Source organism: Pholis gunnellus, assembly GCF_910591455.1.
Source record: "Pholis gunnellus genome assembly, chromosome: 21".
Lineage (NCBI taxonomy): Eukaryota > Metazoa > Chordata > Actinopteri > Perciformes > Pholidae > Pholis > Pholis gunnellus.
In genome coordinates, this window is record NC_136548.1 from 7867094 (window position 1) to 7936489 (window position 69396).

Sequence of the window (69396 nt, forward strand, 5' to 3'; positions counted from 1 at the left end):
GAACAAAAGCGGATATGAAATTTATTTTGCACGACTTCACCAGGACACATTTGTCAGCATCACTGTAGATGTGCCAGTATTTAGCTTGTGTTCCCAGGATGATAGGAAGCTGAGATGTAATCATTTCCAAAATGCTAAAAAAATATATACAAAAGGCACAATTTTCACGAGTTTCTAAATGTATTATACAGTAGAAATCAGGAACACCGATGATTTAAAGTAGTGCACAGACAGAAACAAATAATGCAAATGAATATAAGGTCATATTTCAGGACCTAGCGCATTATATACTGTGGGTAGGACTATTTTTGCTTTTGGTTGAAATGTCTCCCTGTGTGTGTGTGTGTGTGTGTGTGTGTGTGTGTGTGTGTGTGTGTGTGTGTGTGTGTGTGTGTGTGTGTGTGTGTGTGTGTGTGTGTATTTATTTTGATTTTTTACAAAGAGCCTTGCAAAGTTAGGCTGGGATGGCCCCTTGACTGGCCTCAGTCAAATATATGCGGTTACCTGACGCAGCCACTAGATGGAGCCACAGCCAGATATTTAATCAGGGCTCAAACATGCAGAAGTTTGCAGAGTGAAACCCGAAGAGTGGCGACGTCTGACGACGTTAAACCCTCTGAACAAAATAATCGTTTGGGCTACTGCAATATATTCTCACCCTGGATTTAACGAAGGAATACGGAGCTCTTCTCTATCTCCTGTCAGTGATGTAGTTTGGGTAGTTTGTGTTTAGCTCAGCTGGTCTCATACGGTGGCAGCAGAAGATCACTGACTTCCACTCAGAATAATTACACCCCCGTGATCCGCCCATATTTCCCCTCGCTCTCACCAACGGGACCGGGAAATATACTTCCTCAGCCCTGCCCTGTCTGCCTCAGTGATGATGGGGCAGTGAGGATGCCTAAGCCACGACAATCCTGTGAAGATTTTTTGTTTTCGTTTCATTCCAAAACTTCACTAATTTAGTCTCTTTTTTTTTTACCTGGTTGTTGCCATGTTGCGGGTTGTAGTAGAGGCGGCTAGAGGGCTGCCGAAAAGGAGAGTTGGAACCCCTGATCCAATTACCTCTGTCATTTTTAAAGGTGAGTCTCAAAAGTCTTAAAGTTAAAGAAAATAAATCACTTGTAACCTAACATTTGTTCTTAAATACGCGTGTAAAGTGTGCCTTTGGGACTGAATGGGAAGTTTATGGTCGATTAATTGATGTATCTATTAGGACGTCACTATATGAACTTCATAGTTTTGCTGTGTTTTTATGTATGTTTACATTCTTAATCAGGATAGGTTGTTTTGCATCACTTTTTCCTAACATGTCACTGCATTTGTAGATGCAAACAGAGCTGGGAAGGGACGATGTTTGGGAGTAGTATTCAGTTCAGACAGAACAAAGAAGGCTATAGAGAAACAAGTCGGAAAGTGTAGGGAAATTAGCCTCCAGCTACTAGATCAAAATGGTATCAGGTACTGCCTCCCCTATGAGGAAATAATCCTGGCAATCAGCCCTAGTTGCTCTCAGCTGTTGTTTTTTTGTAACCAAATTGTAATCATCACTTGCAGGTGTGGCAGCCTCTGTTTTTCTCCTTTCCTCCCCGTAAAGACACAGACTGAAGCCCACTGACACCAACTCTTGCCACAAAGCATGCACAACTGCTAGATTAGACACAGCAATAACTTAACATTGGCAGCTAAACGAGTGGGTAAAATGATTTTATCTTGGGTTGGTCTATTTGTGTCCTAATCTTGAGAAGTCCTGTAGCCTACCACAGCATGCTCTTTAAGGATAAGCTGATGTTTTTTAATGAAATGATTTGACTTTCAGATGAGAAGAAGAAAACAAAAACGATTGACAGTGAGCTGGATCCTGTGTGGAATGAGGTACATCTACACACACACACACACACCACACAACACACACACACACACACACACACACACACGTTCGAACATGCAGATAACTCTGCGTTCCTCTTTTACTTTGATTTACAATCGGTTAGTTTTGATCAGCTGCTAAGGAAAGCAGGAATAATTGATATATAACAAGATAGCCCCCTCTTTAGATGCAGCAGTACACATCACATGGTAAACATATGCTGTGACAATCATCTTATGTATGTTTTGACCACGTAAACAGATCATGGGACTGGTGTAGATCAGTCTCGGAGTTCGATGTGATTGTTTTGGTGTTTTGTGTCGTACTGGCTGAGTTGCAAAATCAACTCTATCAATTAGAGGTCCTGCTCTTGGATACAATGTGGCTGCTTCAGGACACACCAGCAGTTGGAGTACCATATTAATGGGCTGTGTATCCCTCATCTTGTCTTGCAGGTGCTTGAGTTTGATCTGAAGGGCACGGGGCTGGACTCTACCTCCTACATAGACGTGATTGTGAAAGACTATGAAACCATTGGGAAAAATAAGTAAGTGCAACACAAACCCCTGAGACTGATCTTCTTGTTAGCTTTGGCTTTCGTGCAACACATGGATCACAGTGACGAAAGAGAAGATGTGTGCCTCGCCTTATTGAATCACTGCGCCAACTTCTTTTGGTCTGAACGAAGCCTTTCTAGGAAATGCGTCTGTAGAGTCCGACTGCAGCTTAGCCAACGGTCGGTCTTTACTGTTTTATGGATGTCGGTTTTTATTCTAATTGCAGTTTTTTTCAGATACAACACAGGCAGTCCAACACAAGCCGTCATTTAGGCATCAGTCTGCACCTTGGCTACAAAATAAGTGTCTGAACATGCCAAAGTTTCATCACCCACTGGTTAAAGGATTATTATCAAGGAAGTTAGATATTTTCACAGTAACCTTGTGTTTGAGTTATGAGCTGGCTGCCTCTTCCCACTCACACCCTTGCCATGTTGAGACTTGCTGGGCTGTGTGGGATAACTGATCCTGATTGGGCAACATTGGATGGATGAATTGCTTTTGTCCCCCCTCGCTCTCTCTCTCTCTCTCTCTCTATCGTAGGAAAACAAAGCTCTCTGTCTCTCCCTCTCTCTTTTGCTTCCTCCACTCTCAGCTTTGTGTCACCGAGGACAGGGAAAATGTTTAAGGAATTACATTTATGTGGCATTTACTTGCCAAATGATATAGTAGTCATGTAATTGCTGTAAATACAGCACATGTGAACTTCTCCAATACTGTGTGAGGAGAGTTGCTTTCATGCAAAATGCTTCTACATTTTTTTTTTTTCAAACAAGTTCCGTGTTTCCATATAAAGCCAGAGTCACATCTGGGACCAATATAGACCAGCCACAAAGAGTGTTTCTTTGACATCACTAATTACTGCGATCAAAGTATTATCTACCAGAGGAAAACAAATTACATTAAAGTGTATCTGTCTTTATAATTTATGTCTGACAGACCATGGTATGTATATTCTTTATCTAGTGAATGTTCCCCCAGTCAGTGCATGGGACACAGCAGAGGGGTGGAGCTTTGCAAATGTGCCTCTCCAGCACACGAGCCCGTGTTAAATTGAGTAAAGTTTTCCACTGGGCTGGCCCGTCTGACACACTCCCTGAAGACCTACACTGTGGGAGCAGAAATGGACTTCTCTCTCTCTCTCTCTCTCTCTTTCTCTGTCAAATAGTTTTCCAGCTGTTGTTATGGGTAATCCTTGTTGTCATGGCAACAAAAGGGGGAAGCAAGCATGTTTCCTTAACTAATTAGATTTAAGGAAAGGAATAAGAAGTGTGTGTGTGTGTGTGTGTGTGTGTGTGTGTGTGTGTGTGTACAGTCTGACTATAAGATTTGAGAATCAAATTCTGCCTACAGTGAGTTTCCTAAAAATTAATGACGCATGTTTGAGCTTTAATTTAAATCTACTAGTTAAGTAAATCCATTTTCCAGTCAGTTCATGTTCTGCTAAAATTATTTTAGACGGGTCAAAACAAGAGAACAAATACAAGTCTGCAGCCCGTTAATGCTAACGTCTGCATATTACTGTAGTAACAATGCTAACGTTTAGCAGGTAATGTAGGTGTATTAGCATGCTAACGTTTGTTAATTAGCACTGAACACCAAGTGCAGTTGAAGATCATGTTATTAATTTGACAGGAATTTGGTCAAACTTAAATATTGGACAATTGAAATTCTAACATGATAAATGCACTAGATTCAAAGTCAGGGAACAACCACAATAACAATTCGTCCTCTGGGGACCATGAATATCTGTTCTAATCTTAACAGTAATCCTTCCAATACTTGAGATATTTCAAATGCATTAGTAGATGCTGAGATAAGTGTAAACGTATTCAGATGTAAATGTGTTCAGGGGTGGGGCACAGAATAAGTCGGAGCATCGCTCTCGTCATTAGAATGTATCCTCTCTGGACCATTCGTACCTTTCAGCCCATCCAACAGCAGTCCAACCAATAGTTGTTGAGATTTTTTAAGCTTAACCACAAATGTAAACCTCATGGTTGCGCTAAATGAAAGGTTGGGGGATCACCAAAGTCATCAGGATTCATTATCTGGGGACCATGAATTACAAGATTTCATGACAATCCATCCCATAGTTGTTGAGATATTTCAGTTTGGACTCAAGTGGTGGACTAATTGACAGACCAACGTTGCTATCCCTAAAGCCACGCTGCTAACATGGCTAAAAATAATACAGCCAAAAGTCTCTAGACAGTTAATTTTTAACCATGAACGAGTTTCACTTAACTTTAATCTCCTGCTTTGCACCTCTTTTGCATGCTTTTTTAAAAATACTTTCCTTTTATCCTACTCGTTTTCCCATTAAAATCAAGATTGGAAATGGACACTTTCAATATTATCATTACCATTTAAATATTAACCTGTTCTGCACAAATACACTTGGAAAGGTAGAATGTGAGGATGGTAAAAACCAGGATATGGCTGGAAGAATGTTTTCACATCAGAACCTCAGAGTATTGTTTCATTTCCCGTCTTCATAAAACCTTGGGTCAGACAAATGGCTCTGTCCAAATATTTGACTTACCCGGTTTATGAAAAACATTTCAGGATTTGCAGTGCTTGATAAATATGATTCAACAGTAATAATCAGGGATATAAGAGTCACTCTTATCACAGATCCGAGATGAGCTGAGTCAGCACACTCAGCCGTCATAGCAGATCTGCGAGTTATGACCGGGGGAGGGTGTTAACGTCTTGAACTGAAACCCAGCCAAGGACACTCTAGTGGAGCTGCCTCGTGTTAAAAGTCACGCTTTCCCTTCACGGATAAGTGATCATAGTTAACTGGTTTGAATAAGTGGAAACGTGATCATACTAAGAAAAGTGGAAAGGCCAAAAGTTTAAACTTGTTTGTTGTCTAAACGTCTGGTGACAAGAAGCGCTGCTGTCTGTTTTTCCACTGGTTATAGAAGGCTGACAAAGGGAAGAACTGTACCTACATCCAATAATAACTCCACACACACATCATTTCTGTCTGTGGGTGACTTGTGAATGGGAACTGTATCAGCTGTGGGGGGGTGTTTCCCTGTGTCTCACCAGGGCTTGGTATTAGTCACGAAGTCTGTTTTGGTCCACGGTGTGTTTGCAGGGAAAACAATGAGGGAAATGTCATATGACCTCCATATTCTGTTCACAATAAATACAGTTCTGGGCGTTAATAATTGTCCCGTAACTTTTAGAAGATGTCAAGAAGTGTGTGTGTGTGTGTGTGTGTGTGTGTGTGGTGTTTGATACCGTACAATCACACAGTATCATTCTTCATATTGGAATGCTCTTATCAGAACGCGGTCGAGCTCAAAACGGATAAGTTGCAAAATGAAAAATATCTGCGAAGGGACAGCCCTGCGTCTGAATTGGGTCACCTAAGCTTTTCGAATGTGGAGCCAGAAGCAGCTGGCAGAAGTGTCCAAGGAGAAACTTGTAGCAGAGTGGATGAGAGTTACATCATAACTGAATTCCAAATTATTAGTTGAACATTATTGCTGAAAAAACATTGGAAAACTGAGATCCAAGGCTACATACCAGGTTTATAGAGTCACTGACTCCACGGAGAATCCCTGTCATTCTCCTTCCTGGAAAAACAATAACTCTCCACCCTCTCTCCTCCCAAACCAAACTCTGTCCAGCTGTGACCGGCAGTGCTGGTAACCTGATAGAAGTAACTGTATATAGTTAATATCTTAGTGCAACTGCTAATGCTTGGATGTCTGCTTCTAGTATTTGCTTTGCCCTTGAAGTGTTTGATCTGTTGTGTTTAAAGAAATGCTTTCCTGATAGAAAGTCAAGGTTGTTACTTACTGTGAATTCTGTTGGCTTCTCTCAGCATGGTGGAGGTCTTTTACAGCATTTTTGTCCCATGACATTTTCTATCCAGGCCAAGTAAAAGTTGTTGGCAACGGGGGGGAAACACCCTTTGAATTTAAGGTTTAATTGAAAGCTTTGAGTTCTGATCAGATCATCTGATTGTGAGCATACAGTGGTGTCATTGGATCCAGCGTTAGGAAACTGAGTTTCTGTATTGGGTCAACAGAAATGCTGCCAAAGTAATGTTACTTAGTCCACCCAAAGAACAACAGTTTACGTGATGTATTGCTTGCCATTAGCTACATTATTGGATTGTTTTAATCAGCGAAACGTACAGAGTTGCCACTTTATTAACTAAAACTAATGCAGTCTACACAAGTCATGCAATAATAACTCCTACCTTCATAAAGGTCATTATGTTCACAGGTGTTGACTCTGCTGTGTGGTAATGTAGAAGGAGATTCGGTTGGTAGAGCTGTTATTGTGTTAAACAAAGAGGTGTTTTTGTTATTTAGTCTACCGTCACTGATATAAATTTCATGGACAAAATAATAGAAACATCTGTGAAAAAAAGAAATTGGAATATTTATAAAAGAGCTAATGGTATGTTGCTAGTGGTATTTACTCATAATTGTCTAAACATAAACAAGCAGCGCATTAAGATGTGTAGTTTTTGGCTGCACACCAAGACACACAATAACAAACTGCTTCTAAGCAATTTTTCAACTGACACGACATGGAACGGTTACTGTACCTGTTTAACAAGAGTCTAGCATTATTATTAGAAGGGGTGTCACGATATAGCGATATTGTCAATAGTGATATTTAAGAAATGAAATATTGACATTGTGTTAATTATACACATTTGATAATGTTGTGCACATAATCCAGCGCCTCTCAAATCACTCTCTTCACCTTCCTACACTTGAATTTAGAATTTTGAGTACAATCTATCTGCCAATAAAAAAAGACAAAACGCATGCTAAACAGTTAAAGATGAATTTGACTGATTAAATGAACATTTTTTTATTTTCTATCATGTTATCATGAATTCTTTTGGCCACGATAACTGTGTAGTCCAAATCTGATATTGTGACGGCCCTAATTGTTCTAAGATCTAACACCGACAGACACTTTTGCCCATTTAGTTTCATTTAATTACGTCTTTGACTTATAAGCTTAAAGCCACACAGCTGTCAAAGCAATTCTAATTCAACTTTAATCTGTATCCTTTATCTCGATGCCTTAGAAACCAATAGGAATTGCTAAACAAAGAATGTTTTCATGGAGAAAATGTTGTAATTAACAATTCATAAGGAACCAGTTTGACTCGGAGCCAAATGACTTGGAATGAAATGGGTTTATTTATTTATTTTTACCATATTGTCAAATGAAAAACAATGCGTGGGCTGGTTTGAACGTCTCCAGAATTGTGGTTCTGTTGTTTCTCGCTGGTGCTTAAATGACCTTCAAATGGAATCGTTGGTTAATTTGAGTTCTCTAGTCACGGATGATCTAAACACACTGTGAATCACTGAGCGGTAGCGTCGTTGCGGTGTTGACTGTGCGCTGGCTCATCGGGTGCGTTTGTTTGTCTCAGCAGGCAGGGCTTGTTAGCTCTGGGCGGTGACCTGCTGTATGCCTCTTTTGTGACTGTGACATCATGGAGCGCACATACATTTCTGTGTCGTCTGCATCTTCATTACTGATATGTTGGCTGACTAGAATGGCAGCCTGTGTTTTTCCCTAATAAAACAGGAAATCAGTGCAGAATCGTCCCAAGTTACCCACAGTATCGACGGTGAATTCAAATCTATTTGTGTATTTAATGTTTCCCCTGCTTTGTTTTCTCCGAACAGATTCCTAGGGTCAGCCAAAATCTCTCTGAGAGACCTTGCCTCAGGTCAAATGAGATCACTGCCATCCAAAAATGTTCCTTTGGTCAATGAAAGTGGACAGAATATTGGAGTAAGATTCTTTCTGCATGAAATAAGAAATACAAGCAACAGGAAGGCGACCTTCCTTATTAAAGTAATAATGAAATAATAGACCGGCCAATCATTTCATTCCAGGCTACAATCGACCTGGTGATTGGCTACGATCCTCCAGCCAATGCGGGACCAAACCTCAATGACCCTCAGGCGGGAGATACCACAGTGGATGCTGGTATGTTTGTGTAATCCTTAGTGATGCAGAGCAATGCAGTAAAGATTGGTAGCATGTAATGCATGCCAGGTATTTGATCATCTTGTTTTTCTGCTCATTAGGAGGTGGTGGTGGTGGTGGTGACGGGGGGGATGAGACTTTCCCAGATGGGGGCCGAAGTGGCTCAGCAGGGGTCCCCTCGTCCCCTGGTCAGTCCGTTAACCTTCGCCAGCAGCTGGCCCGGGCACAGAGTCGCCACCGACTAGTCAATAAACCTCAGGACTTCCAGGTCGGTTTGTGTTTTTAGAGCGATCATCAACAAAGGACCATTGGCTAGATTCTTAATACGCAGATCAAGAACTGAATGGTGTGGATCTTTGAAAAGCCAGCGATAAGAAGACAATCATATTGCTTTTTATATTTAGATTCTAAGTCCCTTTCAGGTGGGCACAACAGTAATTTCCTTGCTACATTAGGTGTACTCGGGTTATGTATATCTATGTCTACGGTGTATTTAGATACACTGAGGTGCATTAGGACAGAATCGGCTGCTTTCATGCTGTCACAAGCTAAATGAATTCATCCACACTGATACTGTGATGCTACGCGTCCTGCAGATTCGTGTCCGAGTCATCGAGGCCCGTCAGTTGTCTGGCAACAACGTCAAACCAGTGGTGAAGGTCAATGTGTGTGGAGACACTCACAGGACGAGGATCAAGAGGGGAAACAACCCCTTCTTTGATGAGGTACTCTCACTTCACTCTTACACAGAGAGAGACAATAGAAGTTTCACACTTTAAATATGTTAGCATGGGTTAAATTGTGCTGGGTGGTGGTAAATGGTAAATGTTCATTGAAATTTCTTTTTGTAGATATTCTTCTACAACGTCCACATGCTCCCATCGGATCTCTTTGATAAGCACATCAGCTTCCGGGTCAGTACACACGGATGTGGATTATGAGATCCAATGCTCTGTCAATATGTACAAATGCATATAAACTGTGAATGCTCTCCTCTGCAGGTATACAATTCCTATTCACTGAGGGCTGACAGTCTCATGGGAGAATTCAAGGTACCTGGTCTCATTTTGTCTTCACATATTTGTTAAAAGCATGTGGTTAATGCCTTTTTAATGAGTCTGGCTGATCTTGTTTTGTTCTCTCACACAGCTGGATGTTGGTTATATTTATGATGAACCAGGTGAGCTCGGCACAAACCACAGATTTGTGTGTCATTTACATTTGCTCTGAGGATCCGGTTTATCTTGCGGAGCTCCGGATGTTCCTTTTAGTTAGTTTGTATAATGTTGAGGATGTTCAGAATGGGTGTTTCCGTAATCTGATCGAGTAACAATGGGTCACATGAGTACTCGTATATGAATGGTGTTGCTCATAGTGATGAACCCTCAGAGAATTGGATCATAATGAACCGACTCTGCTGTTCCCCTCAACCCTACGGAGCGTTTTAGTTTCTTTTAGCTATTTCTTGGTTTTTATCCATTTTCTTAGTTTCATACACTGATTTTTAAAACTGGGTTTTAATCTTTAATATGTAATTAGAATGTATAACTTGAAGGTTATTGTAATTTACCCATTCTACCCGATGGTGCAGACTGTATGAATGTGTCCTTTTATGTGTGTGTCCTGATGCAGCCCACTGTGTCATGAGGAAGTGGCTCCTGCTGAATGATCCAGACGACTCCAGCTCCGGGGCTAAAGGCTACCTCAAAGTCACCCTCTTCGTCGTGGGGGCCGGAGACGAGCCTCCGGTACGACTCGCAGTCTGCGGCGCTCAGATGACTTTCACTAGCGCTGGTCGCTTCCTCTTTCCACATGTAAATGTGGTGGTTATGCCTGTCGCGCGCTCTCATCAGCTCCTTTCTGCTCTTTCTGCCTCACACCGTGCAGGTGGAGAAGAGGGACTCGTGTGACGACCAGGATGACATAGAGAGTAATCTGCTTCTGCCAGCTGGTGTGACTCTGCGATGGGCCACCCTGTCACTGAAGGTGTTCAGGGCTGAAGACGTTCCCCAGAGTAAGACAACCTGTCGTAATTATTTTATAATTAAATGGTCGTTTAATCCACACAGCACATATAAAATACAGATTCACAAGTTGAGCTTGCTAAAAACTGAATTATTTCCATTTTCTGGCTGCCAAAAACTTGATTGATTTAATTAATTATTCTAATGTTTTTGCATTACAGTGGATGACGCATTCATCCAGACCATGAAAGAAATTTTTGGGGGGGATGAAAACAAGAAGAACCTGGTGGATCCCTTCTTAGAGGCTCGCTTCGCTGGCAAAAAGGTTTCTGATCGTTTTGTCTCTTTCTTTTTTTTTAGCTGCAGCGTTGAATGTAAGCATGCTGGATATAACGTTGTTGTGTAACAGAAGAAAAGCTGATTGATTGTGTTTCCCTCCAGCTGTGCACTCGGGTCATTGAGAAGAATGCAAACCCAGAGTGGAACCAAATGCTGAACCTCCAAGTAAAGGTGAGAGGACGAAAAGTGTTGTTCTGACCCAGCACCACAAAAGACAGAAAGTAATGAAGACTATGAATGAATTTTGTTTTTCTGATTTCTGTAGTTCCCCTCCATGTGTGAGCGTGTCAAGCTGACAATCTTTGATTGGTAAGTCAAACAAGATTAGAATTTGTATTTAAGAGGTTGACCGTCGTTTTGTGTTCAAGAAGAGGCAGCGGTCTTTTGTTATTTGGAGTTGAGAAAGTGTGTGTGTGTGTGTGTGTGTCCGTGTGTGTGTGTCCGTGTCCGGCCGTCCATGCCCCATCACCAACCACATGAGACTAATGTAGCAGCCTATGACTCAGGCTGTGCAGGCCCCTCCCTTCCCCTCCGTAACATGCTCTGGGATCCTGTTGGCACCGTCTCTCAGCTAAATTCATTATTGTGCGTTTCTGAGCCAACAAACTGTCCGATAAGTCGGGTCCAGGAAGGCTGAAGGGAAGAGGAAAGATTAGAACAAACGAGTAGGCCTCCGGACATGTCGAAAACAAGCTCCGATCTGTGACCCAATAAATACATTGTTGGAAACATGTAGACATGAACGGCAAGAAAGAGACTTTTGTTTTGCTATTCCATGTACTTAAAGGTAGTGAAAAAGCAGAGCATAACAATGCCCCTACATTGTTAAATGTGCATGTTATTTAACAGTTAATTATGAGTAAAGTGCTGTGCGTGTGTGTGTGTGTGTGCTGCGTGACTCTAAAGGTATCGTGTGTGTGTGTGTATGCAGCGTGACTCTAAAGGTGTCATGTGTGATTGCAGGGATCGTTTGACAGGAAATGATGCTATTGGCACGACATACCTGAACCTGGCCAAGATAGCCTCCTCTGGTGGCGAGATAGAAGGTAGGACTTTCTTTTGAATAAAACATTATTTAAAAAAAAAAAAAGTTTTTGCTGGAAATAAAGTGCCCAATAGGTCTGGATCATTTGTGAAAACCCCTCTGTGAAAAATAATGTTTTACATTTAAAAACCACTGTTATACATGCCTGTTTGTGACAACTTCTAAATGGTATTTGAAATGTCCTTTTTCTCCTGGAATAGAGGAACATGCGAGCAATGGGGAAATGCCGTCGTATGAAGGTTCAATTGTGCTCTTCTTTTGCTCTGTGTTGCATGAGTTGTAACGCGTCAAGCATGTTGAACACGCTAAGTTGCTGACTAAGTCTGTTCGTGCACATTGCTGATGAAGCTGTGCTGGGCTCTGTTTTGAGATCAGTATTTAAGCGTTTAACCGTTTTGTTGTTGTAGTGCCTGCCACTTGCTTACCCAGCATTCACTGTTTCCACCCCAACCTGTCCATCACTCCCGCTTCAAATACCACCACACTGGCATACTAACATTAAAGCTTTGCTTAGCTTAGCTTGAATCTAATCCTAAAAAGATGAAGTCCATCTCCATCTCTCCACAGCTAACACGGGGCAGTCTGAAGTGGGTTTCCTGCCCGTCTTTGGGCCCTGCTATGTCAACCTGTATGGCAGCCCCAGAGAGTTCACCGGCCTGCCAGACCCCTATGCGGATCTCAACTACGGCAAAGTAATGAAGAATTGATTTTTCCAGAATCTTATCCACATTTTTTATGTTTCTTCTCCCTTTTTATCCCTGTCCTACATCCCCTTCATTGGTTTTTCAACACTTCGTATCGATGTCTTTGCAGGGAGAAGGCGTGGCATACAGGGGCAGGGTCCTGGTCGAGCTGTCCACCAAGCTGGAGGGAAAAGCAGACAAAACAGTAGACAGTATCCACAGTGACGACATCCTGGTGGCGCAGGTATTGTGCCTATTCGTCCGCCGAGTGATACCTGACGAGTGTGGTTTCACCTGTCCTTCTCTGATGGCAAATTGTAATTGGTTAAAATATGTTCTACTTCCCTATTTCTGTTTTCTTTCCTACATTAGAAGTACCAGAGGAGGAGGAAGTACAGCCTGTGTGCAGTCTTCCACAGCGCCTCCATGTTACAGGAACCAGGAGAGCCAATCCAGTTTGAGGTCAGCATCGGTAACTACGGCAACACATTGGACACCACCTGCAAACCGCTGTCCTCCACCACGCAGTATAGCTGTGCTGTATTTGACGGTGAGTGAGGAAGCTGCTATGTGATGTTGTACTTAATCTGTTCACGCAGTAAAGGGGGCATTAAAACCTGCTTTCTTGTCAAGAGGATTTTAAATTGGTGTGTCATGTTTCCCAGGTAACCACTACTATTACCTGCCCTGGGTGAACACTAAGCCAGTGGTTGTGGTTCTCTCATGCTGGGAGGACATCGGCCACCGCCTGGACTCCGTCAACATCATCCTCTACATTAGTCACCGCCTGGTAATCCTGCGTTATCCTCCGTAATCCACTTTGAGTTTGATTTATTGATAGGTTTGCAGCCATTAAAGCATACTGTACTGATGTTTGGTACGTGTGTGTACCTGTATAGACGTAGAGGTTTTAAGATGGTGCGCGTAATCCTCACCCCTATTTTGTGTTTGTTGCAGCAATCCAACCTGGAGTCATTTAAAACCTCCATCTTGGCTAAAGTCTCTGACAACGAACTTGTAGATGTGTGGCTGAAGTTGCTCACTCAGCTGGTTGAAGACATAGAAAGGTAAATGGAGGATGTGGATGTTCATTTCTGATGTTGTCTGCGCACCTTTTCAATGTAATACAAAAAAGTCAGATGAGCCCAAGAGAGTCGGACAAAACGGAAGGAAAGTGTGTTCAGTTTCACCAAAAAACTAATCGTAGAAAAAGAGTGCGTTTGTTAATTATTCGGTTTAAATTGAAATGAATTATGTCCCATTTTTGTCTCTGCTCTCCTCCAGTTTCCCAACACCGGAGCTGGAGGGCCGCTCCAACCTGACATCTCTGGACATTCAAATCAAGAAGCTGCGAGACAGCGCTTTGGCCGACATCAAGGACCGAGCCGGACGCATGAGAGAGGAGGCCAGGGAGATCCGTGACACTCTGTCTGACTTGGAGTCCTGGGCGGCCAAACTTAAACTGCTGGCCGAGGAGGTATGTACCACAGCGAGCCTGGACAAAGGAGCACCTAAAATAATGTTTCCAAGCGGTATGATGTTTTGCCCATCCATAATTCTGCATTTGTTCTCCACGTTTTTTGTCCAGCCCCAGAACAGCATGCCTGACGTGATCATCTGGATGTTGCGGGGTGAGAAGAGGGTGGCCTACAGTCGCATTCCCGCTCACCAAGTCCTCCACTCCACATACAGCGAGCAGGCCTGTGGTCAGGACTGTGGCAAGACACAGACTGTCTTTTTACAGGTACACACATAAAGTCAAAAAACATTTATGAAGTAATCGGTTCTATTAGATGTAGTCTGAACAGCTTTTAGTGTCAGCAGTTTGGTGCTGTTAGACTAAAAGGTACTACACTAGAATTAATTCCTCTGAAATCACAATGCTCATGTCATTTTTTTTGTTTTGTTCCCCTCAGTACCCCATGGACAAGAACAAGGGCCTGAAGGTGCCCGTTCAGATTAGAGTCAACATGTGGCTGGGTCTGTCTGTACATGAGAAGAAGTTCAACTCCTACTCTGAGGGAACCTTCAGCGTGTTTGCTGAGCTGGTACATTGCTCCAAAATATTTTCATAGCGTCTCTCTCACAATAGAAAAATTGTGTAATTTTCTGTATTTGCAAAGCCAGAAAATAAATTTGTAATACCAGAGAGAGAACCAGCAGTCACGTCGGCTTCTAAAACCAAACATGTCCTTTTGTATTTCAGTACGAGAACCAGGCCCAGGTGTTTGGGAACTGGGGGACCACAGGACTAGTGGGGCGCTACAAGTTCTCAGATGTAACGGGCAAACTGAAGCTGAAACGAGAGTACTTTATGCCTCCAAGAGGATGGGAATGGGAAGCTGAGTGGTTCATTGACCCAGAGAGAGCGTGAGTATAATTGTAGATGACAATACGACATCTTTCCTCCTCTAGTATTCAAAACATTCGACCAAGACAAAGCACACATTCAACCTCCATTACATTAAGAGACACGTCTTAATGTAATGGAGGATGAATGTGCATTCTTTCCAGTGAACACACATTCTGTGGACTTGAAAGAGGAAGTGGGTGATGTCTGCTCTCTACTGTTTACATTCCTCTCATGCTTTACACCATGATTTAATGACAGAGTACCAGACTGTGCCAGTGAGCTGGAAGTTATTTACAGTTGCTTTCTTAAATCTATCTCCAAACACTCCGCACTTGAACCGTGACTCAAATGTACGTGTGTAATTGTTTGTTTTTTACATGCCAACGTCATCGGTACATTTCTGTGAGAAGCTTTCAAGCACTCGCTGCTGTATTTCTGCCATTAGTTTTAATGTTTCTCACACACAGGTGGTGTACATATGTTTGTCTGTGTGTTTCAGTCTCTTAACAGAGGCAGATGCAGGACACACTGAATTCACCGACGAGTTGTATGAAAATGAGGCCCGCTACCCTGGTGGATCGTGGAAGGCCGCCTCTGAGCTATTCACTGATGTGGTGAGAACTGCACGCTGACATGCAAACGAAATGTGCAGGGTGGCTTTAAATATCATACAAGCACAGTTAATTTTTGTCCTGATCTCTGTGACGCACAACACAAAAAACATGCATGACTACTAACCAGACCGACTCTCTGTCTCTTAGTTACTCATCGACTTTGGTGGCTGTTCCATTATTATTTACACTCGGGTTTCCCTCCAGATGCCTATGATGATGTGAGAGTAATCATGTTGACCTAAATGACAAAAATGAAAACTGAGGTTTTGTGTTGCACAGAATGGAGAGAAGAGCCGCAACCCTTCAGAGTTTGAGTGTCCTCCAGGTTGGATGTGGGAGGACGAGTGGACAGTGGATGACAACAGAGCTGTGGATGATCAAGGTGCAGGCATTTACATCACCAGCTAAAATCTAGAGAGTAGTCTTCTTCACGCTTGTTTGTAGGCATACGTAGTTATTCAGAAAGGCAGCAAATGGCTAAATTGTGTTCTTGTTTACAGTTCTTTGTTTTCTCTCCTGGTCTCCCAGGTCTCTGACTCACTCTTGCCTCCTTGCTTGGTCATAATAATAGTCACATGGTGAAAACCATATGCTCTTGTGTCCAAACAGTAATGGAAAACAATGTTGTCTGTGTCCGCACCTCACAGGTTGGGAGTATGGAGTCACTATTCCCCCAGAGAACAAGCCGCGGTCCTGGGTCCCTGCGGAGAAGGTGTACCACGTCCACCGCAGGAGACGGCTTGTTCGACCTCGCAGGAGAGATGCACTCCCTGCAGGAGCCGCTGTGGAGGTCAGAATAGGGTCATGGAGCATCGCTGTGGCATAACTTGCATTTTATGTCAATACTTTTGTTTTTTAGTATAGGAAGCTCATTTTACAAACTGTGATTATGTGCTAAAGATTATCTAGATTATTATTTCGCAGTATACAGGACTGTCTCAGAAAATTAGAATATTTTGATAAAGTTCTTTATTTTGTGTAATGCAATTTAAAAAAACAAAAATGTCATGCATTCTGGATTCATTACAAATCAACTGAAATATTGCAAGCCTTTTATTCTTTTAATATTGCTGATTATGGCTTACAGCTTAAGAAAACTCAAATATCCTATCTCTAAATATTAGAATATCATGAAAAAGTATACTAGTAGGGTATTCAACTAATCACTTGAATCGTCTAATTAACTCGAAACACCTGCAAGGGTTTCCTGAGCCTTGAAAAACACTCAGCTTGGTTCAGTAAACTAAATCACACGTATGGGGATTATCACAATATTCTAATTTTCTGAGACAGTCCTGTATAATCTCGCATTACTGCTGTTTGCATCAACCAGATTTTTAAAACAAATGTTTTAGCCACTTGTTTATCTTTGGTCACAGAGGCGGGACCAAGGGGACCCTGAAGGCTGGGAATTCTCGTCTCTGATTGGCTGGAAGTTCCACAGGAAAGAGCGTTCATCAGATACTTTCCGTCGCCGGCGCTATAGGCGAAAGATGGCACCAGAGGACCGGCTCGGAGCAGCCGCCATCTTCCAACTGGAGGGGGCACTGGTGAGTAAAGAAGAGAAAATGTTCCGTTTTTAGCTTGCTTGTTTGGGTCAGGATCTGGTTTCATAAAGGTAGTTTGAGTGTGGCTCAAATAGTTACAAAAGAACACAGAACTATCTGTCCACATATGAGTTGGTATTAAAGCATGAACCGGATCTGTGCTCGTTGAGTCACCTAATATTTCCAAATATTTACTCATGTATTAAACACAGCCATGGTGGCGCTTTCTATTTGGCAGTGTGTGTGACGCATAAGCGGGTGCTGTGACGTCCACTTTGGTTTAATCTGCAGGGTACCGATACTGACGAGAACGAGACCGGATCAAAGACCGATGCCGCCAAGCTGTTTGGTGCCAACACGCCCACTGTGTCCTGCTCCTTTGACAGTGAGTGATGCATATTGTGACACTTCTGAATGCTCATTCACGTACAAATAAATATACATAAATAAATCATTGTTTTGTCTCCATAGGGTCACATATGTACCATCTGCGTGTCTACGTCTATCAGGCACAGAACTTGGCATCTATGGACAAAGATAGTTTTTCTGGTAAGATTCTACTCGACGGTCAATAATATGATTTAAATGATCGGTTTCTAATATCAGTATTAAGACTCCTGATAGATTTTAGATTTAAAATGAGATGAGTCTCGTTGCAGAAATGTCTGTTAATGGTGGATGTGAAAAGATGACCATTAAACCATGTATTATTTTTACCTTTGCAGATCCGTATGCACACGTCTCCTTCCTGCATGTTAGTAAGACGACAGAGAAGCTGCGGTCAACACTGAACCCAACCTGGGACCAAACTCTGATCTTTAATGATGTGGAGATTTTTGGAGACCCCCAGAGCGTTGCTCAGCGACCCCCTGACGTTGTTCTGGAGTTCTACGACAATGACCAAGTGGTACATAGAGAAGCATTTGTACAACTAAATATGCGGGGTGTCTTAATGTACTTAATGATGTGATCTATAATACATTTAACTGTGTATTATTGCAGATAATTGCTATCGGGGGGGGGGGGGAAACTTTGGGAACCATGAATGAAATTATTTGAGCTAAAATATCTCAAGCAGAAAATGTCTATTGGACCGCTACTGGTCTTGATATTCAAGTTGGACTTTTATGGTGTGAACTGCCTTCAAAAATCCCTGGCTGTCTTTCTTCTGTTGATTTTCGTCTTTCTTATAGTCATGTCCATCTTTCCTCTACGCACAAACTGTAATGTTTTTTTTGTAAAAGTCTCCCAGCTTAAGGCATGATGTTATCTTCTGCACAGGGGAAGGATGAGCTGCTGGGCCGCAGTGTTTGCCCACCACTGGTGAAGTTGGATCCAGGCATGGATCAGACACCCAAACTGCTGTGGTACCCCATCATCCACAAAGGTCAAACGTCGGGGGAGTCACTGCTGGCGGCAGAACTCATCCTAAAAGACAAGGTTTGACCTGAATGTAAAGGCGAAATGGCTACTTTACGGTATTTAAAACACAGCCAGGTTCTTGAGGCTTGTAGTTTTATATTTTAAAGTGCGAATTAATGAAAAGGTACTGGTAAAAATAATCAACATTCTCTCCTGTCTCTGTCTTTGTAGTCGGGCGAGTCAGATCTTCCCCTGTTTCCCCCAAAGAGATCAGAAAACCTCTACATGGTTCCTCAGGGCATCCGGCCTGTGGTGCAGCTCACTGCTGTGGAGGTAACGCACACATTTTAGACACCGTCCCTCTGAGCTGATACACATAATGTCTGTAGCATCACCTCTCTCTCTCTGTGTGTGTTCAGATTCTTGCATGGGGCCTGAGGAACATGAAGCCGTACCAGCTGGCCTCGGTGTCTTCACCCAGCCTGGTGGTGGAGTGTGGGGGGCAGAGGGTGGAGTCGGCTGTCATCAAGAACATGAAGAAGAGCCCCAACTTCCCCAGCTCTGTCCTCTTCATCAAAGTGGTAATAGCAGGGTAACACAAGCAGGGGTGTGTGGAACTAAAGCAAACACTTGTCTGGGAGTTTAAAGCTATTGTAGAGGAGACATAATGTCTACCAAAATGAATAGAAACATTATGATTAACTATGTTTATGTCTTCTGCACTAGAATCTGGGGGGAAAAAAACAACCTCAAAGGAGTATTGGAGCTTTTAAACAATACTGTAAATTCACATTTTTTTTCCTTCACACCTTCTCTACACCATCCATGCAGTACCTTCCAAAGGAGGAGATGTACACGCCTCCCATTGTTCTGAAGGTGATTGACCACCGTCCATTTGGCAGGAAGCCTGTGGTGGGTCAATGCACCATCACCACTCTGGAGCAGTTCAAATGTGACCCATATATCATCACTGCAGAGGGCGCCATGTCTTCCAAAAGTAAGGAGTCATACAAAGTAATACAAATGAGTCTTATTCAGTTGAGACCGAAAGCCTTGTTCTGATGTTGTCCTCCCACTTTTTACAGTGGCTATGATGATGGCTTCTCCTTCCAAACATCTCTCCATCAACATGGAGGAGACGATACCACTAGAAGTTCAGGTAAACTCCATCGAACACATAATGATACAATAGTTTCCTCATGTTGTCCGGCACTAGTTACCAATAATTATTTTTCGCGTCACTAAAAAGTGCACAATTTGGCACTCTAGTCAAATTTGACAAGCTTGATTACTCTGGCTTACAGTTCATGTACAGCATGTCAGCTGCTCTCAACAAAATGGCCTCCCCTACCGCCCACTCTGTATGTATGGTTACTTATTATAGCTTTCTAATTCACACGGCTGGGCACCAATGACACCGGAAGGCTGAGATCACTTAATCCACAGCGCTACGGCAGGCTTGACGAAGGCCGCAGAGTAACGTCACAATAACCACGATTGGACTTAATTTGCCACTATTTTAATGAGCACATTTAATCTTTTTTTTTTTTCCACAGCAAGGGTGCAACATGTAAATGGGCCCTGAAGCAGATTAGCTTCAGGCATCTATTTTGCATGGAAGGAGATTTTTCTAGAAGTACAGTTTCCAATATTTTACTTAAAGCAAGAGTTAGACATGTTGAGAAATGTGCTTATTTCATTTCCTGCCGAGAGTTGAAAGAGAAGATTGATAAATCTCTGATGTTGGTAGGCATCGCCAGCACCTTATTAGCTTAGCATAAAGACAGGAAATAGTTTATAGTTTTTTTTTTTAAAGCTCACTAGTTTAATGTGTTAAATCAATTTAGTTTTTACCCTAAAAAAACACAATGTAATAAAGTATCAATCTTTACATTGAACTCCTGGCAAGAAAGCAAATAAGCCTATTGCATTATAATTATTATATACTTAACTCAAAGGCAGGTCCCACTCATGGCAGGCATGGATATTAATTAAAGTCCTGGTGCCATGTTGTAAGTCAACGGACGGTTGGTGTTAGTGAGCCCTCTAGAGGCCCGGGGCCTTAAAGCAGTGGCAAATTCGGCACAGCCCCTTTGTTACGCCCTTGTTTTCCAAATTGCTGTCAATCATGAAATTGCAATCGGGATCTCCTCATCAATCTTTCCTTCACTGTTTGACTTTCTTGTCAATTTGTGTAGTCTATTGTATGTATGTATGTATGTGTTTATGTGTATGTGTTTATTTGTTACTGCTGTATGTGTATGTACTTTTGACTTCTGTTTTGTGTCACATTGTATCTTTGTCCTCCAAAGCTTGCTGAGAAGGTGAGAGTAAAGTGAATATGAATGAGATTTCAGATTATTGTACCAAGTGCATATTGTGCAAATGCATATGGTGTGTGTGTGTGTATATATACCAACTACCGTATGTATGAAGTTTAACAATGAGCAATTCAATATTCAGGAAAAAGAGACGGTCGATTGGTGGAGTAAATTCTACGCTTCAACTGGAGAAGAGCTGAAGTGCGGCCCTTACCGCCAAAAAGGATACGACACCCTCAAAGTAAGTTGGCTTAATTTCTTCATACACACGACAGACTTTATAGTGTTTCTTCACTTGTTTGTTGTATGTCTTGTCTGTGATCCCCACTAAGTGTTGTAGATGACCTGAATGCGTATGTGTATCCACAGATGTATGAATGCGAACTTGAGGATGTCCCAGAGTTCAAAGGGCTGACTGATTTCTGCGTCACCTTCAAACTGCAACGGGGCAAGAATGAAAACGGGGACGAGGACCCCACTGTGGTTGGAGAGTTGAAGGTAGTTTGACAACAGGCCACCAGAATCTATCCGAAATAAAGCTGTGAAACGAGCTGAATCTCCTCGGCTCAGGACAAGGCCAGACTTACAAAACAGAAAACATCAAATCTGAATAGTGTGTGTGTATGTGTGTGTGCTCTTGTACATGCAGGGTTCATTCAAGGTGTACCCTCTGCCAGACGACCCAGGTGTCTCTCCCCCTCCCCGTCAGTTCAGAGAGCTGCCAGAGAGTGGACCTCAGGAGTGTCTGGTCAGGATCTATGTGATCCGGGCCATAGACCTGCAGCCCAAAGACAATAATGGCAGAGTGAGAATGAATTTGTAATACCAGGAATAACCGCAGCATGTTTCAACACACCCTTTGCTTGAACTTGTGTTCTCTCTCCTGCTCAGTGTGATCCATACATAAAGATCTCACTGGGTAAGAACTCGATGGATGACAGAGACCATTACATACCCAACACCACGGGCCCTGTGTTTGGAAGGTAAATGCTAAAAATGGACTAATTTAAGCAATAAAGAATAGGTTAATATTACAGACTATATTTTCCTTAAAGGGTAAATACAGTGAACCTTCTCAAACCCTCCTTTTTGTTTGGTGTAGGATGTTTGAGATGACGTGTTTCCTGCCCCAGGACAAGGACCTGAAAATCTCTGTCTATGATTATGATCTCCTGAGCCGCGACGAGAAGGTCGGCGAGACCGTGATAGACCTGGAGAACCGCTTCCTGTCCCGATACAACTCCTACTGTGGCCTGCCACAAAGCTACTGCATGTAAGGAAACGCCTTACGGGGGAAATCTAGGAAATGTTCCTAAAAAAAAAAAAAAAAAAAAAAAAAACCCTCCGTCATGATCCTTACTTTCATTTCTGTTTTTCTCTCAGTTCTGGTATCAACAAGTGGCGGGACCAGCTGAAGCCATCTGAGATCCTGGACAACCTGGCTCGTCTAAAGGGCCTGTCCAAACCCAGGAAGGAAGACAACGGCACATCACTCGGCTTCAATGGCAAAGAATACACACTGGCTGAGTTTGGTAATGTCAATGGTTTAAGATATATTGGTGTAAGTGTGTGTGTGACACCAGTAACAGTGATTTTATTTATAACTTCTCCAACAAATTCTCTTTAGTCGTTTGTTACTTTATTTGTGATAGGACTTGCAACACTGTACACCTGTAGCACAAGTTATAGTGCGCTGCAGTTCATCTACAGTTATTCATTCTCAGTGAAATGTGCCAAAAGGATGAGCGTTCCTATGGAAGCCCCATAATGGTTGGCCCAATAGGCAGCTTCTTCTGAATACCAGGGCATGCTCAGTTATCCAACCACCATCGCTGTTTATCTCGTGCCAATTATAGCTAGCTAATATATCGGCAAGCTTTAAAGTATGTATTTAACGACAAGACTAGGAGTCGATAGCCATGCTAGCAGCTCTATGAGGCTGTATTTTGACACAGCGGTGCGTTCACAATGATAATGCTAACACGCATGTTAACATGACATGTGCTAGGTAATACGAAACATAAAGTATTATAATTTGTTTTGTAGGTATTTGGTCAAAAACAAAAGTATTGGACAAATTAAAAAAATGTATCTGATGGTGGGTACGTGACCACATTTCTTGGAAATGTATCCAAAGCTGTCGAGATATTCACTAAAAGCATCATGGTTGTGCTAAAGGAAAAATCATGGGATCGCCAAGGTTGTTCGGATTCATCCTCTGGAGACCATGAATGTCTCATAACTCAACGTGAAGTTTTGTACTGTCTGGCTCAAAGTGGTGGACCGACTGACCCACATTGCCGTCCTTCAAGCCATGCCGCTGACTTTGCTAAAAATAGTAACAAACATTACAATTATTGACGGATTCTTTTCCCCACATCTAATTTGACTATTTATGGTATAACATAAGCCTAATTAAGCTGTAACTTGTTTTCATGTCCAGAGAACAACAGGGAGATTCATGAGCACTTGGGTCCGGCCCGAGAACGCCTCTGCCTGCACGTTCTCAGAAAACAGGGACTTGTCCCCGAACACGTGGAGACCAGGACCCTTTACAGCTCCTTCCAGCCCAATATCTCTCAGGTTAGATATCACCGCTCGCACATGTTGTATCTGTCCACATCCACCCTGACGCAGCTATTAATAAAACCTTTTATAACGTGTTCATTTAGGGACAGCTTCAGATGTGGGTGGATGTTTTCCCCAAAAGCATCGGCGTCCCTGGACCTCCTTTTGACATCACGCCACGGAAGGCTAAGAAGTGAGTGCTGTGCCGCTCTTCGTGTGAGTCATCAACGCTCACATTAGAGGTCACTGAACTGATGCCTGCTGTTTTTTGAATTGTCAGGTATATCCTGCGTGCTGTCGTCTGGAACACCACGGACGTGACTTTAGATGAGACCAGCATCACAGGAGAACACATGAGTGACATCTACGTCAAAGGGTATTGCTGATAAATCATTCAAATTAACATCTATCTATCTAAGATTGATTTGATTCTTTAAAAGCAAACTTGTACAGTAGAAGATTACCGTGGAGCCAGTTGGCACAGGACAATGAATGCTCACACCTGTTGTTCCCTTTGCCAGCTGGATGCCAGGCATGGAGGACAACAAGCAGAAGACTGACGTCCACTACAGGTCTCTGGACGGAGACGGCAACTTTAACTGGAGGTTCATCTTTGACTTTGAGTACCTGCCAGCTGAACAACTCTGCCTGGTTTCCAAGAAGGTGAGGCTTGTCTGAATTATCAAACAATTGGCTTAAAATAAAAATGTTTTACGCGTGTACAAATTTGAAAATAAAGCCTGCGATGTTGAAATGGCGAATCTAAAACATGTTTCCCGTGTTCTTTATTCAACAGGAGCAATTCTGGAGTCTTGACAAAACGGAGTTCAGGGTTCCCCCCAAGTTTATCGTCCAGATATGGGATAACGACAAATTCTCACTGGATGATTACCTCGGTGAGACACTTCATTTAAAGTTGAACAAAGAAAGCTTTTTTTGAAGTGTCTGATTTACCTTCAGCCAATTACAAACCCTGGCCGTTCATGGTATAATACTCTGTGGTCCCAGGCACTCTGGAGCTGGATCTGCGTAACCTGGTTGCTCCTGCGAAGACCCCAGAGAAGTGCTCTCTGAAGATGATGGATGATGTGGTAATAGGAACTCAAGACAAACCAGAGCAAGCCAAGTCTCTGTTTGCTCAGCAGTCAGTCAGAGGCTGGTGGCCATGTTCCATTGAAGAGGATGGGAAGAAGGTCCTGGGCGTAAGTATGAATCGGAAGTACACCCAAAGATGGATGGATGCATTTTTATCTTTTTTCTTTTTAGGTAAATTGACTTGAGCTAATTAATTAGATAGGAAGCCAACTCAGCATGAGTTAAAACACGGCAGTAGACTCTGAGCAAGAATTAAGGAATGAAGTAAAGAACACTGTTTACCCGAAAACTGTTTTAGGTAAACCAACAAACGGAATGACATCATTCCTCCTCCTGCGCCTCAGCTTTGTTCTGCTTTGTCAGATGGGTTTCCACATATTAACACTCATTTAATCTAAAATAAGAACAGCATAGGAAAACTGCTATCGTCTTTTCTGAAATAAATTCCCCCGCTTCAGTTTTAACAGAACATTTCATAGTTACCTGCATAAGTCTGATGAATAGATTCTGCTTCATTTGAATATTCTGAAAGTGTCGGAGATCCTTATTGTCATTATGTTTGTTATACAGTATGTTGCTCACCATGTCGGCTCGTCTTGTGCTTACAGGGAAAAGTGGAGATGACGCTGGAGATTGTGGAGGAAGCACACGTAGACGAGAGACCCGCAGGAAAAGGCCGGGACGAACCCAACATGAACCCAAAACTGGACCCTCCCAAGTAAGAACCCAGCCTGTGAAACAAACTGTATCTAATATTCTGCAGATTGAACCTCTACAAAATGTATCCCATTAATGTGTCTTACCTGCAAGTTAAATTAATAAAAATGTAGTTTTGCGAGTAATATAAACAAATACACCCTGTCTTTCATTTTCCACAACCCTCAGTCGTCCAGACACGTCCTTCTTTTGGTTCACCAACCCATGCAAGACCATGAAGTTCATTGTGTGGAGAAGGTTCAGGTGCCTCTTCATCGGACTCATCTGCCTCATCATAGTGGTGCTCTTCCTCGCCATCCTGTTGTACTCTTTACCGGTAAGGACAGACGAGAGACACTCTTCTGACTTCCTTTGGTCCAGCTGGTACAACTCCAAAGTGCATGCAGTGGTTCCAAATGCACACAAATGTTCATTATGTGGCAGGAGATGAAGTGAAGCTGTGTGCTTTTATATGAAGCAACATTTACATTGTTCTCTTTTGCCTTTTCCAGAACTACATCTCGATGAAGATCGTGAAACCATTTCAATAACCCGGAGCAGCGGAACTGGAAAGGAATGTGTACAGGATGATAACACTAACTGGGCACAACTACTGCCAAACTAATCGCCATCTTTTTTTACTGCCTATAGTATTTTATAAAGGTCTAAATGGGAAGGGGTGCTTGCACAAGTGCACTATATTATTATATTTTACCATGAGCACTTTCTCTACACCGCTAAACTGTGACCGACTCGTGAGCAATACATTTGTGGTTTGTTTCCAAACCACTGCTTTTATCACAAACACTGAGGGATGAGGAACTAGAACCCCCTGCACGGTTTAATTACAACCGTCCTGTCATCAACTCTTATCGTGTTTATTTGATGGTGAGTACAAGAAATTCAGCACTTGGGGGATTTTTGAGGCTGCATTTAGTGGTTATGTTGTATTGGATTGCACATTAATGTAATGTTTCTACTATTTTGGCATTCTGAACGTAAATTAGGTGATTAACATGAATAAATAAATATGATTATAAAAGTTTCACCAAGGTAGTATTTATTACAGGACAGTTGTATTACAATGTTCAAGGGTTTCTAGTTTTCTGGTCATTCAAAATAATCGTGCCAAAAACAAATTAAGTCTTCCGCTACCAACAGTCATGTTTAGTGTGTCTGTCTTTTGTATATTACATTTCCACAAGTCTTTGGAATTAAAAATATTTAAAAATGATTCAACTGGTGTTGGTGTCCATTGTCTGAAACCGCTGTGAACAATATGAGCAGCAGGATTCTTTTATTTTAATTGTCTGCGTCTAAATTGAACCCTTAGGCAAAACAAATGGAAATGAAGACAGAAAACAAGGTTTTAAATGAATAAAAACTGCACATGACAATCAGATATGTACAGCACATGTTGTACAGAAGTCAGTTATATACATTATCACAGAAATGATCGAGTACTTTTACACATTTAGTCTTTACAACAAAAGGTGAGCGATCCTGTTTGCCTTCTAAATGTATCGTTTCTCTAAAGAAATATTGAACCATTGCCGAGTTTATTCTTCCTCTGAGGTGTGATGTTTGCAGTGCTGCTGCAGGAAAGCCTCCACCTCCCCTCTTCGAGCCAGGCTGTTGGCTTTTCCTTGGAAACGTCCGTTTTTGCCCGCCCCCTTCCCTTGGAGCATCTCCAACACCCTGGGGAGCACAGAGACTTCACATCGTGCCAACCTACATGAAAGCAGAGGCTAAATAAACATGTGGTTTTGTCTCTCTTACCGCGGTCCCATCTCAGTCACTTGTCCACTGGGTCCGGACAGCAGAAACAAACCAGGTCCCTTCTCCTCTCCAACAGTGAGGAAAACCAAAGTTTCCTAAAAGCAGACGGAATGAGGCTTCACAAAAACATTTAACAGATAATACCAAGAACTAAACAGCCAGGTTTTACACTTACCTCAGTGCTTAGTTCAGTGGCAATGATATTCATGAACTCATTGTCGCCCTCTTTCCTGTTGAAAGAAAGATCCTTTTTTTTTTTTTTCCCTGAAATCCTTCTATTGATGTACTTTGAAGAAGAGTCTCTTACTTGTGCAAGCTGAAGAAGTTGCCTCTCTGGGGGTCGTTCTTAAAGTTCTGAGTGATGAGAACAGCCATGTCTCGTAGCAGGCTCAGGTTAGTCTGCCCGAGACATGTTTATGATAGTTAGAGAGTCTGTGTGCAGTTTGTTCTGCAGCAGCAAACAAGTGTGACACAGTGCTCGTCATCTAAAGAAAGAAATCGCTGATTAAATATTCTTACTTTTTGTAGAAGTTTAACAGACTTCTGCAACTTGTCAACAGCCTCAACGTGCTCATCGGGTCCAGTTCTGTGGAACAAAATTCAGGATTTTTTTTCCCCCCACTTAAAACTCGAAGAATGAGTTGAACTCACCACTACAATGTTCTTCAGCCCCCCCAAATAATTTGGCATTATTGGCTTTAAAAAAGAAAAAAATCTTTTTATTTTGGTGATGTCATTAAATTAAACTATTGTTTCTCACATGGACAAGTTATTTATAACTAACATGCTACATATGTGCGTGCGTTCTGGTTTGTAGTGGGCTATGTTGACACTCTATTGTACTTAACTCACTGAACTCTATTGTACCGGTATATCATCCAATTCATTGACCAGATGGATAGAAGAAGATTCTTTAGGAGAGGTGGCAGCTCCGCCCAGTCAGTGAGCGAGAGAAGCAGGAGACTGGCGGGGCTGAAGGAGCCGGTGTGATGGAGGTTTTTTTATTTTCTTCTACTGTGGTAGAAATGTTTCGGCATTTGTTGTCAGGCTTAGGCTACTCCAAGGCCGAGCCTAAACTAGATTATTTCATGATATTTTCATGTCAAGTCATAAAATACTGTCTCTTGTGTTATCATATACCGAATGCAAGCAAAACTACAGAGCACAAATCACACTTTCTGATTGAACCAATCTATGAACTGTCTGAAATGATGGATATCCGCGGATACATGTCACTCCGCTTGGGGCTAAGCCCCCCCCCCCCCCCCCTTTCTTTGAATCCTAGAAACGCCCCTGGAACTCACATTGGGGATATTCTGATGACTCAGACTTACTTCAGGAGAGACACCATCGAGCGCTCTGTGCTGTAGCTTTTCTCAGCGTACTTCAAAACCCTGTTTCCTGTCAGGAAGATCAGGTTGGTTTTGTTTTTCTTTCCTTTCTCAGTTCCCAGCAGCTTTATAACCTAAAATTCAGATCAAAAGAAATGTCACAAATATGACATATGAACACATGTTAAGTATTGTATAAGGCACAAGTAAGTGCTTGTGTATCTGCATGCGCGTGTGTGAAGTTGAACCTGTAATTGACTGAGGTTAGACACATGGGTCCCACAGCACATGTTGGCATCGACGCCCTCGATATCAATGATCCGTATCGGCCCTGCATGGTCGTCTGGCAGCCCTCGACTCCTCACCTGGTACACACACACACACACACACACAACTCATGTGACTAACTGAAGATGTAAAATCTCCTTATAATAGATGTAGTACAGTCAAAAGAAGATGCGTGTCCGAAACAATATCTAAAACTTGAATTGATCGCACAGTAAGAGGACTGCACTTTAGCACCAGTAATATCAGTAAATGCACCTTTTCCACAGCAGGATCGTCTATCGAGAGGAGCTGGACGGTGACGGGGACATGGACTCTGATCTTTTCGTTTACGGCTTCCTCCAGAGCCTGGAGCTGGGCCGGCTTCACAGAGGGAGTGTCCAGTTCAATGGTGCTTCTCTGACGCCCCAGATCCCTGAGAAACAAAAGAAAACCAGAGAAGAGAGGTAAACCCACGAGTTCTTATGCTTACAGGGAAACGGCCCAGTGGAGTGGTAATGTACCAGGATGTGGTCTTGTATCCAAAAAAGTTTTCTGCCAAAGCTGTGATCAAATGTTGACCTAAGAAACAGGAAGACAACAATTGCAGCTTAGAGCAAAGTGTGTTATAACAACGTATGAAACAACAGTCCCTGACCTGTTTCGCCGAGACACACACCTGAGTGTTGCTGCATGTGGTCAAACCTCCTCTCCCAGTCCACCTTCACCTGCACCTCCTGACCCACCTCCAGAGGTGAGCCCACAAAGTGTATGGCGTCGGCTCCCTGCCTCGTCACCCTCAAGACGGGGACATCTCCAATCAGCCCGTGGTCATCTGGCTGAAGGAGGAACACAAAGCTTGAAAAATATAAGAATAACATCATGTAGTGTGGCTTTTTGATTACTTCATATTACTTCTGACACAAACGACTCCCAAATGAGTCACGAGAATCTGCACATGTAGTGAATTCTTATGATTTACAAAAAAAAAACAGCTTACTTGGCCGCCTCCCTCGGGGAACAAGATGGTGTCTTGGAGCTTTACATTGAAGCCCTTCAGAGTTTCTTTCTTTCCACTGACTTCATGTTTGAGCTCAGCTGGGCAGCAGGACACCACAGAGGTAGCAAACTGAAAGGAAAACAATGAGGACATGAAAACAGCTGTACAGGGGGAGGGGGACTGGTGTGGGATTTCAGTCTCATATAAACCTTTACTGAGGTCTTTCAACAAGAAATGCGTCCATTTAACCGCGAGATACTGTGAAAAGTATTACTTAAAACATTAAATGTGAAAATCCTAACGTTACATTTTGACAGTGGGTTTAATGTATGCGAGTGGCCTTTAAATACACATCGGGCTACTCTGACGTTTGCACGTTATATTATACAATTCAACAGATACCAAACGTGCAATGCCCTAAAACAAATGTAATAGTAACGTGCGTTAGTGGGTAACTAGCTCGTGCTCCCCATAACACATTCTCCCACTGTAGTTAGCAGCCATGCTAATCATTTCAGCAGAGACCGAATGGTACATTTGGTGTTTTCGTACGCTATTAAAAAGTGCAGCGCTGACACTGCTTCATACCTCTTTCATATAGCAGTCTCGTTGACACTGAAACGCCATTCTGGGGTATATTTGAGGAAAAAGTCTGCCTGACACATGAATTAAGCAAATCAAACTGACTCAGCTTACTACGGCAAGCAACGTAGTCCAAACCTGGTTAGACCGGACTTGGCTGACTTCGACTTGTTTCCTTTTTAATGACAGCTTTTAAAACCTCATATACAAGCATAGTAAAAACAGATATATCTATCTATAGATAGATACTTTATTAATCCTGCCAAGGGAATTGTTTTCGCTACTGCAGCAATTATGGTACAGGTGAAATAACAGTAAAAATCTTAAATATAAATGCAAATATCAAATCCACAAAAGAACAATATTTACAATAAGAATAACAGAGTAAAAATATTAGATATAAAAATGCACAGTATATACGATGAAATAGAATAATATTAAATGAACTAACTAAACAGTAGTGCAAATATGTAACCAAACAACAGAGTAATGGTGTTATAGTTTTGTGATTGATCTGGTGATTGATGAGTCTGTTGAAGAAAGTGCTCCGCTGTTCCTGCAGTAGGTGGTGGAGAGGGTGGTCCGGGTTATCCAATATGGATAATAGTCGATCATAATAAAATGTACTCAACAGATATGATATAGGTTTGTAAAGCATAGGCTAGCACCTGCACATCATTACCTATCACCAACGATTACATAGAAGACTAATCTGCTGGTCACATATTTTATGTTGCCGCTGTATATACTGCTGTACCAAAAATGAAATTATGAATGAAGATGGTGTATATTTTGCTGATTTACTGTCATCTTCTGGAGTTAGTGAAACAAACAACCATGTTCTGCTATGCTCATCCCCATAGTCCAGTATAAAGCCTATAATTTACTGGTAAAAGCATATTAACATAAAATGTGTTACCCCATGTGCAACATATCATAATGACTTTCAAACCCTGGTTGCTAAACCTTTTTTCATTTATTAAAATTGACAATGATACATCCGCGACAGTGGACAATAACATGTCAAGAAATAATTCCATAGAAAATATCACATAGAAGAACAGTATTTTGACAACAACATTTCAAAACCTCTGCAAATATTACAAACTTTAGCAAACATAGCACATAGTCGTGTCATATAGAGTTGTAGTGGCCTCCAACACCGGAGAGAGGGCACTGTGAGTCTCAGTCAGACTGCAAAAGAAGAAGGAAGAAAGTGGTCGATTGTCACAATTTAAATGATCAAATGGAAATAATCCATATTCAATAGTAATAGTAACCTCTCAAACTACCATCTGTACTTACATCACTAAGATCCCCCATATCTGGTGTTTGTCCTTTATTAGTTTGAGACATTTCTTTGATCATCTATAAGAGAAAACCCAAGTTTAAACACACACACACACACACACAAACAAACAAACAAACAAACAAACAAACAAACAAACACACACTCAGAGAAAGAATGTAAATATTGCATGTAAGTACATGCACGGTTTCCTAAAATTTGAACATTATCGTAATTTAGTTGATTTTATAACTGGAGACATTGCATTTACTCACATCCATGTATCTATTGTACTCCTCCTTTCCATCGTCTTCTTCATGCTCCCAGTCCCTCCAGTTATCAAAATCTACAGAAATCCAGCTGGGCTGCGAAGAGAAGGAGAAAAACAACACATTTTTAATTTCTATCCTTATTATGCTTTTAGTTCAAGTGTCATTTAAAATGTTAAATATCAGTTGTCAAACCCATGTTTCTTACAGCCACAGTGTGCTACAGGAGTTTTTCAACAGAGGGGTCGGCACCTGGTATCACTTGATTTGCAAACAGTGTGGTGAGAAATATAATAAATAGTTTCTGAAATATTTCCCCATTTCTATAGAATCCATGCTCTTAAAAATGACACACGAAATTCACAAGAAAACTTTAAACATTTCTTAAGGTCGTGAGAATGTTAAGACTTAAATGTTGACCTGACACACACTTACCTTAGCCGGATCCTTCTGGAGCTGAGGCCATGCATAGTCAGGCTTCCCCTTCCTTAGCAAGAGATTGATGGTGCGGTCATAGACTCTTTCTCTGGAGTCCTTTTTAAAGTGTTATCAGGAAAAATCAACACGTTTATATTAAACATCAAACTGACTGTACGTCTCAGCACACAACGTATATAATCAGTTTTATTACGTAGGTCTCATTGCGCCAAAAAAGCGGATGCTTACATGGATTAGAACTTTGTCGTAGAAGTGCAGCTCATTGTAGATCACGTCATCTGTGTCATTTTTGCAGCTGTTTGTGAAGACAGGACAGGGTTGTCAAGAGAACAATTTAGTATAAATATATACAATTTACAACATGTATAGACAACTGGCCACATGATTTTACACAAACGCTGTTGCACAAAGTATGTTTCTTAAGACAGAGATAGAAAGCAAGAAAGAGATTTCACGAACAGAGAAACAACAGGGAACACATGTCTAAACTCACCATAAAATCATTTTATCTGGCTGGATATCAACCTGGACATCTTTCGGTCTCTGAACCATGAAGTTGATGGTTACATATTTCTTTCTGTCATACCACAGCGCACGTGCTGGCTGGCTGTTAAGACACAGAGAAACTGTTATGAATCAAATATATGATCATTCATTAAGATTAGTGAAATAAAGCAAAGTCATATAGACTACTAAGAGACTGGCAGCACTTACCTCTCCTCTGGTCTGTCAATTTTGGGCTTGTTCATTGTAATTCTTGCGCAGTACTACGACAGAAACTACTTTCCTATTCCTTTAACTTCCAGAGAGTAAAAAGCATGTGGCTTGTTTGTTCGGGCTGTGTGCTCTAATGCGGTGACCAGGGCCTGGAGGCTATATATATAGAGCAGTTGGTATCAGCTGCTGGGACACTTGCCTGCCACAGCCCCTTCCCCTTTATAGCCTGTCAGTGGAACTCTCGGGAAAACAAATGCATTTTCTGGGTTGTCCGATACTTCAGCCACCCCCGACCCTGGGTGCTAAGAGGGTGAAGGTGGGGGCAGGGAGACACTAAACAGAGCAGGGTGACAACAAATGGGACATCTGAAAATATAAACAGCCTTTGGAACTATAGTCAGTAAACACCTGATGTAAATTGTACTCCTACTATTTGTGTTTTTTTTTTTTGATTTTATGTTAAATCTTTTTAATGTATTTGTTATTTAAATACATTAAGCGATCAGAAAACTAAGTCATCAATCTAGAGGAGGCTACATTTAAATTCTATATATTTTTATCAAGTTAAGTCAGGGAACTTATGGATCAATATAATGAATATATATGTATACATATATGTACAAATAAAATAAATATATATATATATATATATATATATATAATCTGTGTCAATCCTTCTGAGCAGGGATTCTAGTCACGGGAGCAGCAAGGGGGGGAGAGAGAGAGATAGCTGGTGACGCAAACAGGAAGTCCTCTGTAGCTCAGGCCGTCTCATTTCGGAGGATGATTTGGGGTACATCCCAAGTCTCTTAATTGCTGTCAGTCGGCTTTAACAGCTGGAGAGACTTTTGAGAAGTTTGTGTCTGTTCACATGATCACTATACTTAATAGTAACTAATAATACTAATAACTAATAAAGACACAGTAATCATGCACTGTAGAGGTGTTTTCTCTCTGTAGCCTGTTAACAAACTGTGTCCTGTGTTCTGTTTATAAGCTCAGGATCGATTTCTACCGGCGGAATGCAATCGTCTTATTTATGAATTCTTTGCACCTTTACGTTTTGAAATTCAGATTGTGACGTCAATATTAATTAACCCAGAATATGATTATGGTTTATCTTAAATGATATAACTCATCAAACCAGACACGAATGATCAGCCTCACGTGACTGAATTAAATGATGATGATAAATGATGTAAAAAGTGTTTCGTCTCTCAGTTCTCTCTGACTTTAATTGTATCCATAATAAAATGTATTGAGGGAAATATCAGATAATGAAAACACAAATCTTTCTAATAAATTAAGAAAGTTGTTTGTGGTCCTTTTGTTGTTCAGTCTACAATTAACATATATTTTAACCAGAAGGTGAATCAGAAAACTAATCAAATATAAAGCTTGAGTTTAATCTGCGATCCGTCTTCACTGTTTACATGTTGAAAAAAATCTTATCAGTCCGATCGGCTGCAGCGTCCAATCACATAACTGATGAACAATGAGGGGGCGTGTCGTGTGTTGTGTGGATTGGGACACAGCTTCTAGTCGCCCCCTGCTGGCGTGGAGGCGCACACTCCATAGATTTGTCACCGGAAATGCAGTTCTCTACCCTGTCTGTGAGGGGAATGTGGCGCGAGAGACCCGGGGCAACGCTGTGTACATATAAACTTATTCCTGAAAAAAAATCAATAAATAGTTTTTTTCCGTCTTTTTTTTCTTCAGTTTCGGGAATTCTGCAATTTGTTATTTCAAACCCGCAGGAAGTACCGCGCATCCAGCTGAACATGCCTCGTAGAGGACAGGTAAGAACAGATGTAGGTCGCACAAGAGGGTAGCATTAGCTAACTTAACGTTAGCTTCCCTTCATGGAGGACGCTCCACCATAGTCCATTCAATTTTTCCACAATTTAATACGCTTAAACATGGGGTTTGTTATACAGGTTCAGTCCACCGTGCATCATTTAAACTGTTCATTGGTTGCTCTACTGTATCAGTTGTCATATCTTGTTTTTGTCAACATTTAAGTTCACGTTAAGTAAGATAAATTACGTTGCACCTTGGTGTGCGGTCAAGAGCAGCTATTCTAAATGTACAACTTTACCGTGGCTTTTATTGAAACAAAACGGTGCTTTTCTGGGCTATGTATATGCCGAACCTACCATGAGACTACCACAACTCGCATTATGTCAATATCTAGATATTCACAGAAAAGAAAGCACCAACAAGCACTATACCTTAAGATGCGAGTTTTGCTAATGCTGTCTGGTTCCACTGTCTATTAGCCGTGAGAGGAAACGGGGGCGCTAACATGACACTCGAAGCTAACGATGTTACGTTGCTGAAATGCTAACCAGGATAGATACTCTGTCGTGTTGACACTACGATGGATAGCAACGTTCACATTATTTCACCAGTTGCGCGCTACAAAGGACCAAAATGCTAACTGTGGTGATAGTTAGCCGCAAACGTTAGTCACAGCCGTTAAACCTGCTAACAGTGAGCCATCAGCTGTCTGTGGCCTTTCTCTCAAATACTGATTACAGAGTACGCGAGATAAAAACAGCGGGTAAACCCGTTACAAGCACTTGGTTCACAAGCATCTCGTAGTCCCAGGTTTTGCTGGTTTTATTAAGACAAAATCAACAATTCCTAGTAAGCTAACCTCATTGATTGTGACCCCTATTGTCTACACTACGTCACTGACACCTGGGGGGCCCACCAGCTTCTACAGTTTAGCACCATGATAACAGATTTTGAATAGGATGCCTCTCATTTAATCCCCCCCCCCTCCCCTGACAGAGACACATGGTCGGGAGCGGTTCAGATGGAACTGAAGACTCGGACTCCTCCGCTGAAAGAGAACAGACCAATAGTTCAGAAAGTGATGGGAACATGCACAAGAGGCAGCGCCTCACCAGAGCCTCCACTCGCCTTAGCCAAAGCTCTCAGGGTTGGCCAACATTCAATAATGACAAAAATATAGTTTTTACAGTGTACTTCCTCTCAGCTGTTAAATGAACATGGTGGTTTGACTCCTTTTTTTTTGCTTTAGATACTCCGGATTTGAAGCGAGCCGCTGACCATGACGAATCTCCGCCGTTGACGCCTACGGGAAATGCCCCGTCTTCTGAATCGGAGCTGGACATCTCCAGCCCCAACGCCTCCCATGACGAGAGCCTGGCCAAAGATCAAGCCAACAGAGACTCGGACAAGGACCTCTCCCATCGACCCAAGCGCCGCCGCTGTCACGAGACCTATAACTTCAACATGAAATGCCCTACGCCGGGATGCAACTCACTCGGTAAAACATCGGTTCATCGATGGAGTCCCCGATTATTGATTTAAATGAATTTGATGTGTATTCAGTGACATCATGTACTATCATAATGTCATCACCAGGTCATCTCACAGGAAAACATGAACGTCATTTTGCTGTCTCAGGCTGCCCTCTGTACCACAATCTGTCTGCTGATGAATGCAAGGTGAGACGATGGTGTTATGAGTTACTTTATTTGCTTTCTACCGTCATTAGCTATGATCTCATTGTCGTGATATTATATGATAGTATTAGTAGAATTTTTGTAGATTTGTTGTGTGTGGTTACTTCACAAATCTGTCCGTATTCATTTTCTGTTATTTATGTTTCCTTCCTTAAATGTAACTGTTATGGTAGGCCTTATGTTTACAGTTCAGACTTTCAAAACAAGAAGATCGGTACCATACAATAAGTGAATCAGGCGTAGCAACACATGAACAAATATTTGACCGTTTGAGCTGCATCTTGCTTTTCATTACAGGTGAAAGCCGTCAGCCGTGAGAAACCAGAGGAGGAGGTGAAGGAAGAAAACAACTCGCGCCATGCAACTCGCCACCAGGTACTCCCTTCACGCAATGATTGACATCCCATTCATTCTGTTTACTGTCGAACAGGAAGCATATGAAGGTTATGTAGGATCCACCGCCAAAAACATAGTTATTGTGCAGGTTTGATATTATCATGAAATTGAATGTATTTCTATCTTGATTTTCAGACGCCAACATCCAAACAGAGCAGATACAAAGAGCAGGTGTCTGAGATGAGGAAGGGGCGAAACTCTGGCCTTCAGAAGGAGCAGAAAGAAAAGCACATGGTACATTGCAGGCTCTCCAACTCGCCATATTCCCCATTACAACCTGCACTCCGTTTTGTATATTGGATGGTATATCATCAGATGTCCATACCTCTGTCCGTCTGGTCCACAGGAGCATCGGCAGACACACAGCAACACCAGAGAGCCTCTGCTGGAGAACATCACCAGTGAATATGACCTGGAGCTCTTCAGGAAAGCCCAGGCCCGTGCATCTGAAGATCTGGTAATGGCTGCTATATACCTCCGTCAGTGTCCAGATGATGTTATGTCATAAAACAATTTGTCATATTGTTATTATATAATGTTGAAATGTATATTTTCAACCTGTTTTCAATGCTGAATCAGTTTGACTTCCTGGATATATCCTACAGATAAAAGTAATATTTATGTCGGAGTGTGCAGTTAGTGACGCAGGCTCCGTGGTAGCGCTGGCAGTTTAATAGAGAAGCAGTGAGGGGTGGGTGCTGAATAGCCTTATCGTACGGGTTGATGCTAAGGCCAGCGGTAACGCGGTGTACGTCCCTCCTGCAGGAGAAGCTGCGCATCCAGGGTCAGATCACCGAGGGCAGCAACATGATCAAGACCATCCTGTTTGGCCGCTACGAGCTGGACACCTGGTACCACTCGCCGTATCCTGAGGAGTATGCACGCCTGGGTCGCCTCTACGTCTGCGAGTTCTGCCTCAAGTACATGAAGAGCCAGACCATCCTCAGACGACACATGGTGAGAGTCGACGACTGAACTCATCATGTCCTTGATACACCAGCAATGTTATGCCGATAATAGATTTTTCAATAGTATTTTAGATTTTTCTGTTAAAATAGATTCCCCAGACATTTGGATATATAATTCATATTACATATCATGCCTATTGACACTGCATCATGGCCTTTATTTCTCTGTTTATTCTCCCTGAGAGCTGAGGAAATAACCCTGATGTGTGTTTTATTACGTGTCTTTTCAGGCCAAGTGTGTGTGGAAGCATCCTCCAGGAGACGAGGTGTACAGAAAGGGGGGCATATCTGTGTTTGAAGTTGATGGCAAAAAGAATAAGGTAGGGAGACTCTGACTTAAACATCTTTACCCCTTCTGGTTTTTGTCGATATCTGGAAGTCGTATACACATAAATCTGTGAAGCAAGCGCCACACACGGTGGCTTCTTACTAATACGTGTCATTTTTATCCCATTAGATCTACTGCCAGAACCTGTGTTTACTCGCCAAGCTCTTCCTGGACCACAAAACGCTGTACTACGACGTCGAGCCGTTTCTCTTCTACGTCATGACCGAGGCCGACAACACCGGCTGCCATTTAGTGGGATACTTTTCCAAGGTAAATGTGAAATAAAACTAATTGAGATGTCTGCCGTGTATACAGTATATAAGAACATATATATTGCGTGAACTATATTTTTGTATACAGAAGTGACTGGAATGGGTTTTTTTAATCACTTCCAGGAGAAGAATTCCTTCCTCAACTACAATGTATCCTGTATCCTGACGATGCCGCAGTACATGAGGCAGGGCTTTGGCAAGATGCTCATTGACTTCAGTATGTATATATTCACTGATGTACAGATTCACTCTCATTTTGTCATTTTGTTGACTGTCCTAACAGAAGGGTAAATGTAACATGAGTCATTTCTATTTTCAAGATGGCACCAGGTAAAATGTGTTAACACTGAAATACTAAAACCCCAAAGCAAGATTTGTCTTCTTTCTTAAATTATCTGTTTTAATTTGGGATGAAAACAACATTATTACAACATTTCACAGTAGATCATACTAAAACATGTTGTTTTTATGTATAGTGTGTTGTTTTTAACCGCTCCTGCTGGCCGTCCTTTGTGCTTTGTTTAGGCTACCTGCTGTCCAAAGTAGAGGAGAGGGTGGGCTCACCCGAGAGGCCTCTGTCTGACCTGGGCCTCATCAGTTACCGTAGCTACTGGAAGGAGGTGTTACTCAGATACATGTGCAATTTCCAGGGCAAGGAGATCTCCATCAAAGGTGAGTCAGGACTCAGAGTTCCAGCAGGTTGCCCTCTGGCCTTGCTCTACCACCATTAAGACGACATGCATCAACACATTGAAAGATTGCCTTGAACAAAGAACACACAAAGCGTATTTACTGGTGCAATATCTGTTGGTGCGCAGAGATCAGCCAGGAGACGGCTGTCAATCCGGTGGACATCGTGAGCACCCTGCAGTCCCTTCAGATGCTGAAGTATTGGAAGGGAAAGCACTTGGTGTTGAAGCGACAGGTAAGATATCTGTCCGTTGGCCTTTCTACTGTTTAAGTTTATCATCTTCTAAATTAATTGATCATGCAGACAAACTCTCAAATAGTTTTCTACCCGTCAAACAAATACTTTAACTTGGATGGACATGAGTTCATCTTTTCTCATGTTTTGTATAATTTGTTAAACATTGGACCTTACATTTTAAGATAATGCTGTAATAGTTAACACGTACATATTTTTATACTAATGACGGTAATGCAGCTTCACTTGAATGTAATCACTGTGTTTGACCGCCCGTTTCTTACTCTCTGCTCCCTCCTAGGACCTGATCGATGAGTGGAAAGCGAAGGAGATCAAGCGAGGCCACAGCAACAAAACCATCGACCCGAGCTCACTGAAATGGACCCCTCCCAAAGGGACATGAGCGCCAAGATCCTCAGGCTACTGAAAAAACTCAACTCCAGCCTCACCAGCCACAAGTAGCCTCGACCTACAAACTGTCAATCAAGACCAGTGTTCTTTTTTCTTTTTTTAACTTTTATATTTTACTTTCCTTTTGATTTTAAGCTCCATACGTTCCAAGTCCAATGATTCTTGACTCAAATATTGTCAAACAATTTACAGTAGAGAATCTCTTTGTCCTGTTTGTTTTATAAACTGCCTTCATCTAATAAGCTTTGAATGTTAAATGATACACGGTCCAGTGTGGTGGATAACATGAATGTTTGCTTTGCTCATGCAACGAGAAAAAAGAAGACATACCTGCATTTAGCAGCATTCACGTGCTGTTATTTTTTTTATTTCATTCAAGAAATGTGCATTTTTAAGATGGTAGTTTTTTTTGTTTGGGCTAAATACAATACTTGTTAGCATGAATTGAAACTGTAAGCGGAGTGTGTGTTTCCAGGAGTACGATGTATGGTAACGTTTTCTTTGGTTGGTGTAAAATTGTATAGATCATAATGATGTGAACTTCCTTTTTTTTTTTTTTTCTAGCTCCATCAATACAGGATTTGGACCCATTCCTCTGATGAACCTGCCAAATGATGGGAAAATAAAAGAGATATTTTTAATTTGCTGAGAATATAAGAAAAAAAATAAAGACAATACCACTGTAAGAATGCACATAGAAATAAAACAACCTCAGGTTTTTATACTGATACAATCGTACCTTGCTTGTGTGGTTTCTCCGAAACATCGATCGCAGTGGTTGTTGCAGATGGAATTTCTCTGGTTAAAGATTCTGTAAAAAAAACATTTTAACTTAACCTTTCAATGGGCCTGTCTTTGCCTTGTACTTAGCTGTTAAATGTGTATTAGCAATTTGGTATTTTTGATATCAATAAAGCTGCTTTGATATTTTGAGATGAGTTAGATATGTCTGGTATTTGTGCTTACCACCACTGGAAACGCTTCTGCCCATCAGACCCACAAACATCTCTCCTTTGTTTCCTATAAATGCGACAAAGATGCACACATTTACAAAGTAAATACATTATTTAGTTTTAATGGGTTTTTTTTTTAAAGGTATCAACAGTCAGTGATTGGCCAGTAATGTTTCTCCATAGACAGTTGAGAAGATTACATTGTACTACAGTGTGAAAGCAACATCAAGCTACTTACGTCTATTGACTTTAAAAGGCTTCTTTATACCTGTGGGAGATACAAATGGACCCAACATGTATTTATAGTCATGTACCAGTCTTTTCCTATTCATTACCCCGGACATATTCAATATAATGAAAAACATTTTGTTTATGATGCGGAGTTAGGCCACCTGAGCGTTTCCCCATGAGTCCATAGAAGCGAAGGGCTTTAGATCTTTTCATCAAACTGGCCATCGGATGGGTCAGACTTGCCTCCATTGACTCATCCTGCCACACTTTTGATTTCTTATTGTTGTAAAAAATCAAGAAAATACGCTATTTGGTTTACATTATTTCCTACATTGTCATCCAAATATTTCTGATAAGAACTTTTAATCACGGATGCTCACCTGCCAGTCTTGAGGTAACCCTCTCTCCTCTTCCAGTGCCTGATAGGTTTGCACCAAAGCACAGAAAGTCACAACAACAAGCTGGATCTTCCAGTTATCCATTTCTTAGTCGGGAGGAAAACGCTTCTGTTCCGTATCTCTTCAGTCAAGTTGTTTCTTTTTATCTGAAAAAGCTGAATCCAGGGTGCATTTATACCTTTGCTCCCCATGCTGCTAGACCCCTCCCCCTACAAACACGATTACGCCCTTGTTTCCATTGGAAACTTCCAGATTTGTTATATTTCATTAAGTCACTTTTCATCTGAAGTATTAAGTATTTTGCAGCCATTACACATTTAACATCTAATGAATCAAATAATATGTTTAAATTGAATATACTGTATGTCTTCTCTCGTAGTTGGAACGAATGTTATCCGATGATTTACAAGCTGTGTTAAACTCAGAAAAAAAAACCCTAACATGTTCAATAATATTAAAGCTTAAATATTTACATTTGAGATGGTCACCTTTCATTTCCATTTTTATTAGACATCTGGATTGTCATTGGTCTAAAAATATCCTTGTGATGTGCACATGCTTCTTTGATATCACCGAGGAGGAGGGAGGGCAGGACATGCAGGCGCGTCGGCTCTTTGGCCAATGCTTTGCAAATATTACCATCTGCTTTGAAGGGAGTGCTTTTATTAGTTGGCCAATTGACTTGGCAGCTGGTTTGGGATTTATGAAGCAGGATAACACAGACCTGACCTCTGACCTTTTGATTTATAAAAACGTAAGACTAAAATGCCAAAGGCCCTACGTAACACTGAGGGCCAGAGGTTAAGCAGATCAACACCAGCAAATAGACAAATTGAAATTTTGAGTGCAATGCAGTATGTATGAAATGTGTTGCACGCCATAACCTGAAACATACTGAAATATATCAATATAATCATAACTTTTTCATCATGGGATATACGAGTAGTCATTTATTCTGCCATCTCCTGAGTCGATGACACTGTTCTCAAATCTCATGATCTTTACTTCCGTAGCCATTTCAATTCTCTATTCTAATAAAAGGTGAGCTTTTTTTTTTCCAACACTGGCTATAGAAATTTCTGGAGAGGCAATTACTTGACAATCTGTGTGCTGTAAGGACACCCACTTGAAACAAAGCTGACACATACATCAAATGCTTTGATCCACGCACAGGTGCTTCTAAAAGCAAGAAAAGCCCCGGACAATTAGGCCTGAAAGGCAATTATACCTGAACAGCCCCTCTTGTGCACATAGCTAATGTGGAGTGTTGAATCAAAATGAATCAGATCTACATCATTTGCATATGAAATGGATCAGTCACAAAGAGGTCCCGCACTACCAGAACACGGTAAAACCGCGAGCGGCCATTTCAGGGTTTGCACTGCTCACTGGTGTAAACCTCGGATACATTTCACCCTCTAATATGTGACTTTTCTGTTGATTTATAAAGCTCGTGTGACATTTCAAGTTGGGCCTTCTTCAGAGAGCCCTAATTGATGCTGTGGATCACCTGCTTACAATTGCATCATGGGATATCATGTAATCTGCCAACCTGGTTTATGTAAGAGCTGTAACAGTAATCTGACAAAATTGAAGTATATGCATGTTTAGAGCATGCGTGGTTGAAGACATCAACTGTGCTTCATTTTGAATGGGATAGACTTCACATCATGTGTCACTGTGATGTATTACTATCGTTTTTTTATTGAGGAAATCGGGGTGGGGGGGGGGGGACACATCAATTTAACATCAAAGTCTTTTGTCAGAGTAGTCTATAATTTGGAGCTGTTGTCTCCTGAAGACGTGTTTACCAGTCTCCCAGCTGTCCTTTACTGTGATGAGCAAAGTCGGTTTTTGTATACAATAAAACAAATTCTAAGGTGTACTTTTTAATGGCGATTATTGTGCTATGGAACAAGTCGCAGAGTAAAAACAAAAGTCCTGATAAAGTGCGTGAGAATGGAATAGAAGAAAGGAGATTAATCAGCAGCTGCTGTGTCTGAGGCATGGTGATATATTATACCCGCAGATTATGACAGATTTGGTTCTTTAAGGACGACAGGACTGGAAAAAGAAGCTTTACAAAGAATGAATACTGAGGGAGACTGAAGCCTGAGGGTGGCAGCAATGCAATTATATGCCAACTGCCGTAAAACCCTCAAAGAAGAAGACGTAAAGTTTCTTTTAGGGGCGCGAGAGGGCAGAGAACAGCGGTCACACCCATGTCGGGCCTAGCAGTAAGTGAATCATTTAAAGAAAATAAACAGCAATCAAATTAAAAATCACATCCGTATCATTATTGTAACACGGCATAGTTAAAAAAAAAACGTTGCATCGGCCTTAATTAACGCACCATCCTGTGAGCACGCTAAGTGAAATCAAACACACCCATGTTGAATCCTTCAGTGGTGACTTCTGCTTCATCGAGGCACTTTTACCAGCAACTCTGAGGAGCACAGTGGGCCAGAGAGGCTGAGTGGACTGGCTGGACTGGGAAAGAGATGCTGAGCTGCTTCGCGATGGAGCACAGGTGTGCTCGAGACACGCAGAGGATGCGCAGACAGGTGAGTGCAACAAACTCTGAATTCATTCACATGAGCACGTTCACAACCACCTAGCAACACGCCACGGTGTTGTTTGTGTGTGCTTTAAAGCTGTTCACTCCAAATGAAGGGTCAGGCTTAATTAAGTTAAGACTATGTAGCATAGCAATGCTTATTGCACCCACCGCAGTGTCATTTCCGTTTAATTGCCTGAGTTGCGTCTCTTGTCTGGTCCATACAGAGGAAGTTTATTTATTATAGGCTCATCAGTTGTGTGCAGAGGCTGCAAATGGATTTCAGTGTTCGTTTTGACAGAAGGGCTCTTGCTGCTGATGTTGGTCCACTTGTGTAAACCTTGACATTCAATTGTTTTTGTGGCCTAAAAATGTTCTTGAATTTAACAGTATCATACACGCTCCCCTCTTCCTTTATAAAACGTATACCAAAAACTTTCTTGAGTCAAATTTTACAGTAATTTTACTGAACTGCAAATCTAGCACTGTTTCCTTGTACTTGTTTGAAACGCAGCCTATTGTAGAGGTGCCCTGACCTTTCTATTGAATCATGTTTGCACCAATACAAACTTACATTACAGGTTATGTTAAGTGCTCCTGCTATCATCATTTAGTCTCGACTGAGTGGTTATGCAAGTGCTTGAGTACCTTACTTCAAAGTGGTGTCGCACTAATTATGCCAGCAGGGCAATTGTACGTGACAGTTGCAGTACACAGTGTTTGTGCATAGCTTCTTTGTGGTCTGAAGTAATAGCAACCATCAGCTATTCTGTCAGTCATGCAAATAACTGCTTTCATATTGCGGTTGGTACATTCCACCATAGTGTCTATTTACAATAATAATAACTTTAATTATATAGCACCTTTTTTAAAAACAGAGTTTACAAAGTGCTTTGACAGACAAAGCAGCAAAAGCAAGGGCAATAATAGCAATAGCAGAAAGCTCACAAAACCCGCTGCTTTTCTTAGAGAAGTGTTACATTAATTAGTCTTAAATTGAACTAAATTAGTTTATTCCTCGCCCATGAGAAGATGCAGTACAGATAAAGGACACAGGGTGGCAGTCGAGGACGGCTCATGGTTCGAGCTGATAATCTCCTGTTGACAGGTGCTGTGTTATCAGATGAGTCAAAGCCAGCAGACGCTGCACCGCGGTGAGTTTAGACCAGAGGCTTGATATCATCACCTTTCAGCCGGACAGAGCGGCTTTAAAGCCGACTGGTGGACCTGCTGGACCTGCTGGACCTGCTATCGCCACACAATCTTAACACTGACAAATGAGTCCATTCATGGGCTTTACTGGAGCTGCTCAGTAAAGAAAAGTCACATAAGCATACTCACATTTGAATTATTATTTGTGTCAGATGTTAGGCTACCTTGTTGAAAGCTAAAAGAATTAGATTTGTTTCCTACTCCCTCATTTAAAAATACAGAATCTGTACATATTTTAAGTATTTCTTCACACCATAAACGACCTTAAGATGCTTCATTCAATCAGCAAATGTCCTCTCTAAAGCTTTTCATGAATTACCTGTCACCAGTGCATTTATCCATTTATTATATTTAAGTTTTTATGATTTGTAGGTTTATCTGCTGTCGTCTATATATTGTTGCGACAGGATACATCTCAATCAGCAGGTGGCAGTGTTGTCTAACAGATAAAATCAAAGCACCAAAATCTGCAGTGCACCTTCAGTGTGTGCACTTGGCTGACATGTCCCCAAAAATAAAGACTGTGCAAGTTCTGCCTTGGTCAGGGGGCAATGTGACACTCATTATGATATGTCTTTGATTTTTATGGATTATTTCTGTTCTTTTTGTGAGTTTTTAAACTCGAAACATTCATGTGTCAGCTTCTAGTGTTTTTGCCACCACAAAGAAATCTGGATATTTGTTGTGGCACACAATGAACTGGTGACGTTCTTACTGTGTTGAATTAATAAAAGATGAAAACCTTGTTGCTGTATAACGCCGGTTTTGCGCAAATCAAGAAGATTTGGGGACTTTTTGTGTCGACATCTGTTCAGACCACGATGTAGACAACCGTACAAACACTTTCAGCATGGGGAGAAAAAGTTTCATAATTGGCATCGCAACACCATCACTAAGACATTCTGCTTCTCTGCTACTTATTTTAGATCCCATTTCTTAACATTCAAAGGTAAATCTTTAAGAAAAAAGTAAGTAAAAAATGAGCACATTTCTCTTTAACAACCATGTCTTATTTGTGAGACAAATTGTTTTCACGTACAATTATCAAACGCCAGAATAGATCAGACGTCGCATGGTAACGACTCCATCCATACAATGGTAGGCGGCATACACTAGTGTACAGTACATGAAACTATTAATTATCATAGGAGTTTTTCACTGTTGCCAGAGCGCTTGTTTGCCGAGTTGTTTTTCCCGTTTGGTGCCCTGTGGCACTTTAGTGTGGTTTCTCCAGAGAGGCACACATTTTGGCTTTTCAAAGCTCTCTGAGAATGAAATATTACTGTCTGCCTTTGCGTGCTCAGACTGAGGGGCTTCAGGCTGGTACTGTGGTGATCCTGTCTCCATGTGTCTGACAGTGTGAGACAGGCTGGTGTCATGGGATTGGCTCCACCAGTCGTGAACCAAAAGGAGCATGGGTTGTGCACCGTGCACCAAACACCACAACAACACCATATCCAAAAAATGCAGTGCTTTGCCTTGCTCGATGGCACACTGAGCGCGCTCCAGAGTAGAAGCACTCTAAAGAGCGAATGTCATCACTATTAGATAATAAGGCCCCCCCCCCCCCCCCCCCCCCCCGCCTGCACACTCAGATGTCGGCCGGTTGTGTGGATGTCTTATCGCAGTGGTCACGCTTTTTTTTTTGGAGGCTGTGGTGATGTTCAGGTTCACTGGAGCTTCCAGGATTTGCCTTGAGAAGGTGTCAAAAGTCGCTGATTCTTGGATTTGAAGTTATTCAAAATCTCCGTGAGGAGTTTGTGTTTTAGTGTTACCTCACGACTGAGGAGATAGCCGGTAGAATACTAGTTTGGTTACTGTTCTGGCGTCATTCTCAATTGGAATGATTTAATTGATGGATTGGCCTTTATGTCCTTTATGTTTAGTACATAATTACAGTTTCCTGTTGGTACCATCACACATTTTATTGCAGGTATTGTTTGCAGCGCACGCTATCGTCATTTAGTCATCGCTGGACGGGTTTTCACCGGAATTATTTATCTAGCAAGGAACTTCCTCGACAGTGTGGCCTTATGTGACTGTGAGATATTTACGTAATAGAAAACATTTAGCCTATATTCAATTTATTTTTTACTCTATTACTTTGTTTTCTGGAAGGGACTTGACATCATTTGGCTTAAAGGAATAACATTAAGGGAAATATGCTTTTTGCTCTGGGGGTGATGAGTTAGTATTTACCAAAATGTCACTTTTCCTTTAGGTTACAGTCCTTCGTCATTAATATGTTGGATCCCTCTATCTCGGTATGATTGTTTGTTGTCTTTTCCCAGACTCATCAACGTGCTCACGTGTTGCTTCTTATAGGTCAGAACCCACGAGTCCCCAGAGGCCCAGGGTTGGCCCCGTTTGGTGATGTTCTTGTTTGCTGGAGTCTTGTGGCTTCTTCGACACTCTCGGCCAATGGCGAGGACTTGTTCGGTCAGATGTGCTTACTTTGTCGGGGAGCCAATCGCCAATTCATTCCCAAAGCCTCAGAGGTTCAAAAGCCAAGTGCATAATTGCTCCTTAAATCAATCTGCAAATTTTCGTGGTATCCGAGCTGCAAACAGTTGGCCTGGAATCGTTTATTCACGAGGAACGGCTGTCCATGGTGTGTATTTAAAGTCACAGAAAATACTACAGTATCCTGGAGAAAATTACATTTGAATCACAGAAGATATGTTCAATTATGGGCTTGTGGTTTACATACATTTGACATTAAGCTCGGTCCAATTCATCCCATTTGCTCAACCTTTAAGGGTATTATTGTGTTTTTGTGGTTCTGATGGTGGGACAGGCCACACAGCTAGAACTGTGTCCCGGCTCTGCATGTGAAACTGTTCAAACCCATCGTTTGAGATTTTTTTTCCCCCCTCAATCCCTCTCCATCGACTTCAGTCAGCTGCTGCTGTGTGTGTGTGTGTGTGTGAGACAGAGAGACATTAGAGGCAGACAGTGCGGTCGCAGCAGCGTCCCTTTTAAAAAAATAGACAGGACTCATCTCCACCTTTAATAACAGCTCCTCTCTACAGACGCACTTTGATGCCGCCATGGGCTTTACAAGCCCTGTTTAAAGCACACCGTCCTGCTCGCTACTTCTCCCCGTGTCTCTCTTTGGAGTTTTCTGTCTCCTATATCCTTCTTCCTCCTTCACTCCCTCCTTCTGTCTTTCTCTCTCTGTCTCTCTCTCTCTCTCTCTCTCTCCACTCCTCTCCCCGCTGTATTTGCAGGCAGCTTTAGTGCCAGACACCCTGAGGCAGCGGTAGCGCCAGCGAGTCTTCCCACCTCTGTTTTTGTGGTGGGAGATGACATGTCGAAGCTTTGAAGGGCAGAGGAAGGGAGGGAAAGGGGGAGGGAACGAGAAGGGAGGGAGGGAGCACATCACTCGGCGCGGAGGAAAAGCAAGGGACCCGGAGAGAATGTCATGTGGCCTGCAGTCCGCCCAGATATTCTCTTTCTCGGGCTGTCTATGTGGGCAGGCAGGAATGGCGACAGGAAGCAAACCCCACCCCCACCTCCTTCCTCCCTTCATCCTCTCCTACCCTCCTTCATCTCTTCACTCACTCAGTCACTCACTCCTCATGTATCCACCACCCCCTTTTTTTCCTCTTCCCCATCCCACCTTCCACCCCTCCACTCGTGCTTCTTCCCTCTCCTCTCCGGGCCCAGTTTCTGTCGTGTGAATTTTGAACTTCTGTATTCACCACCCTACTATCCTCCTTTCGGTTATTATGCCTCCCTCACCCACAGGCGTGCCCGCGCATCATAACTCACTCGTTGTTGAAGCGTGCTGAGGTGTGTTGAGGTGTGTTGACGTGTAAACTGTGAGTGAGTAGCAGACAAAACATGTTTGATAGGAGATCCTCAGGCATAAGTCATCCTCTCATCTGCGAAAGGACGGCAGCAGTACTTTTCCATTCATGTACTTCCATATATATATATATACTTACACAATATATACAATATCAAACGCTGGCCCCGTGCCTCTAAAATAACTAGTAAATGTCTCCTACGAACACTCAGGAAAGAAATGCAGCCTAATAAAATACCTGGAAATGCGGGCTGGTCTTTCAGGTATTAAACTGTTTATATTTCCCCCTGGAGGACCGCTGGGTTTGTGTACTAATTTGTGTATCAGAGCAGAGGGATTAGCACTGAGGCAGACAGGATGGGGCCCACACAGGAACAATCAAACATCTTCTCAGTTATGCTCTGTTGAATGCACGGGGTATGGTCCCTGTTCAGTTTGGCCCACAGGGAGAAACGCGGCGATTTCTCCCAGTCAAGCAAATAAAACGATGAAAGGAGAAGAGAAGTTTCCGCTGGCTTTGATATGGGCCTCTGATGGCACTTCAACCGTACCTGCTTGTTCTTATGTGGCCGCCTCTCACCTGTGCACTTTCAAAGCAATCACACTTTAGTCACACATTGCAAAGCACCCTGTAAAAACGCAGACGGGGACTTTTTCGGTGGGTATTTTTCAAAGTAGAGACAGAAGATATATTGTTCAGTACCCAAAAGAGAGACCAAGCCACTTTTATGTTGTCCTAAATTAGTGTGTGGGTTGGTTGAGTCTTGTTTGTCTGCTTTCAGATCGACAAAGACAACACAAGATGAGTCGCAAGCAAGTAGCCTGAAAATGAAAACAAAAGAGTAAGTTCCCTCTTCTGGCTCTCCAGGTGAGCTCACTGGAAGCTGCGACTGCCGTATGTGTGTCTGTGCACATATGTGCGCGCATTCGTGTTTGTGTCACCGTATGACATACTGTTTGTGTTTGTATAGCTTGTATCACTGCAGGCCAGTTTGATATTTCAAGCCATTACCAGCATCAGAAGGGAAAGAGATTACAGGGTGCTGTAGCAATAACACACGCTATTAGCAAGACAAGGTGTTATTATCCTCTGGTGTCAGGTGAGATGTCAGAGCAGCCCGTCTGTGTCATGCTTACAACTGCTGGATCAGCAGGCTTAAACAGTAACAAGTGAGTAATACAAACGCCGTAACAAATGGGCAACGGTGTGAATCTTATCTGAATGGAAAGTCGTGTGATTATCTGCTTTTGTATTTTGATAATCCATGGCTTTGCTGAACGAGTTGTTGATTTTAAAGTAAAACGTTCTGTGCAAAAAATAGATTGAATTTGATACATGGCATTCTCAAACATCTGGCTGTGTAACTTGTCATGACATTGCAACATATAATCCCAGTGTTGTTTGAAAAGAGAGTCACAAACTGCTGTAACAGTGCAGTTTTTTTTCTTTCACTTTCAGATCTGAGATCCGCTTCCCTTTTACAGTAAGTGTGTTAAAGGCATTAAGGAAAACGCTCACGGCCGCAAATGTGGATGGGCACATAAATTTCGCCTGCCCCCCCCCCCCCCCCCCCCCCCCTTCCCCTCTTTCTTGTTGCGTCTAAATTTTCCATGCCTGGCCTCCCTACTGCTGAGAGTGCTGTTCCTCGAAGCCGCAGTGTATTTTGAAGCAAGGTCGGGAGAGAGCCAGAGGCTCCAAAATCAGGCACAAGACTCCCAGTGTTCCACTGTTCGGCTTGCTCTTGGCACCGGCTCCTGACCAGAGAGGTCTAGCTAGCCACAGCCACTGTGTGTATGTGTGTATGTGTGTGCTTGTGTGTGAACATATATAGCCCCCCCCCCCCCCCTCCTAACTTCTAAACCTATATAGAAATAGCTTTGGTTGACTCATTTATGGGCTCTCCCACATAGAAACAGTACTTAGGTGTGAGTCAGAGAGGCTCGAGCACAGTTTCTGTTGGAAGAATTCTCAGTTTTTGTTATAAACCCCAACCCTTACCCCTCTCACATACACACAGTCCCCCCCAGTAGTTAACACTACATGAAGCTGAAGCGGAGCAGGGCCCAGATATACCGGAGTTTGACAAATCTGAACACACAAGCAATGCATGGGAGCTCCCCTAAATTGGTTCCATACCTTGGCTGACAGTGGTGAGGTCATCCCCCATAGAAAATGAGTCTTAAGCTTGTGATTCTGACAATGCTCAAATTTCATACTTTCCCTGCTGCCGTCATTACAAACCGTCATACAAAATGTCAAGACTTTACAGGAGGATAGTCTCTTCAATCATAACCTGTTCTGAAAGATAGTTGTACAACATTTTGTTAAAAAAAAGGGGTGTTTGGGGCGGGGGGGGGCGGACCACATATCAAAACCTCACACTCGATTAACACATATGGATCCGACATTAATCCTTGAAGGTTCCTTTTAAGTATGTCAACGGAAAGCCATCCATCTGTCTTCGTCTTCAGACGGAATATCCACCCGGGGTCTGGAAGTCTAGGACGCAACACGCAAAACCACAGCGAATATAAATAAATGGCTGTATTTCTCTCCCTGCTTTTGTCTGGTCAGGACACTCCGTGGAGAGCCTGCCAAGTTGAGCATCTACATTTGGGTTTGGCTGTTCCCCTCTCCTGACAGCTCAGCCCGCGCCAAACCACAGGAAAAGGAAGCAAAAGGTCCTCTCTGAAGGGCCTATAAAACATTGTCTCGGGTAAAAATGGACAATGTGAATGGCAACGTTCAGTCTCTCCAGTCCAAACAAACGATCTCTGAAGGAGAAACATGGTCACTGTTTTTGCTACCTTTGCTGCCCACGGTTCTTTTGAGTTTTCTAGTAAATGCTTTGTGTTTTCTGGCACAGATTTGGTGCATGATATGATGTAATAACCTCAGAGAACGGCACTTTAACTGTTTATTGGCACCGCTGCAACATAGCTACGGCTTCAAATTACCTGGAAACACCATCTAATATATAGGTTAAGTGCATATATTGCATATTCTAAAATTCTGCACTTCTTTGAAATGTACCTGGTACACTTCTAAGTCTGTAAATGTGTTTGCCTAAATGTGTCAACCAAAGACAGTTACCTGGTTAACTACAGTTTAATCTGATATCTATCAAGTGGGGTTGGAACTTCCCTGGTTCAAATCCACAAAACAGCTGAGAAAAAACATGATACCTACCGCTGCTGATTAAAACCCCTAAACTCCTCCTCTTTGTTTGCTAAGAAGCTGTTTTTCATGGCGTTGCTGGAAAACAATTATGTTCAGCTGAGTTTTAGTGGATGATGAACATTTTTTAGCTATCTTCAAAAATGAGAATATTTCAATAAAATATTTTGTTTTAATGTCATTTAATTGAAATATCTTTTTTTTTACTCTTGAAAGTATTTGTTCGACATTTTGGGAAATGTGCTTATTCGCGTTCTCGCTGAGAGATGCATTGAAAGATCGATACCACTCTAACACACGAGCTGATACTCGGTTAGAACTCTTTTAGCATTGTAAACCACATTATAAACCACCAAAATCAAATCACAGTCTAAATTAAAGGGGCTACGACCAGCCACCGATTGTTATCAGTCAACTTTAATAAGATCAGCGGTCTCTATGAAGGCCGATCAGACGCTTCCATTCTGAATTGAAACACTTTCAATACTCATTTGCCTGCTTTCTTGCCTGCAATTTAAATTGCTCCGAGAGCAACACTACTGGACACACACACACACACACACACGCACACACACACACACACACACACACACACACACACACACACACACACACACACACACACACACGCACACACAAACAGGGCCCGTTGAGCTGCTGAGCATTCTGCGGGTTGTTCTGTCTGAAAAGCCCGTGCGGAGCTCAGTCTGCAGTGATAGTTTCGTTTGGTTTATTTTTCCCGCGAGCCTAGTATCACCACTCTTTGTGATTGTTATTTAAATTACGTATTTATTGCCCATATTTGTCAGTTGTGTCTAAACTGAGAGTGAACAAGATGATAAACAAAAAACACACACACACACAAAGAGCAGAGGAGCAGAGAATTAGCTTCAAATAGACCCTGTGACCGCTGAACGGATCGCCCCATACTGCCTCGGGCTATCTGTGATTGGCCCCAAAAATCTCAATCAGAGCATCCTTAAGTCAAAATCAAAACATTTTGGAACAGTTGGAAGCCGCTTTAGTTTTTGTGTCAGTGATCCGAACCCTGAAATCAGTTCCACGACTGCAAATGGCTGCGTAGCGACTTAACCGACGTACCGTATACCTGCAGCGTAAACGCCTCGCCGTGAAATTGAACTGATTTGTGGTGGTGGCGGTAAGGACCTCTTCCATTTCAATGTTTTTCCATCTCTCGTCCGTGGAGTTTTACCCCCCCGACAAACGCACAATAATACAAACCAATGTCACAAATACTTAAAGTCAAACAGTAAAGCAAACTGGTCGCCTCCTACACACACACACAGATACAAACCCAATACACAAACATGCACCACACACATCCTCCCGTCTTCCCACCCACTGTCTCTATGCTAGACGCCGTCTGTGACGGAATATAGCTGCACAGTTCGCGTGATCTGCATTTATCTCCTTGTAAGCATAAGAACACATAAGGAGTGTACAGTAGGTGCATGAATGCACGGCTAAATGCACTGCTGCATGTGGTATATGCATGCACGAGGTGTGTGTGTGTGTGTGTGTGTGTGTGAGGGCTCGGTGTGCCAACGTGATGTGTGTGGAGGGCCATCTGGTCACCCCTGCCATGCCATGGTCCCTGTGAAGTGCTGTCGGCGTGGCCGTTGTGGTCTCCCGTGGCGACTGGAGGCTTGCTGCACAGCACTTCCAGTCCAGGCAGCCGACCTCAGAAAAGGAAATTTGGGTCGCTCAAATGGAGGGGTTGCTCCCGAGCTATTTACAGAGCCCTCTACCGGTCCAGCGCCACCCACGATATTCCATATGAGAACCAGTGTGTGTGTGTGTGTGTGTGTGTGTGTGTGTGTGGTGCCTGTGGTGTGGTGTGTGTGTGTGTGTGTGTGTGAGTGTTGGGGGTTTAGGGGGGGATGAGGGCGGCGGAGTAAGTTTCTGTGTGCGTGTGTGTGTGCGAATGCAAGTGCATTTATGAGGCAATGCCGGCTTTATATTTATGTCTGCAGGCATTGTGCTGTGTGTTCTGGCATACAAATGCATGTTAGTGCTTTATTAAAACCCATTATATCCTATTATCGTACACCATCCACTTTGACTGTGAGCCGCAGCCAACAAAATAATTGGCACCAAAAGTATACGATACTCCTTCCACCTGCATTGACTCAGTTGTCAATTTGCGATGGCTGAAACACTTCTCATTCATATTGTACTGCACAATTAGAAAAACGTAAAACTGCCAACGCATGTTCCATAAATCCCCTGCCAGATTCATGGATATTGTATCTACAGATCCTCTCCTAACCTTGCTTATACAAACATCTGAGGCGTCACGGTTGCTGATCATGGCAATGCGATGAGGACACGGAGAAGAGCGGAGCCTCGGATTAATGAGAAACCTGTCTGGAGGAAACTTTGGTTCAAATGAGATCATGGGCATTTCTCTTCTGATGCCCATTCTTTTGGGTTTAGTGGTTTTCTGGCTGAGCCTTCTAGACGTGTGGAATATTGCTGAAACAGGCCTGCGGATCCATTCGCCGAGACACGGGGATCTTTTCTATATTCCCAGTATTTTAGTGATTAACCACGTCACGCCTACAGTGAATAAAAACATGACTCAATGTTTGAGAATTGAGAAAAATCAGTTGACCAGATGAACATGTTTATAGCCATATCACAAGCTGTGGTCTGGTGCGTTTCATGCACAGGAGCTCTAATGAGTACCTCGCCTACGTGCTCTTGATGTATCTAGGAGAGGTAGGCAAGGGAACAATCTCTTAAACGCCTACAGGCTGAGGACGGTCCACTGCCACCCAAGGGGAGACCTCCAGCGTTTCTCAAAGTCTCCCTATGTTGTGAATATTAGGTTAAGGTTATTTTAGGCCGACCCGCTCCAGAAGCAAATTACAGTGCAAGAAAGGGGGTGAAAAACCAAGTGGGCTGTCCACCATGTAATTTTCCTGTTTCTCTTTCAAAGGATGAGGTATTCCTCGAGGAAGCCCTGTTACATTTACAAGCCATGACCCCACATCAGCGGGAAGGACTCTCCTCTGACAGGGAAGGAGAAGCACTGGATGGAGCTTTCTGACTTCTACGTCGATGCACTTCACGGAGCGATGCCGCTGCTTTAGCAGCATCTTCCGTGTCTGTTAGCCAAGAGCAGGTAATCAGAAGTTGTTTGGGTTTGGCTCGGCATTCAAAAGGAGCTGAAGCAATAAATCATTCACCTTGGGTCACTGTTGTGCGCAAACGCTCATGCACACCAAACTAGGCTGGTATAAGATTCCTGAATAAGACCCTCTGGCTGTTCTAAAGAAACCTCTCCCTGAATAAAGGCCTTTCCTGCCTGAACAAGAGAGCAGCCTTCAGAAGAATGAAGATGATCACTGCTTTACTCCTCAAGTGTACCTCCAGACGTCTCAACCTTAATTATGCCAGTCTGGGAGAATCACAGGTACCCTGGCATTACTTCTAATACACACTAAGATACACACACTTACTTGGTCTCCATCAAAAGCTACTATGCTCTTATTTTCTCATGCTTCAAGTTCGTAAACTCTTCAGAAAACCATTTGGCTTTGCGACTTTGATCTTTGCCAAGAGTTCCTTACTGGCTATAATTATGTGCTAAACATCCCATGCTAAATTGCAACCAGGGGATTCACAACACTTGAAAGTAAATGAAAGTGAAGACATGTAATGCTGTTAATACACATTATATACATCATCGATACTTCCTCTTCCAGAGCATCCTCATCTACAAGCTGCAGTATACCACGTTATATATTCTTTCTTCGAGTTTCCTAGGGGCCCCTGCAGTGGTGTGTGGAAGGGGGAGGGGGGGTGGATGTGCGCTACAGTGCGGCTTGCTGGTTAATTATGGGTCGCGAGCTGCAGCTCGGCTGGCCTGGGCGGGTGTTGGAGCCAGTGGGTCTGGCACAGGGAGGTCTGGCCACAGACCCCGGCGGTGACGGCATGAAGTCTGGGACGAGTCAGAACACCAGCCCGGGGTTTGGAGCATTCCTCGCATTCCCTCCTCCCATGGCTGCCTGCCCGTGTGTGTTTATGTGTGCAAGACTGAGAGCAAGGGAAGGAAACGTGTGAAAGATACAATATGTGTGCACGTTCATTAGAACATGTATGTTTTACGTCCGGGCTGCATGGATGGTTCATCCGAGCTCAAACAAGGCAGCATCAGCGATCCCTAAGAGTCAGGATATCCGAGCTGAGAGCGAGGAGGACAGCTAAGTCCTTGATGATACGGCTGTCAATGAATTGACAGATTTCTTTGGCACACTTGTATGAGTGGCTCTTGAATGATTTTGACATGCAGAAGCAGCCTAATATCTTGTTTTAGACTTGTTTAAAGCAGAGCGGTGCTCAGTTTCATATGTTTTTCCCAGTTAAGGAACTCTGTGGGCAGAAGGCAGAAAAGTTGAGTAAAATAAAAAAAAGAATAAGAAACCTCTGATACCAGAACTTTGCTTTATAAGCACCCTTATGCCTTGAAACTCGCCTTTGTTTTTGTTTCGCGATCGTCATGTTTTCATGTTTCTCCTCTATGGAAGTTTATGTTAATATGACACGAGTGGCAGCGGGACAACACATTCTGAGAGACAGCAGGAAAACACATTTATGCAAGAGGTAGCATAAGATACAATTCTGTCAAATCACTTTTTGAGTCTTTGACACTTTTAAAATATTGCTGCAAAAATGTACATTAGACCTGCTTTTTGCTAACTGCTTAACCCTGTGACACTAACAGATTAGATATAGATAGATAGATAGATAGATAGATATAAACTTTATTCATCCCAAGGGGGAAATTTGTTAAATATATTTTTTTGTTAATATATATTTTGTTTGAATTGCAATTACAGTCAAATTTCATTGAAAGTTTCCTGAAAAGAAGTGTGTAAGTTGATACTTATAGAATAAATAGAACAGTCCTGGAAAGAAAATCTATGAATATTCATGAATTACCCAATTATTTGTAACACTTTGTTCTTCATATATGTCGAATTGTAAGCTTACCTGTAGGCAAATTCAACACGTTTGCACGTTGAGCTGACCTGTTGTGCACATATTTAAATACTTGCTAAACTACCAAAAAGAAAACCCCACATGGTTCTCTCCAGGAAACGTCTTGAAAAACATCCTGATGTATTATTAACTCACTAATTGCGAGTGAATAAACAAGTATCTCCGTATCTATGAGTCATGTTCCCAGTTGTTGAGATGAGGAGTTGCATCATTCTCAGTGGAAGTTCGGTGCAGAGGTTTAGTCTTATGCCTGCTGAGAGGCAGGCGACTAAAGCATTTTTAAAAGCATTTTTGTGTTTGTTCAGGGGAGATGAGACCTGCTGTAGACACAGACAGGTGAGTGGGCTGCAGAAACAATGAGGAAGTCTCCTTACGCTGAAAACACAGATCAAAGCATGCTGCATGTCAACAGACTGCTGTGTGTACATAGCTCTGGCAATTCTTCACGGATCCCTGTGTTCCTTTACCCCCCCGCCTCAAAGGATTTAGGCCTTCTTCAACCAACCCATGTCAGCTCACCTGTGTGTTGCAATAAACGTGCATGCCGTGTCCAATGTGTTAGTGTTCGTGTCAACATATTGACATGTAGTAACCTTTCTTGTTCGGCTGTGGAAGTTCTGCAACTGTAAAAATAGAGGGCCTTATTTTTAGCTCCCTCGATGTTCAACTTTGCTTTAAAGGAAGGGACCTCCTCAAATGTGTCTTCATGTCTCATATTCAGATCTCTGCAGCTTCACCCAAAGGTAAAAGAGCTAGTTTGCACAAAAATAGCTCCGAAGTGAGGGAGAGGGCCACCAAAAAAAACCTTTTTCTTTCTCCCCGCACAACCTTTTATTTTGACAAGGCTGGGAGAATAGGGTATTTATATATGGGGCTGTGTGCTGTGGTTTCTCCACAATTACAGAGTGGCAGTGCTTAGACTGGGAGGCGTGCTGGAGGTTTATGGAGGGGGACATGAGGGGACCAGCCCTCCTGAGCCTCTTACAATCTGACGTATAGACTTGAATACCACACATTCGCACAGTAACACGACTTATACCTAAATACTCGTACAGTGCGGCGCATAAGACAAAAACAAAACAAACTGCACAGTCACCAGTAAAGATGTGAATATGTATATTTTATGCATTCAAAAGTATGAACAGAATTATTCCAGGCTGAGCCAAACCTCCACAGCCCCAAACCTTTACATTGTGATGAGGCTCAATTTCGGTGTTTAGAAGGTGGTCAGTAATGTTTTGGAGTGGTGCTGGCGTGGGCCGGAGCCTTTTTCTTTGTAGATCTACTGTATTATGGTTGCGATATAAACAAGGATTTTCTACCAAGAGTCTTGCACAACCGCTGAGAGCCACGTAGAGGACGACAGTGGGAGTTTGTGTTTGTTTCGTGGATGCTGTGTTGAATCTGGCGTCGGCCTCTGCAGGGGTGAGCAGAGAAGGAGGGGGGTGTGGGGGGGGGTAGTGGGTTTTGCGGTTTCTGCCGGGGAGCCTGGAAGTCAGTCAGGGCGGTGGCTGAACCACCTTCCCTCCACAAGCCGACATCCAGCCCACTCCCCGGAGCGCACATGTGAACGCACATTTTCACAGAAGCACATATATTCGACCTCAGAGGCTTCATCCCTTCCGTTCTTCTCTCGAGCTTTGCAGCACGGTGGAGTGAGGACGGTGGCACGCCAAGCAGGCAACAGGAAATACAGGACGACCGTGTTTACAATTAGCACACGATGCAGCAGCTACACCAGAAAGAATGCTGTCACAAGACAGTAGAATGTTTGGTTAGTTCCATTGATGAGCATACAGGCTTTTATTTTCATTTTCCTTACCAGTGAACTTGATATTGCTTCAGACTTGCTCATGCCTGCCTACATGTCAAGCCTGGCTTTGAAATGTAATACATCTCCAGGGGTGTGAACGTCCTCAACAACAGGCGTTGAGCTTGTTGTGTCTCTGCGCTAGAATGACAGATACCTGCAAATGGAAAACAAACAAGCGGAGCCGGTGCTGATTGATATGCCTACAGTATTCTCAATGAGCTGGCATACATTCAGTAGTTTGGTCCGCTACATGATGAGAGCACTTTCATCCCTTTTTGTTTTTTTAATAACCCCAACCTGATCACCTGAATCTCCTTGTTCTTGTTTCCAGGCTTGCTTTTGTTCCCTCCTACGCCGGGATTTAGTCACCATGGTGGCAAAAACAAATACGAGCATCAAATGTAGCATATCAATCACAAAACCTGCACTTTCCACCCACATTAAAGGATAACATGGCTTGCGAGTGGAGACAACAGTGCATTAAGGTGTAGAGAAGGCATTGTGGGTTTGTTTGCATATGTGGTTGGTAGTCTTAGGGGGGCATTGTGATGTACACAGTGTGGTTTCAAGCATAACTGAGAATAAATGGGAGAATTTGGTGTCGTCACGGATACGGTGAGACGCCGCCGGCCGAGCCTGTGAATCACTAACTGTAATATGAGCCGACTGTAGCCATACCCACGTCTGGCTAAATGATTTTGAGGAAATGTGTTTGTTGGATCGGTTTTCGCCCTTTCAAGAGTGTCACACTTTGTTTGATTGTTGTCGTCCAAGCAGCCATTACAATAGATCAGGGATTCTTCACGTACCATCAGTAGCACCGACGTTAAATTAGGGACAGATGGCGCAGGTGGTCTGTTTATTTCCATTAAGATCATCTATTGTTGACTGTCAGTCAGAGCCATTCTTCACTTGCTCTGTCCTGCTCCCTCTTTGATGCTAGCAGACGCTGTGGAGACTTCACTAGCGCTGCTTGAGTAGCCACTTGGTTTATCGTCATCTCCTTCAGTTTCAACGGGGTTGCTCAAACTACTCTCATCCTCGTCTGCACTTTTCTTCCCAATAGTTCCCGTAAGAGGCCATCATTTCAGTGTTTCTGAACCACTCACTTTACCTCTGCTCGCTCTCTTTTCATCACAGTTTAGCTCGTAACTAATCGTGGACGTATGCACGCGCTACGGTCACCAACGTGGCTGGCTGGTATCGAAACAGAAATACTACAGGAAAGGCGAAGCGTATTTTAAATTACATTTCAGCGATATCAGTTAAAGCAGTAAAGTAGTCGAAATGGCAAAAATCGCAATGTTTTTGAATAAATACTTCGATATCGATATGGAGACGTTATCGTAGGGTTGACTGTTGTTTTTTTCATGAAATATTTACACAATGAGATTGCTGGTAAATAATCATCATTAGTGTACATGATGACTAAATGGGTAAAAGCAAATAATAGAACTGCTAGAACAGGCTGGTAAGTTCAGAAAATTACATAACTTTACTGTAATGCAGCCTTTAAAACCAGGAATATCTATTCTACGATATCTCTCTAGTCTCATATCACGATATTGATATATGATTGATATGTTGCCCTTCCCTAGTTGTAGTTTCTCTGTAGTATGCGTTGTTATATATGTTTTTTAATAAATGAATACATTTGTTTTAATAATTTGGAGATTCCTCAGCGTACCACCTGAGGGAGCTTGCATACCACCAGTGGTACGTGTGCCATAGCTTGGGAACCGGTGCAATGGATTATTTAACATATAATACAGATGAGCATAATCAAGGGCATTCCCACTTTTATTTTAAATATAGCATTGCTATTATAATGACAATACTTCTCGCATTGCAGGTGTTGCAAGATTGTCAAATGTTTTACATATCAAATCATAATCTGCAAAGTAACTGCAGCAAATAAGTGTACAGCAGTAAAATGTACAATATTTGTTATCTGTAATATAACAGAAAATAAGTGTCAAATGCAGTATAAAATATAAATATTTAATAAAAGTACCTCAGAATTGTACTCTAGCACAGTATATGGTCTAAATAGTTTTACCATTGATCGCATTTAGTAGAAATATTTCATAACTCTTCTCAGCATTCTCATTAACAGCCACTTTGGTTCTACAAGTTACAACCTCACAGCTTTGTCACAGGAGACGTATGTAAGCCACTTTTATTTTCTCTGGCTCTTCCTCTTCTGTCGCCACTCAGTGGCAGATCAAATAGGAGCTGCTCCCGTCACCTGTCAGAGGAATGTGCCAGCGCTCCCATCCATCACCAGCTCGACTAGAACAGGCAGAACTGCGGCTCGCTGTAGGCCCCAAAAAGCCCCCCGGGGGCAGCGGCGCCGTATACCTGGTGGGTCGGCTCGGGATGCGGCGCGTTCACGTGCGCGAGTGTGTTTCGGTGCGCAAGCGCAGATCCACACGCAGGTTTTGCACTCACGCATGTTTACTAGGCATCGACGCAGCCCGCGGTTCCATCTCGTGACCCGACATGTCCCGCTCTGCTCAGCGGCCTATGTGATGTCTGCGGTTTAGACAGGGCGTTCCAGCGTGTCCACCACCAACCTGGGAGAAAGAGGGGGATTTGGCATGTGTCAACAGGCATACCTGTAACCTGGGAGATGGGCCCTGCAGGTACCTAGTGATTTTCTCATGATTGTAATGGCCAGACGCAGACGACAGGGCTTGCAAAAGTAGACTCCTCAGCAGGACTGAGGTGGCTTAGCGTGGCGTCAGACACACACACCACTGCATTCCATTGGGATGCTCTTCATGCAAAGGGAGGGGTGTTACACTAAGTGTGTGTGTGTGTGTGTGTGTGCGCTTACGTGCCCTGTTTGTGTGAGTCTATCACAATTACTGTTTGTGGCCAGTGAAGGGACAGTGTCACGGTAGCGCTCAGGGAACAGAACACAGGTCCAACCCTGAGAACCTGAGGAACCTGAGTAGACGTTAGGGGACTAACGGAGTCTAAGGGCTTAGGCCTGGCCCGACACAAACACTTACCTACTGTGTCTGCTGTCTCCGTCACTGTGTACTGGAAAACAAGAGCTTTGGTGGAGACACTGAACCTGAAGGGTACCTCTGGGCCGCCAACCGGGCCTGAGCTTTTGTGTTACACATCTCGTGTTTGTTTTTGGGTTTGGTCATGTTGAAACGATACTGTATCACTCACAACTTTCCTCTTGTGTTATTTCCTCTCCCATGTCACCTTCCAGTCTTTCCTCTGAAGTGCTTCCCAACCCCAAGCAGCACAAGGTGGCTCTAAATGTGAGGAAACGGCGTGTGACGGGGGGGCATTAATCTCCCTCCGTCCGTTTTGGAGACAAAAGAAGGGCCTCCTGATAGAAGAAAAGCCTCTCGTGTGACTATACGGGGGGTCTTTAAGCGACGGCTGGCATCGCATGACGAACAAAAGCAAATCATTGCCACCAGCTGTCACGAGGCACGAGATGAAACGCTTACTCAAGACAGATGAAGACTTCTGCTCCTACTGTTGCATTTCTAGTCCCACCACACCTTTCTGTTTGATCTCAGTTGTCGCTGATGTCTTTTATGAGCTACGGTGACAACAGAGAGGTGCTTGCATATTGTCTTTGTATACCTTAGGGTGCCTGTGCATGTGCGGGCATGTGTACATATTTGAGTGTGCAGGTACACACACTTAATGTACCTGTATGTGTTTTTATATGGTCAGCTAGCATATGGAAAAAGCCCATTTGCCTCACAATGGCAGCCATTATGCTGTAATTGACCCACTTTCTCTTGTCATTAATTTACAATAGCGCTGCATAGTGCTGAGGCAAAAGCCTAACTGAGGCGAGCCGATATGACAGTTAAGATAAGCTGGCTGTAGACCCTGAGGTGAGTCTTCATGGTCGAGTTGTGTAATAGTAATAGCAGGGTTCCTCCACGGCCAGCGATAGTGAAGCAGGTGAATCTCTAATTGCCCCAATTATCAAGGGAAACCTGCATTCCAGCAGGTGGTAGAGTGAGCAGGGATCCTCTTGATATGACGGTAACCGTGGGCTTAGCTGCTCATTAGATTGCAACACCGCGTGTGTGGAGCTCCACTTCAGCCCGTGCTTTGCATGAGTAAAAAGCGAGTGGAGTACATATGTTTTGTTTATCTTAAATGGATACAAGTTACAACCTTTGACAAACAAGAGGCATCGACTGATCCAATTTGGCGACCTTGTTTTGGGCGTGGTGCTTTTTTTTCGTCTGTTCTCTTTCCAAGTAACACCGTTGTCACTACAGTACTGTGTGGCACGCTCGAGAGATTCCAATTTACTGACTCAGTGAAATAAAATAAGTTCAATAAGTTCACTGAGCGCTGACGGCTATGTTCCGATGACAGTTATTGAACTGTTGTGCTGCAAGCTTTTTCCTCTAAATGGACTCATCGGGGTTTTAAAAGCAAGACAAATGTGCAAATAGGTCCTTTGTGCTGTGATATTAGGATTGTTTAGATGCCTTACTGGCATAGATTATTCTCCCTTGCATAAACATCTACACAAACAAACGATGTACGCCTCCAAGGCCAAGAGCTGCCGGAGCACGGCTTCGGTATGTCGAGGCTAATGTCGTGCTAAGCCTCGGGCCATCTCATGTCAAGAGGTTTGGATTAGTCACACTGTAAGGTGTACCATGTGCATTATTTATCAGCTGGCTCCCTCGTCACTTTAGGTAGGATTTATGGCTCTGGTGTAGCTGGCAGGAGAACAAGGCACACATTAGGGAAATGGAGGCAAAGTGTGGCCGGACCGCACTGACACTTACTTAATACCGCTGCCCTGCCCTGCCCTCCTCCACCTATCGATTTCTAAAATAATTGATTAAATGAGCAGCGCGTGAAGCTACAGTTGATCAGCGGTAAGTCCCATGGAGTGAAAACCTGATATCAGTCGCTGTGGCTGTGGCAGGCATTAGTGGAGGCGATGGGGAGACACGCTCTCTTGTGTTCAAGAAGTCACAAAGTAGTGTTAGGCCAGAGGTCTTAGAGGAGCTAATGGACAGAGGTGAAGGGGTTTCAGAGTTGTCATGAATTATTGAATCTGATCGGGTTTCCCGTGCTGTCGTATACATACAAACGCTCGGGCACAGTGGAAAGAAAACCAACACCTGTAATCGCTACAAGGTGTAGAGGAGTGGAGGATCAGACTCCTGAGACCCGAGTGTGTTTTGGGATATTTGTTCCCACACGTGCGAAGACATGTGTGGGTAGTTCAATCTGTGTACTATATTTATTAAATGTTGTTATTGTTTCTGGGAAGACAATGCCTGACAAAGATCTCTGTTAGAATGTAGCACAGTTAAAATTGCTGGGAGCTTTTAATACAGTGTGCAGATCTTTTGTCGGGTTCCTTTATTTTTAATATTTAAGCATTTTTGCCTTTATTCGCTGGAAATGAACCCAGGCTGGTGCGGTGACGTGGCATGCGTTGGAACCACTCTGCTACAAAGGCACTTCTTCTGTCCTGATTCTGGCCATAGTCGGATCACCATTAAAAACAGGTCCAAAAAGACGATTACAAAGTTAAATATTTACACTAAACCATATTTACGTGCAATTTTGAGCTCTTTTACTGGTGTGTAGTTGAGATCAAAATGAGAGCTGAGTTCGAAGAAGGGTGTGGTCAGAGTAGGGGGGTAGGAAATAAGGAAGGGGTCATTGGCCCTCCTACTATTCGCCTATTCATTAGGTGTGATCCCCAAAAATGATCTGGCTCTTTAGAAGCTAAATGCTCCACTATGATCTCAAGCTAGTTGCTCACTTTTTCTGCCGTTAGCGTACAGTGAGGTTGAGTTTTTTTTCTTAAGATAATCTTCGGCCAGAAACGAGTGAAGTTACGACTACTACAAAGCTCAGTGGGGAACTGCAGAGTCAGGTGAACATTCTCTGTGGGTTCATCACTACAAGTGACCTGTTTCGCATTATACACTCAAAACGTACACGTGTGTGTGTGTGTGTGTGTGTGTGAATGTTAATGTGTTTGTAGATCGTCATGTTTATATGAACATACGCTTGAATTTCAGACCCCATGCTCAGCTATAGGGGGAAAGCAGCAGCTTCACTGCCGTCCACTTTGAATTATTCAGCCACCTTTACCTCCGATCTCCAGGAGGTGTGATGGGCCCACTCAGCTCCTGTTTCCTCTCCATCACTAATTACAACTGCATTTTGACGGCCCGCCCGTCTCCCCAGGAGAACCACTAATGAAGCGCTCTCTATTAGGATAATAGCAGACGATGTACTCAACGACTATGGGGACAAATAGCTCTAACCTAGTTTACTTGCCTGCCTAAAAGCTGAAGACTGACACTTTTATTATCATTCTGTTTAGAGCAACACCTTTAGGTATTGAACCTTTAATCGGTGTCATTGTTATTTAATTATTACCTACTTTCTGTAATCATCTGAGGTTAGACAGAATGAACTGGTGCACTTGGATTTTCTTGACATCCGTGATGGATTGTCACAGATCACAGTTGATGCAGTAACACAACCCTTTCAACTAATCAATTAATTTGAAAGGTATGCAGGGCGGACAGCTCTACCTCTTGTGGTTTACATTGCTTGTGGGATTGACAATAGAAGAAAATAACCAGGGAAGAAAATCAGAGCAGCTTCAATAGAGAGAGAGCTCACTCCGAACCATAAATCGCATCATTTCAGACATTCGGAGGTGTCCACTGCAGACTTTTCCGACTATGTCGAGCACTTGTCTTTGTTAGCTCATGGTGTACGGAGGGCGGGGGTCTGGGCTTACTCGCTCCGGGGTGCAGTGGAAAATCCCTTCCTGTCCTATGTATTTCCCTGGCAGTGAGGTAATGTTGTCTATCTAACCGCAGGCCTCTGGACCGAAGCCTGATGACTGAGTGATATGATGCTATTTCACTGGATGCGATCACTGGGTGGCAGTGTTGAGCCAGAAAGATGGAGGAGGCAAGAGATGAGAGGGGGACTGTATGCTGGCTTGATGCACATACTGTACAGCAGGTCTGGATTAACATGTAAAACATAAACAACCAACAAGCAAGATATGCAAGCAAAGCTACAGAGTGTGTTCAGTGGAGATGTATGCTATTACCTGACAATCAGTTTCAGGTGTAAAGGCGGTCAGTGTACCGGGCGCCCCACACACCCCAACTTTTTCTGACTGAGTGACCCCATTGTACCCTCAGAGTCCTGCGAGACACTAAGAGCATTGTGCGTCGCTGCTGAATTCGAGGGACTTACCTGTCACCAGCTATAGCCCGAAGGACAAGCCCCCGTCTCTACTTTGTTCTGGCGGTGACAGGGGGACAAGGGGATACTTCCAAGGGAACCTTGTTTCAGTGATCAGATGATGACGAAGTGACCTGGTCTGGATTCACAAGTGTCGATTGCGGCTGTCAGCGCTTGTTTGATGGGTGGCTGTCCCCCAAAAAGTGCCAGTGAACTGATTAATGTCACAATTGAGAGACCGTGTGTAAGAAGTGTTCCATTTATTTATTAGGGCCAGACCACCAATTGTGGGTGTGATTGAGTAGTGTATTGTTTTTAAAATTCCTCATAAAGTATGATCTATATGTCCACGTCTTCATCTGTATCAAGTCCTCACCCTGTGCACACTTTTCTGTAAACCTCTCTGTCTCAGTCGCTCTGGAGTGGAGACATGCCGAGCTCCCCTTAATGGCCCTTTGTTCAACCTGCAGGCTCACAGGTCAGGGGTCAACTGCACCTGAGGCCGATTCCCACAAACAAAAGCTCTGTGTTTACTGGCACCAGGCCACCACTTCCCTGTCTCCTGCTGGACACACACACACACACACACACACACACACACACACACACACACACACACACACACACACACACACACACACACACACACACACACACACACACAGGCACAGAAACTCACACACAAAAACACGTAAGTCAACATGATAAAGTGGCTACAGCAAGTTAATATATATTGTTATATTGTTGTTGTTCTTTACATGAAAAATAAATGTTCACTTTTTCATTTGACCTGTACAAAGAGAGGACTGTGTGGGCTTAACCAGGGTGGTATGTTGCAATAAAGAAAGGGAAGCCATGTCCAAAACCTCACCGTAACCTCAAACACCTAAACCAAATTGAATCTAACTTCAGCCCCAGAGACATAAATCAAAACTGAATAGGTGGAGCAGGTTTTTCAAAACTAATTTTAAAGATACAAATTTGGTTTACTGTTACCACAGGTTTTAACAGAACTATGGTTTGCTGAGCACAAACATGTCCAAAAAACATGTTCTAGTCGTGCTTCCAACACAAATATCATATTTTAGTGTACTCTAACCCGAGCATTAAAATCAATCCAGGAAGCAAAGCCTCAACAATTCCCAGTACTTCCTGCATCAGAGACGGTCTTTCCCGGCTCCTCTGGCACCAAGGCAAGGACGGCAGATGGGAATCTTTAAGCTGCCCCACACCCGCCCACGGACGGGAGCATAAGGGGGCTGCACTGACCAGATTGAACTGCGTGGATACTGAGTGGTGGTGGGGTTTGGGGGGGAGGGGTCGTTGGGAAAGAGGGGGGAAGAGGAAGGGGGGATCCTACCTGTCAGAACATGAGTAGAACAGGTGAACCCCCCCGTCCCCAAGGCCCTGCTCTCTTTTGCTTCCACTCACACACACACACACACACATACACACGTGGGCCAGCCCCCTCCACCTGTCACTCTGTCACTTGTACTGGGAACCAGCAGGGTGCCTCCCTCCACTCCATCTCTGTTACGCCCCCTCTTTCCATCCCATTAGCTCGGGGCTACCTGAACTGTACCTCTTTCTTTGCCGCCCTTCTAACTTCTCAGCATTATATTTTTAAGTGGTTTTCAGTGTAGTTGTGTAAATGTTGATATTGTTACTGCTCATGGTTGTGGCATATTAAAAATCCGGGCATTTTCACAAGAGAAGCTGATCCCTTTGCCAATTTTTATCGGTTGATATTCATTTGCTAGTCATTCATTTGCTAGTCATTGAAATAAATGCCAGGCTCGTGAAATCCTTAACATTTGTTGTGTTTAAAGTTCAGCGTGCTCAGTAAGAATCGCTTTCTGCTTTTGAACAACAACCGGTAATGGGAATGGGAGAATTGTGTAGTTAGCGTGAGCCGGGACATCTGCCACGCTTGAGACAAATAAAAGAAACACAAACAGCGTTAACAGAAAATCAGGAAAAAAAAAGAAGACATCACAGTTCTGCCCACACTCTTTGAAACACCACAACTACTGCACCCAAAATGTGGCATTGATTTTATTATTGAGGACTTTTTTGATTTTTGCCATAATGGTCAAAGCAAAGGCTTGTTGTGGATCACAACAAAGCTCTGCATGCTAGCGACATGTCTCTAGGGATGGCGGTCGGGCGGTCCACCACTTAAACAGCTATTGGATGGGTCGGTAGGGACATTTGGCGCTGACGTTCATGCCCCCCTCAGGATGAAATAACTTTGGTGATGACTTTCGTATCTAATGCCATTATCAGGTCATTTCAATTTGTCCAACAGTTTGGTTTACGACCAAATGCCTGCAAATCAAATGACATTCCCGTCAACCTCAGCTGTCCGTGTGTTTATGCCATTAAGCAAATGTTAGCATGCTAACACGCTTAACTAAGATTTTCTGTTAGCATTGTCATTGTGAGTATGCTAGCATGCTGATGTTAGTATTTGGCTCACAGAGCCACCAGCATGACTGTAGACTCTTTACCTGTGACTCTAGTCCAACATCATCAGTCATCTGCGTCTCTGCGGTTGAAGGAAATCCTTTAGCTTCTGTGAATGTATTCATTCCTTTATTCTTTTAAGATGATCTGTTGAATGTTTTACGGATTACTTTTGTTTGCATGTGAGCTGATCAAACTTGAGACGGACATGATCCGACAACTAAAACTAATACCTCCTTTATATGAAATCCATTGTAATTATCATCACTATCACAGCTATAAACGTTTAAGCTATTATAATGGTAACAACAGCACATACAGAATTAGAAAGTCAGGCTGGTTAAAGTTGCCAGTAAAAGCTTTGTGAAATTGAAGGAAGTAGAAGTGATGACTCACTCCATGAACAGAAAGTCTTCATTGTACCTTTGGTTGACTCTTAACCCCCGGCTGCTTGAGCAAAGCTGCTCTGCAGCCAACAGTAGACGACCGTGGTTATACAGGGCAGCCTCTAGGTGTGAACTTCTGTCACTGTGTCAATGTGCAGCAGCTAGTAAACAAATATACACGGGTTAAGATGATAAATAATGTTTTGGTCTATGGATCACGAGCAGCGAGTGAGTCACCCTGGACAGCATGGTCTGACTCACCTCAACTGCACTAAGTCGCAGACAGCTGCTAAAACCTGTTGAGATGAGTAAAGGACAGAGAACTGTTTGCTGCACGCAAAGTCCTCGTTGTAAACATTTAAAGCTTAACCTATGATATAGCAAATCTAGTATGCAGAGTTTCTTATCCCACAAATCTAAGACGGCTACTGTCGTTTTTTAACGTATTTGACGTGGTGGCTCAAAAAGCTTTGTGGTAACTCAAGTGTTCACGCATGTAAACATTTTGATAATGCCTGCGTGTGCTGAGCTGTTACCTGAGGGGCTTGCTGTTTTACATGGCCTTTTAAAAGTTTCTGTGGGATTAAAAGAGGTTAAACGCACACAACACACTGCTATTTCCCTGAGGCGGTAGAGGAACCTTTCCACTCT

The 69396-nt window shown here is 42.8% G+C and overlaps 5 protein-coding genes across 6 annotated transcripts; 2 read left to right on the forward strand and 3 right to left on the reverse strand.

The window, feature by feature from the left end:
* The first annotated feature begins 890 nt into the window (after window positions 1–890).
* Window positions 891–26239, forward strand: LOC306713573 (myoferlin-like). 2 transcript variants are annotated; one of them, XM_079183322.1, is made up of 53 exons: window positions 891–1082; window positions 1820–1875; window positions 2326–2417; window positions 8112–8220; window positions 8325–8418; window positions 8520–8686; window positions 9015–9143; window positions 9270–9332; window positions 9420–9470; window positions 9568–9598; window positions 10051–10166; window positions 10306–10432; window positions 10604–10707; window positions 10824–10892; window positions 10987–11030; window positions 11685–11767; window positions 11967–12005; window positions 12334–12458; window positions 12580–12693; window positions 12822–12999; window positions 13115–13239; window positions 13407–13516; window positions 13734–13926; window positions 14038–14193; window positions 14366–14497; window positions 14656–14819; window positions 15302–15416; window positions 15696–15798; window positions 16064–16206; window positions 16796–16966; window positions 17255–17348; window positions 17435–17512; window positions 17689–17870; window positions 18245–18403; window positions 18557–18658; window positions 18745–18906; window positions 19157–19322; window positions 19411–19484; window positions 20789–20887; window positions 21016–21144; window positions 21296–21451; window positions 21538–21629; window positions 21749–21919; window positions 22030–22178; window positions 23090–23229; window positions 23319–23407; window positions 23495–23590; window positions 23736–23877; window positions 24011–24110; window positions 24223–24416; window positions 24918–25027; window positions 25195–25342; window positions 25518–26239. In XM_079183322.1, exons 1-53 carry the CDS (start codon window positions 995–997, stop codon window positions 25554–25556), a joined length of 6162 nt encoding a protein of 2053 aa, XP_079039448.1. In that variant the 5' UTR covers window positions 891–994; the 3' UTR covers window positions 25557–26239. The 2 variants fall into 2 exon arrangements, with proteins under 2 accessions (XP_079039448.1, XP_079039449.1); XM_079183323.1 differs by lacking the exon at window positions 11967–12005.
* A 121-nt stretch (window positions 26240–26360) lies between these two features.
* On the reverse strand, window positions 26361–30066 carry aarsd1 (alanyl-tRNA synthetase domain containing 1). The gene is made up of 12 exons (XM_079183324.1): window positions 29968–30066; window positions 29380–29508; window positions 29059–29218; window positions 28904–28961; window positions 28659–28815; window positions 28364–28480; window positions 28119–28249; window positions 27304–27370; window positions 27092–27183; window positions 26960–27014; window positions 26785–26879; window positions 26361–26703 (listed from the first exon to the last, which is right to left on the reverse strand). The coding sequence occupies exons 1-12, from the start codon at window positions 30004–30006 to the stop codon at window positions 26565–26567; spliced, it is 1239 nt and encodes a 412-aa protein (XP_079039450.1). The 5' UTR covers window positions 30007–30066; the 3' UTR covers window positions 26361–26564.
* An 860-nt stretch (window positions 30067–30926) lies between these two features.
* ptges3l (prostaglandin E synthase 3 like) lies at window positions 30927–32804 on the reverse strand. The gene is made up of 7 exons (XM_079182094.1): window positions 32671–32804; window positions 32450–32563; window positions 32185–32251; window positions 31954–32052; window positions 31525–31614; window positions 31267–31329; window positions 30927–31155 (listed from the first exon to the last, which is right to left on the reverse strand). The coding sequence occupies exons 1-7, from the start codon at window positions 32703–32705 to the stop codon at window positions 31147–31149; spliced, it is 477 nt and encodes a 158-aa protein (XP_079038220.1). The 5' UTR covers window positions 32706–32804; the 3' UTR covers window positions 30927–31146.
* Window positions 32805–34297: 1493 nt separating this feature from the next.
* Window positions 34298–40337, forward strand: kat7b (K(lysine) acetyltransferase 7b). The gene is made up of 14 exons (XM_079182066.1): window positions 34298–34472; window positions 35470–35620; window positions 35723–35971; window positions 36070–36152; window positions 36468–36545; window positions 36702–36800; window positions 36913–37023; window positions 37332–37523; window positions 37765–37854; window positions 37992–38132; window positions 38258–38351; window positions 38660–38806; window positions 38953–39059; window positions 39361–40337. Exons 1-14 carry the CDS (start codon window positions 34455–34457, stop codon window positions 39460–39462), a joined length of 1662 nt encoding a protein of 553 aa, XP_079038192.1. The 5' UTR covers window positions 34298–34454; the 3' UTR covers window positions 39463–40337.
* LOC306713231 (uncharacterized protein) lies at window positions 39933–41136 on the reverse strand (the record flags this gene model as incomplete). Its single annotated transcript, XM_079182879.1, has 6 exons — window positions 39933–40074; window positions 40210–40281; window positions 40437–40490; window positions 40662–40691; window positions 40816–40930; window positions 41035–41136. 6 exons carry the CDS (start codon window positions 41134–41136, stop codon window positions 40040–40042), a joined length of 408 nt encoding a protein of 135 aa, XP_079039005.1. The 3' UTR covers window positions 39933–40039.
* Window positions 41137–69396: the final 28260 nt, after the last annotated feature.

Excerpts from the sequence above, each read along its gene's own strand:
- aarsd1 (XM_079183324.1), bottom strand. The coding sequence starts at position 30,006 with ATGGCGTTTCAGTGTCAACGAGACTGCTATATGAAAGAG. Across the intron at positions 28,816-28,903 it reads GGATACAAGACCACATCCTG|GGATCTGGGGCGTCAGAGAA; the intron begins GTACATTACCAC and ends TTTGTTTCTCAG. Across the intron at positions 27,015-27,091 it reads AACTTCTTCAGCTTGCACAA|GAAAGAGGGCGACAATGAGT; the intron begins GTAAGAGACTCT and ends TTCTTTCAACAG.
- ptges3l (XM_079182094.1), bottom strand. The coding sequence starts at position 32,705 with ATGAACAAGCCCAAAATTGACAGACCAGAGGAGAG. Across the intron at positions 32,564-32,670 it reads ATTGACAGACCAGAGGAGAG|CCAGCCAGCACGTGCGCTGT; the intron begins GTAAGTGCTGCC and ends GTGTCTTAACAG. Across the intron at positions 31,330-31,524 it reads AGTACAATAGATACATGGAT|ATGATCAAAGAAATGTCTCA; the intron begins GTGAGTAAATGC and ends TTTCTCTTATAG.
- LOC306713573 (XM_079183322.1), top strand. The coding sequence starts at position 995 with ATGTTGCGGGTTGTAGTAGAGGCGGCTAGAGGGCTGCCGAAAAGGAGA. Across the intron at positions 17,871-18,244 it reads TCTACGACAATGACCAAGTG|GGGAAGGATGAGCTGCTGGG; the intron begins GTACATAGAGAA and ends TCTTCTGCACAG. Across the intron at positions 23,230-23,318 it reads TCCAGCCCAATATCTCTCAG|GGACAGCTTCAGATGTGGGT; the intron begins GTTAGATATCAC and ends GTGTTCATTTAG.
- kat7b (XM_079182066.1), top strand. Across the intron at positions 37,524-37,764 it reads CCATCCTCAGACGACACATG|GCCAAGTGTGTGTGGAAGCA; the intron begins GTGAGAGTCGAC and ends GTGTCTTTTCAG. Across the intron at positions 38,807-38,952 it reads CAAGGAGATCTCCATCAAAG|AGATCAGCCAGGAGACGGCT; the intron begins GTGAGTCAGGAC and ends GTTGGTGCGCAG.